Source organism: Megascapheus bottae, chromosome 13, assembly GCF_031878675.1.
Source record: "Megascapheus bottae isolate mThoBot1 chromosome 13, mThoBot2.hap1, whole genome shotgun sequence".
Lineage (NCBI taxonomy): Eukaryota > Metazoa > Chordata > Mammalia > Rodentia > Geomyidae > Megascapheus > Megascapheus bottae.
Window position 1 is genome coordinate 41,120,574 of NC_143521.1, and position 72,089 is coordinate 41,192,662.

Consider the following 72,089-nt stretch of genomic DNA (forward strand, 5'->3'; position numbering starts at 1 on the left):
TGAGCAATACAGTTAAAAAAATACTGAAAGTCAATGCTCTCAATAAAAGGTTACCAATGATTGGCAATCTTTCAGTGTTTTTGGATTTCTTCCCACAGAGGATAACATGAGCTACATGCTAATTCTCCTTGGCATCAACTTTAGGCTTTCTCTGTGGAAATACAGTCTAGTAGCATTAAGCTAAAATGTCACTTTCCTGTGTACTTATTCCTTCTTCAGTAGAAATTATTCCCAGTGATAATGTCAAAAATAATCTAAAGAACCAAATTTAATGAGAACTGTGACCAATACCATGGTTTTCATTTGGCAGCAATATCCAGAGCTTAAGCTGGTCAGAAGTATGGAAACAGTCAAATAGGGTAACACACATTTGGCAGACTTAATTTGCAGTGTGTTCGTGGGCAGGCTTCAAGGAATTACACATTACTATCACTGTTCCTTTGAGTCTAATCTCAAGCCAGGGCAAAAGAAAGGTTTATAAGCCTTACTCAAGGCCAAGTGAATGCAACTTTACTAGAATTCACATGCAAAAGAGAAATGAAAATACTTTCTTGAGACATGGAATTGATGAGTTATAGATAACTCTTAATTATGCTCAAGAGCATTATTGCATGTACATACATATTATCAATGCTGGATAAGGAATATGCATTGTTTTAGATATTCCTGTATTTGCAAAAACCAGTCAGCCTGCTTCTGGTCCATGCTGGTAGAATACCTATTATCCTTCAGTGAGATAAACAGGACAACTTATTAATCACTGCAATGACAGTAATCAGAGTATCTTAATTTCAGCAACGGCTCTCTGGCCCTTTCTAAATGGCCAAACAGAGTATGTTTTTTCTATTAGGGAGCAAATATTTCAAATTAATAGAAACATGTGTGTCTTTGAACCACAGCAAGACATTAACTCTGCACAAAGATTTTTGCTGTACAGTCTTACCTGAAAATCATCTGTAACAAAATTAAACTAGTATTTGTGGGTTCAGTGTTCACAACCATATGAAAATCACAGAGAGTTGCCTACATCAAAAGAGAAAGGAGAGCTGGGCATGGTGGCTCAGGAGGCTGAGATCCGAGAATTAAGGTTCCAAGCCAGCCTGGGCATAAAACCTGAGACTTTTTTTTTTTTTTTAGAACCTGAGACTCTTATCTCCAATTAACCTCTAGAAAACGGGAAGTGGGGCTTGTCTCAAGGGTAGGGAGGTACCCTTGAGATAAAGAGCTCAGGGTCAATGCCCAAGCCCAGGGGTACGTAGGGAAGCGGCCTTGAGCTGAAAAGCAAAAAAAAAAAAAAAAAAAAAAAAAAAGGGAAGAATGCAAAAGATACACATTTATAATCTACTTTATGTAGAACAGAGTATTTCCAATACAAGAGGAGTACCTTTTTTCCGCTTTTTTTATTGTGATTAAAAAAGGGTTACATTATATTCACTGAGGAATACCTTTTATATTAAATTAGTTTTCTTTAATTTCTCAGTAATTGAGTGATATCAAATAAGTTACTCAATTTTAAAATGAACAGACCAGCAATTGAAGATGTCCAATTCTGTCTCTCTCTCTCTCTCTCTCTTGAACACAGCCATATATACACATTCATGAAGACTAATAGTGTTGTTTAGTAATGTTGTAACAATTGTATTACCTTGTGGAAAAATGTTTTATGTCCTACAAATTCTCTAAAATTTAAATCACCTGGGGGTTTCATTATATCTATCTATCTATCTATCTATCTATCTATCTATCTACCTACCTATCTTTAAATTTAGTTTTAGTTTTAGTTTTTGTGGCTCCTGGGGCTTGAACTCAGGCTGGGCACTGTCTCTGAACTCTTCAGCTCAAGGCTACCTCTCTACCCTTGAGCCAAGCCCCACTTCCCGTTTTTCTAGAGATTAAATGGAGATGAGCCTCAGGTCCTTTTGTGCTGGCTGGCTTGGAACCTTGATCCTCAGATCTCAGCCTTCTGAATAGCTAGGATTACAGGCATAAGCCACCACACCAGGCCAATTATTTTAAGTTTTATATATTGTAATTGTAATTCACAGTCCTTGATTTTGCATTGTCAATAATTTTGGAAAACTTGATGCTAATGCTTGAGATTCTTCTTTATGAAAATGATCAAAAATACAGAAAAAATGTAAGAAGAAGAATACCCAGATGAGCAGCTTGCTTATACTAAACCAAGAATGTTGAATTTGTACGAAAATTCTTAGAATGAGTTTGGAATTTTTATTCTCTATTTGAAATACACAACTAGGTTTCATTTACTTGAATAAATGGAAGGATTTTTTAAAAACTATTCTGAAGGTAAATCAACAAAAAAAGGCCAGCTGTCAAATGACAAGAACCAAATTTAGCAAGGTAAGTGAAAATCAGAAGCTCTTAGAAATTTTGTTAAGGCAATACCGTGACCTTAAGCACACCATATGAAATTTAGGTATTCTTGGAATGCATTTTTATTAATAAAAGCTATCTTTCATGGGAAAGATAAAGTGAACAATAGTGCATTACTATCATTTCTCAATCATTAAAGGAGCTCACAAGTTTAAGACATTTGGAGTGAAAAAATGTTTTCATATATTTTTTCCTTTTTAAAAATATATTATTTGTGAAAACTATAACATGGGTCTCTTCCCTGGCAACCAGTAGTCTTTCAGAGGAGGCTAGAGTTAGGACCACCTCCCCAGCAGTCTCTGTCCTATCTAGCCTGACATTAAAGTCCAGTTATCACTCATTGATTCAAGACCTGAGAGAATTCTATGGTGGCTTTGCAAGTCTTTAGAGAGTCATTATGGCAAGTACCTCCCTTTCTTTAGTCTGGAGAAGAAAGCAATGGAGTGCTCATAGCCCAAGTTCTTCAGGGTGCTGGGTATCACGCATCAATATCACAGAAAGTTCTGCTGTGGAGGCCTGTTAGGGAGCAAAGCACTCAAGCCTTCACCTGGGCAGGTTGCACCACTTTCTTTAGGTTGCACATCTGCAAAATCTTTCTGCTCCCCTCTAACTTCAATATTCGAGGCACCTGGCAGGTGTGAAGTGTCCTCATCAACCGAGGTCTCGAGGTGTGCCTGCATCTTGTCCTGGCACTGTGTGCCTTCACCCACAATGAGCAACAGACATTCCTGCAACTCCTTCTTCTGCATCTTCTCCTGGGGACAGTTGGTTGACACACTTTTTCTCCTTAGGCAGCTCATCCAGGCCTTCCATCCGTTCCTGGTACAGCACTACGGAGTTGTGGATGGCGCAGATGTGTTTGGGCAGCTGGGCACATCAGTGGTGGAGGTCCTCCACTGGACTGTAGAAATCACCTTGTCAGGAAGGGCGTGGAGGAAGCAGGTTTTCATATTCTTCTTGGTACCTGCATGTCCTGCTTCCTGTCCCCAGATGCGCCATGGTTCCTGCGCCAGGTGCTCCAGCTTTGTCTGGCACTGGACTACCAGGTTGGCCAGGAACCTGTAGCAGGCCTGCTGCTCCTCCGGCTGCTGGCTGAGTTTTGCTTTCGTCAACTCAGCAACTGGTTGTGCTTTCAGGTAAAACTCCTTCATGGCTTGTGGGTGTTTTCATCTTCATTTCCCCTTCCTTTATCTTCTCTGGGGAAAGCCAGGAAGATCAGCTGGGCCTGCAGTTGCTCCTTCTCTTGTTTAGTTGTTTCTAGGCACTTGAGAGTGTCCTGGAACTATTGGGTCACTGTCAGGTCCTGTTCCTGCTTCAGCTGCTTCAGCAGCTGGGTGTGCCTCAGCAGGTGCTGCTGCAGCTCTTCCTTCTCTTGCAGTCAGCTGCTGAGTGGAGGCCATGTTCTCTTCACAGGTGGCTGGGCCAGCTCCTGCAGGTTCTGAACCTTCTCTATCCACGTGGACCTCTCCACTCTCAGGTCCTCCACAAACATATCTCTCTCTAACTTCAATGCAATCACCAGACTTTTCATATTCTCTACTTTTCAGCACTACCTGTTCCCCTAGTGCTTGTTGAAACTTTTGAATTCTCAGCTTCATGGTGGACTTGTGTCCAGAGCATGTCAAGCTTCCCCTGCAATGCTGCATTCAGCTCCTCCAGGTTGTCATAGCTTCTGCTCTTTTCTTGGAGCTGAAGCTTCACATCTTGCAGGTCTTGGATGAACAGTATGTTCTTCTGTTCAGCTCATTCTACATGGTGGTAAGTGCAGACAAGGCCATCTCTACATCTAAGTTGTGCTGCTGAGAAGTCTGCAGGCTGCTGGTCAGGTCTTTATGCTCTACTTGTCTTTCATTGGCTTCCTGCTCCATGGGGCCAGGGCAGATTGTAAATGGCCTTTTCCTGAAACTAACACCTGTACGTGTAGATACCTGTGGACTTCCAGTTCTGATTTCAGTGTTTCTTCTACTTGGCCCATCTTCTCATTTTCTTCCTGCTGTTGATCCTGCAGGTCTTTTTTTTTCCTTCAGTTGTTGGATCTCATTTAATTTGCTCTGGTCCAGGGCAAGCAGCAGGCCTTGGTAGCACTTCTCCAGATCCTAGGAGCTGTGACACTGTTGACCGTGACTGCTCTGACTGTGCCCGAAGACAGAGGAGGCTCCAGGTCAGCATGATCTTTGGCTGTACACTCAGTTGAATCACAGACGCCAGTGGTGTTGGTCTTGCTATAACCTCCGTTTTTAATTTTTTTCTTTATATTGAATTTTTCAGGTCCATCAGGGCAATTCTGCTGGTGTTCTTGCAGTAGTTTCATTTTTGGTCTTGTTTGTTCAGACATGCCATCTCTTGGACAGGAAAGATGGATGGGCCACATTCCCAGGCTCTTTGAAATCTCCTGTACTTTTCCAGTCACTAACAAATATGTGTATAAACTAGTTTATCACCCAAGTCACCTCTATTCTTTCGCTCACCACTCAGCCACTTTACCTTCATGAACCACTGGTAGGGGTATAAGTCAACAAAGGGAATACCAGTGTTGCTAGGCAGCATGGAATGTAGGCGTGTCCCCAAGTCTGGTATCCCATTGGTCAGCAAGAAACAGAAACTTATAGGGGATGTGGCCAGAATCTGGTGATCCAGGCAGAATGGGTGGAGTCATGATGACAGCTGCTCCTGAAGTCCCATATAACTCTGTCACTTGTGATTGGGGGCAAGAGTGGGACCTGCTTTAGCTGGACCTGTGCACAGTTTCTTTGTTACACACACACACACACACACACACACACACATATATATATGTATATATATATACATATATATATTTTTTATTTTATTTTTATTTTTGCATCCTGGAGCTTGAATTCAGAGCCTGCCCCTGGCCTTTCTCCAGTCTGGTGCTCTACCATTTGAGCCACAATACAACTTCCAGCTTTTTCTGTGTAAATGGTCCTGAGGAATCAAACCCAGGGCTTTGTGCATGTGAGGTAGATACATAACCCCTAGGCCACCCTGCTGGCCCCCCCAGATGCACAGTTTTATATGCATCCTTTCCGGCTTCCCTCACCCAACTGTGGCCTCCAAGTTCTCTAGTTTTCTTTTTTTTCTTTCTTTTTTTTTTAAAAATATTTTATTGTTGGGATGATTACAGTGGGGTTACAGTTATATTCATCAGATAGTAGGCACATTACTTCTTGAACATTGTTACCTCTTCCCATGTTTTCTCCCACTTTCCCCCTACCCCTTCCCACAGGTCTTGTTTACCCTTATCTTCCCCTTTTTAAATACACAAATAAACATAGGTGCGATATACCAGGTACCAAAGTAAGATACAGTTAACAGCATGAGATAAACCTTAAGGGGAAAAGAAAAAAAAATAAAGCTTTACATAGTACATTATGAACAACAATCACAAAGATAAACCTCTTGTTTCCATATCCTGGAATTCATTTCCCTTAGCCTTATCCTATATATCAAGGTAAGTGAAAATCAGAAGCTCTTAGAAATTTTGTTGAGGCAATTTTAGGAATTTAAACACATTATACAAAATTTAGATATTCTTGGAATGTGTTTTTATTAATAAAAGCTACCTTCCATGGAAGAGATAGTGAACAGCAGTAGTGCATAAATATCATTTCTTCAATCATGAAATGAGCTCACAAATGTAAGATATTTCTTGGAAATAAAAATGGAATCATATACATGAAACAAGTTCTGGTAATTCTGGGATGGAAAATCTTAGCGTTCAGCTTCACATATTTATATCCGTGAATTTTTCATAAAAGTCTCATTCATCTATTTTCATTGCTCAATTCATTCATATTATGGTGATTATAGGGATTTGCTCTTTACCTGGTGTTTAATCTCTGCCTCATATCAAAAATGAAATGTTAGACAAACAAAAACAGAGTAGAGCATCCCTTTTCTAAAATTTATGCTGTCACTGTAAGCTTTGTCTGTTCTCAAGAAGTTCATATGCTAATAATATATTCATGTTTCCATTATTTATTTATAGAGAAGGAAAGAGAATATACTTTGGCAGTACTAGGCTCATTACTGGAAAGAGCCAAATTGTTTTAATTGTGCTATTATTATTACATCCTTCTTTCACAAATAACTTTGCTAATATTTTGAGGTGGGGCTAAAAGGCAGAATTTTCAGTAAGGGGCATTAAATGAACCATTCTTACCAATGAATAGATTGGGAGGCCTCTTGGTACACAGTTGAGAATGACTAAATCTGGTTTTTAAAAAGAAAGCAAATTTTGCACAGATGCTCATAGCTGACTTCTTGGTTTCCAACTTATTAAGTGGTCTTTTTTTGCAGACCTACTGATAGTTATTCATGCAGATTTTCTATCAAGGGTGCTACATCGAGACTGCCTATTCTGAGTTAATGAGAAAAGTCCTAATTAAGCTAGCCATATGTTCAATTGCATTTATAAATGGAAAAATAGTCCTCTTTTTGGTGCTGCTGATACTACCACTGTTGTCATCTCCTGCTGCTTTGGGTGTCACTGAAGCTGTTCAGTTTCAACAGTCTCTTCTCTACTCCAGTACATTCATTTCAGGATGCACTTGGTTTCCTGAGAGATTCTTGGCACGCGCAGCCCAGTGCCTGCAATGCTTGCTTATGAAAATATCTTTCTGAAGATCTATGTCTGTATTGAATGCAACTATGTCTTCAATTTTGCCCTGGGGATATAGATCTAGCCATGCTGCCAAAACATATTCTTTCTTTTCAAGCATTTAATCTCTTCTGGAGCACATGGAGAGCCCAAGTTAGGATTGCCCTTGTTCCTTTTGTCATGCTTTTTAGGTGGTGGGTTTTTCTTTTTGTTGTTGGTGTTTGTTTTATGTTTTGGGGTTTTTGGCCTCTTCTTCTGAGCAGGTGCAAAACATTTGTTTCAACCTATTTCTAGGTTCAGGTAAATGAGCTGAGGGGAAAGCATTCCCTAACATCAAAAACATTCAGAAGGGGCTGGGAATTTGGCTAGTGGTAGAGTGCTTACCTAGCATTCATGAAGACCCGTGTTCGATTCCTCGGTACCACATACATAGCAAAAAGCCAGAAGTGGTGCTGTGGCTCAAGTGGTAGAGCCCTAGCCATGAGAAAATCCAGGGACAGTGCTCAGGCCCTGAGCTCAAATCCAGGACTGGCAAAAACAAACAAAAAAACAAAAACAAACAAAAAAATTCAGAAAAACATGCTTTACCTTTTGAACTACTTAAGTTTAAATATGATAAGAATCTACATTCTTGAGTACTGGAACAACATTTACTATTATAATAATATTCATTTGTTTATACATGGTTTATGAATAGATGTGTTTATTTAATACATAACTATATGTTATGTGAAAATGTATCCCAATATTTGGAGAAATGATACAGAGATAAATGTTTTAATATATATTACAAATTTATTAATATATTTTCTTTTAAGCATATATATTAAAAAGCCAACATAGATATATATGTATATATATATATGAAACATACATATATAATCATTCTTGGCTTAGCAATTTGTTCTGTGACACGATGCTAAGTGTTAACATAATTAAGTAATTCTATACTTTGACTCGCTTGAAAAAGTTAAGAAGGCTCCTAAAAACATAACATATGATAAATTCAGTCTTGATAATTATTGGTCAAATAAAATATTTAGAGATTTACTTTCGGCCAGGATTTGGACAAGTAACTTTTTATACATGTATTAAATTTTCCTGTGCTAAGGATCAAATCCAAGATTTGCGTGTAACAGGTACATACCATTTAGGCTTCTCAATTTGATTGATTCCACAAGGCATTAAAAACTTAAATGGCATAATTCAATGTCCTCCAGTAAGTAAGAAAAAAAACCTCTTATCCAGCCTTTCTCTGATTTGTTGTGATTCTTGGTCCTTATTAAGAAAGTTCAAACTGCGGAGCTTTTGTATGGCAAAGGACATAGCTAGTAAATTAATTAGGAAGCCTACAGAGTGGGAGAAGATCTTCACCAACCAAACAAGAGACAAAGGCCTCATATCTAAAATATATTAACAACTCAAAAAATTGAATCACTCCAAAACTAATCTCCAAAGTAACAACCATCCCATTAAAAAATGGACCAAAGACTTAAAGAGAGTCTTCTCTGAAGAAGAAACGAAAATGGCCTATAGACACATGAAGAAATGCTCAACATCTCCGGTCATAAAAGAAATGCAAATCAAAACAACTCTAAGATTCCACCTCACTCCAGTTAGAATGGCCAGGATCAGGAAAACGAATAATAACAGATGCTGGAGGGGATGTGGCCAGGAGGGATCACTACTACATTGTTGGTGGGAGTGCAAACTCATTCAACCACTATGGAAAGCAGTGTGGCAGTGCCTCAATAGGCTAAACATAGAACTCCCCTATGACCCAGCAATTCCACTACTTGGCATTTACCCAACCATCCAGAAACAAGGGCATACTAAATCCACTAGCACAACAATGTTCATTGCAGCACTATTCACCATAGCAAAGATATGGAACCAACCTAGATGTCCCTCAATTGATGAGTGGATCAACAAGTTGTGGTATTTGTACACAATGGAATTCTATGCTGCTGTCAGAAAGAATGACATCGCCTCATTTGTTAGGAAATGGAAAGACTTAGAAAAAATCTTATTAAGTGAAGTAAGCCAGACTCAAAGGAACTTAGGCTCAATGGTTTCCCTCATTTGTCATAATCAGTAGAAACCTTGGGCTCTACTAGCAGAGATCTGCAATAGAGCAAAATCTTGATACATAAAGCCATATAGTATGAAGCTAATTGAAAAGACCTCCAGGATATTGAAACAAAAGCCATATAACGAATGATTGTTGTCCTTAATGTACTATGTTGTCTCTCATCTCCTTTGCTGTCCCTTGGTTATCTCATATTGGTATAGTATCTCACTTTGTTATCTGATATATTGAATTTATTTGTATTTGGTTATTTGAAATTTGATAGGGAAGGGGGGAAAACCAAGACGGGTGGCGGTATGGGAGGGAGGGTAATGGGTACCAAGACATGTGAAAGGGTATCAATGTATGTGAATTAATGCACCTTCTATCTGGCAAATATCATGTAACCCTTTTACTAATTACAATAAAAAAATTATACCACCTTAAAAAAAAGAAAAAGAAAAAAACCTCAATTTCAGAAATATCTATTCTTAACTTTCTACTCTTGTCAAATACTTTACTACACACACAAACACACACACACAGACATACACACTAGTAATTTTTGTTGTTTTCTGGTAATACTAATTAGTTGGTTCATATTTTCTTACCCCCAGGAAATAATTCAATGAGTAAATCTTGTATTTTTTCTGGTATTGATTTTTGTTTTCTCTCTTTAGATTGCTAGACAATTTCAAATATCATTTCTTTGAAAGTTTGAATGACTGTGCTGTTCATTTCTAGATCTTACACACAAAATATTTTAAATGTGTAAGTGAAATTGAAAGTATCCAATAAGTTTTACTTACATACTGTTATTTACATAGAAGTTGAAATCCAGCCATATGTAATATTTTGAAAAGTTACATCGCAATTTTTATTTATTTATATGTTTGCTTTTTAGTGCTGGGAAAGAGCCGGGGCTGAACTTGCTAAGGATCATCATCAACTTTCTACAGCATCAGCACATGTTTTATTTCAACAGTGATGATAGCACTCACAATAAAGAAAAACATCTCTGCAAGAATGATTTTAACTGACTTGAAGAATAATAGGATTATTACATAGATAAATAAGAACGTTCTCATATAAATGATTAGAGAAAATGATAAAGTATTTATATATAAACATTATTTTATAGCAAACTAAAGATAGAAATACCTGAAATTTCACATAAATATTAGAATTTTATATAATTTTGACTCCTAAAAGAAATTTATGTGCAGTTCCTACATTTTAGTTTTAAGCTAACATAAGCTTTATATTTTTTCTTAGAAATTATGAAACTTTAAATTCCATGAATTTAGAAATATCCATTTTGATCTAGTAATGCCATACTCAGTTTGCAAAATAACCATAATTTTTATGGCCAATATATTGTCTAAATGTAATTACTCTGATTTTCCAAGGTGTGCAAAAAGTTTAACAAGTACAATCTAATCAAGTTTCAAAATGCTTAGTTAGAGCTGACCTTTAAACATGTATTCTAATCAATAATGAAATTTAAACTGCATTCGTAACAGTATTGTACGTGACATTATAGACTAATAAAGGAAAGTGCACTTGAACAAATAAACTTTCAGATACTGCAATATCTCTTTTAGTTTATTTTATTCATGAAGAAAAGAATATGAAATCTATATGTAAATGACACTTATATAAACTAGTGAATTTTTGTTGATCTCCAAAATTGAGTTTGACTTATCTTATATATACACACACACACACAAAGCACAGAATATTTTGCTTAGGTTTGATTGTTTAATTATGAATAATTTCCTTTTTTTTGCCAGTCCTAGGGCTTGAACTCAGGGCCAGAACACCGTCTTTAGACTTTCTCAAGGCTAAGACTGTACCACTTAAGCCATAGAGCCAGTTTTTTCGATGTGTGTGGTACCAAGGAATCTAAACCAGGTCTTCGTGCATGTTAGGCAAGCACTCTACCACTAGGCCACTAGGCCAAATTCCCAGCCCAATAATTTCCTTTTAATAAGTAAGAAATGAACTTTTCTTGAAAATGTTTCAAATTATTTTTTATCCATTGTATCTAAAGAAGTTTGTATTACTACCCCATATAAATAAATATCTCAAAACCCTGTGTTAACATGGCAGTAATAAACACTTAAATAAACAGATAACATCCTGCAAGTTATAAACATATGTTAAATCAACTACCAAATTAAATTATGGATTTGGCATACATATGTCCTGAACTTATCTTCTCAAATGTTCAATTTGAAAAGTATTTTGATTTTGAGGCAAGCTGTAAAGCATGATTTTTTTAAAAAAATTAAATTCCTAAGTCATACCACACATTTCTTTTCAGGCATTCACGGTTCACACTTGTAACCATCGATCAGGAGGCTTTCTCGTAAAATATAATGATAGTATGTCCAACATGGCAGCCATATCATGATATTTAAGAAAAATTTCCACTTTTTACAATAAGAATTATTGTTCTTAAATATTTTGGTGATATTTATTGTTCTGGTCAAGTGTTTAGCTTTTAACTGTTGGAAATGTTTTTTTTCACCAATGTTGGAAATAAGTTCACTGTATAACAATGAATTTGTCTCTGGTCATTTTTCTTATTTCATTTGTCTGTATTTTTGTTTGAATTCCAGAGCCACACAGATGAATCACTATATTTTCAAATCAGTTTTTCAATTTTACATAATGACAACAATGATAGGATATTGCAAAAACTTAAAAGCACAGCAAAAACTAAAGTGACAATATAGTGATAAAAGCCAATATTAGTAGGGCACCAGTGGCTGAAGCCTATAATACTAACTACTCATGAGCCTGAGATTTGAGAATCACAGTTGGAAGCCAGTCTGTGCAGGAAGGTCAGTGAGAATCTTCTCTCCAACTGAGCACAAAATGACCAGAAATGAAACTATGGCTCAAATAGCAGAGCATTAGTTTTAAGTATAATAAAATAACTCTGGGTGAAAAAGAAGTTGAGGGATAGAGTATAGGCCCAGAGTTCAAACTCCAGGACATAGGAAGAAAAGACTGCTTTGCAAAGCTCTTGCATAAATTATCTTACCTAACCTATCCTTAGCCACAAATAAATGAAGAATTAACTAAGCTCAAACCAAGGATAAGGAGGCTTATAATAAAATATTCAGATAAAATATATAAAATAGAGAACAGAGATAATATAGAAAAAATAAAAATGGTTAATTTTAAAGAGATAAATGTGATTGATCGATGATTAGCCTGACAAAGACAATGAGAAAAAACTAAAAGTGCCATAGGAAATTAAAACTACATGCCAATTACTCATTATTTTGTTTAAAGATTTTACGATGTTAGGAACAGTTTGAGTTTTTGGCTATCCAACGTTTGTTTTATTTTTGGAATCACAAAATATAGAAATTTATTATCTAAATCATTTTGTCTAAACTTAAATTATAACAGCAAAATGTAATTGTGAGGGAGAAACACAAACAGAAAGATCTGGTAAGCCAGTCTTCTTGTCCTACTTTCTGTTCCTTTAGAAACCATAATTTCCCAGAGCCAACTTCCATATTTCTGCAAAAGTCTGCATTATATATCTAGAATTTATTTTGGGAGTTAGCATTCATAAACAGATTTAGAAGGAAAACATGTATTGATACTATGTCCTACAAGCTGTTTCAGTATTTCATTCAGTCATATTTCTCTTCTAATTAATGTTACCTCTAGGTAATATTAGAGCAAAAATCACTTTTTAGCAACTTTATTTTGTTTACATGCTACTTGCAGATTTTACATTATTCTTATTTTGCATTTATTTTATGTTTTACAGAAATGAGCTGAAGTCTCTGACCATTTTAATATAATTTTTCTTTTGGGATAATTGAGTGCAAGTCACATACATTTTCTGGATATGTCCTGCCTATACAGCTGCCATTGACATTCTGCTCCAGAGCGACAGTCATTTTTCTTTATTTTTCTAAGCATTTGATGAACCTGCAAAGACATATGAGTTGATGAACAAGTTGATGAACATTATGGTTCTGCATCTGCTGTGACATATATACATGTATATATATATATATATAGCATTATAGTATTCAATCTAGTCTTACTGTACAACAGTTTCACTGTACCCTGTGCATTCTTGTGCACTCACTCCACTCCATTGCCCACTTCTAGTGTCTCTGGTACTTGACTTTTTATGATGTCATTGTGAGTCTTGGACAATATTTAACCATGGGGAATAAATCAAAAAACTTTGGGGGGAGAGTAGGGGAAGTGGAAAAGGCAATGAAAGTCAAAAGAAAAATTGCAAATAGCAAGACATATTTTTAAAAAAAAAGAACAGCAAAAACCAAAACCTTTTATTTTTATATTGTGGAGATAATTTTAATTGGCATCATTTTATATGATTTTAAAATTATAAGTAGCAAAACTTAAAGGAACCTGATTGAAACAAGAAAATTGAGGATTGGAATGTAGGTCTTCTGTCAGAAATTCTATTCACTCAGATTTTATTTCCTCCTACTATATACAATGCACTTTTTTCTTGGACAATCTTTAAAATTTCCATTAAAGGATTATATTAAACCCATGGACTACGTTTAAGTCCTATCCTGAAACGATGTTTTTGCCCTTTGGTCCTTATCGTTAGTCCCTGCCACTCAAAAAAATTACTATGAATTTAGTTCATTGGCAAATTGCATATTATTTACTTTCTCTATAAAATAATCTTGTCATTGCCTTTTTAAGACAGATAACCTATCATTACTGCACAGTGCCAACAATGATGTCAATAACCTTTGCTCTCTTTGACAACTATAATTTTGAGTCATGATGTTACACTCTATTGTTTAATTTAAGGCTTTCAATACCAGTAGACAACTGAGTTTCCACTTCAAACTATATGCTATCAACTGCTTGATCATTCCTGTCTTCAACCGGAAAGCCTCAGTGTGTGTGAATTAAATGCCAATGATATGTGAGCATTCCTAAACTCTGTAATGTTTGTGCTTATTAATAAGAAAAAGGCATAATGATTCCAAAAGTCAAGTATACCACAGCTAAATTGTAAATTGTATCTCCTTACAATATTTGTATGCATGTGATTTTGAAATATAATTTAAACCAGTAGATCAATTCACTGTAGAAAAAATCTTCCTGAAACCTATAAAATATGTAATATGTAAAATAGAATGTACCACATATCTATATATTCATTTTCTTGAATTATTCCAACTGTTTCGACATGCATAAACTGTTAAAATGATTCTTTTGGATATTTTCATGCTGTATCTTTAACACCATTGTATTTATACACTGTAGACTACTGTTGCATTTTGGATGGGCTCATTGATGACATATTTTGCTTACTAAAGGACATTTTTATCAGCCTATATTTTAGTACCCTTACATTATGTGTAATTAAGCATTTGAACCCCTTTTTATGAATTTACAGTGGCTGTATGAATTGAGAAATTAAAAAGTATGTTTGAATAATAAAATGGCCATCTAAGCAGATTTTCAAATCCCTTAACACAGACTATCTACATGTAAATATAATCATTCAACCATTACTTATATTATTTGATCATTATTGTCAATACTAATGCTTACAGGAGAGTAACCATTTCTCTTATTTATTTTCTCATGCCTTATTTCATAGGCAACTCTTGGTAGATATTAACATTTTGTGCTTCGACCTCTGTGACGCCTGGATCTTAGGATGTGTTCAGTACTGATTTAAACCTTTGAGTCTAAATTACTTTAAATGTGTAAATACATGATAAATGAAAATAGTTGCAGTACATACAGATTTTTATTGTATTTTATTGTTGGGATAATACATACAGGAGTTATAGTTACATTCTTCCGATAATGTATACATTACTTCTTGAACATTGATACCCCTTCTTGTGTTTTTGGCCACTTTCTCCTCCCCAACCCCTCCCAATCATCTTGTTTTCCTCCTTCCCTTTCCTATTTCAAGTAAACAAAATATGTATATATTGTACACCAAATAACAAAGTCAGATACAGTAACCACATGAAATTAACCATAGTATAAAAGGTTTTTATAATATGTTGTTCCATATTAGTTTCTCTATTGCTTTTAGTGCCTAGAATCTAGCCCTATCATGGTTGGAAGAAAGATGGTCAGTTTGCATTGTTAGAAATGTATATATTTCTCATTACTATTTTATAACTATTAGTAAGGATATTATAATTATGAGGCTTAATTTCCTATGAGATGAGAATGTGTGTCTGCATAGTTCATTCTTATGTTTTAGGGTATTTCATTAATTTATCACTTCAGTAAGCTGTTCTACCCTGTTTCTACTTCATTTTTTGATAACTATAAGCATTAATCAGATGATAGACTTGCCTTCCGTATTCTAGTATTATACAAACTAGTAATATCCATATGAGTCCTTGACCAGGCCCTACAACTTGGACAACTACTTCACAAAGATTTGTACATAGCCTAAGCCTTTCCATACTTATCCTTTAAGTGGAGGAAATAATCATTCCAAACTCATAATGCTATGGTAAACATTGAAAAGTTAGCGCTCCTTAAACAACTGGAAAAGAATGTATCCAATAAAATTAATTTGGGGTATACCTATTTAGTAAGTGTCACATTACCTTGAAGAATTGCTCCCTTTACAAATATGTAGCGTCCATTATAGCATCTATGTTTCTTGCATGTTTGTTTTGTACAACAAGGATTAAACTAATCATGCTTGTTTTCAGAAGATAGAGAACTTAGAACATAGGATATGGGATGTAGAACCAATAAGTAAATACTAAACTACATTGAGATTCTTCCCAATGACTAAAATAGGACAAACACATGAAACAATGTAACTTCATTGGAAGTCCCAATGGACTTGGAAGCCTGGTATAAGTGTCATCTTTCCTGTCCAATTTTCAGGCCCAGGTTCTCAGTTATGCAACATTCAACTGTTATCCTTAAATATAGAGAATCATCATGACACTTAGATATTCCTGAAAATGGTGAATAATTTAGAGCTTCAACTTAATTTTATTTTTAAATATTTTGATTATCTTCAAGTGATTGTACAAAAGAGGTGCCATTTAACAAAGTAGTTTCATGAATATAATGCTCTTGATCAGCATCATTCCCTTCAACAATCTTAACTCTCTTCCTCCCTTACTCCTCTTAATTATGCAATATATGCATTGAGCCTATTTTATTTTTAGATTTATTCAGTCAAAGATATGGAAATTTACATCATTTACATATATTTATGATAAAACTTAGATATTAACTTAACAGTATATGCAAAAATACATGTGTATGGGAAGACATAGAAAAATACATGTGTGTGGGAAGGCATCATGAAAAACTCATGTAATAAATATATGAATACATTCAAAATTCCTGAGATTATTAAACCACTGATTAAAACTTCATTGAAAATTTAGATTGTTTTATCTTATTTTATAAAGCAGAAATGGCAATGAGATTGTAATATATGATATTTTTGAATTTATGTGCAAAATTTATTAGAATTTTCAAATTATTTTCTATTTTTCTACTTTTTTATTTTAATGTATAGAGGGGTTACAGTTGTATTCACCAAATAGAAGGTGTATTACTTCTCACACATTAATATCCCTTCTTTTTGTCCCCTTTTCCCTCTCCAAATCTCTCCCCTTATTTTTCCCCTCCTATTTCAAATAAACAAGTAAACATCTGTATAATACACCAGGTAACAAAGTGTGATACTGTAACAATAAATTTTCAAATAGAAGACAAGCAAGGAAAAGAAATCTCAATATGTGCGTAGAGCTGAGCTGCAACCAAATTTCCTACCTTGCTAAATAATGATCTTATAAAGTAAAAAATGAAAGTGTAAATTTATGGAAATTTGTTTCTAAAAAAGCTATAAAATATTCTTACAAGAAATATATTTGTCTCTAATTATCAATGTAAAACAGTTACCTTTCTGTTTTGAATGTCTCATTAAAATAATTTCTAAGCATATTTATAAACTAATCTTACAGAACAACGGGTATTTTTCTTCAATTACCTGTTTTGTATTGATCTAAGGACATAAAATGATATAATTTTCCTTTCTTTTAACATTTTGAAACATTGAGTTAAATGCTTACTATTAATTGAACTTAGTAGCATTCACTTTTTGCCTTTTTTGTTGTTACTATTTTTTAATAAAATCAAACTTACATTGTGTTTTTATTCTATTATTAGCACTCATGTGTTTTATCTTAATGAGCGGCAATAATAACTTGACTTGTTAGCAAGTTAATTAAAATGTTCTTGGGTATAATTTTAGGAGACACTTGAGCATATTAATACATAGCAAGAAAGCTGATGCCTAAACACAGTATTCTTGGGTTAGAAGTGTGTGTGTATGTGTGTGTGTGTGTATGTGTGTGTGTGTGTGTGTGTGTGTGTGTGTGTAATACATTTTGCTAAGGGTAAATATACAGAACCCAAACATAAAGGTACACACATAAGTTTCATTATTTTTCATTATACAAATTTCATCATTTTTCTTAAAGTATTATTTATCAGTTAAATTTTAATCTGCTTTACATACTGGCTTATATGTAAGATTTCATTTAAAGTGGTCTATGACAAAGTAAACTAGAGATGTTTTTAAATTTTAGCCACACATTTTTATTTTCAACAAATTTTATGAAAAGCCAACTATGAGAAGCATATTTTTCTTTTCATAGTAGCCAATGTTGTTGTTTTGTTTAGAAGCTCTGTCTTATTTAGGTAACTATGAGGTTTCTTTTCTTATACTTCATTTTACATTTGTAGGGGGTAGATCTAAATCTGACTCAGTACTCAGAGATACATGATACGTAGAAAAGTGGCAAACAAAATACCTCTAGATTAGTCATTCAGTCCCAAACAAAATTACTGTTGGTGTTTCCTGATGAAATATATCTGGATGATAGCACAGAGGGTAGAATTCTATTTCGTACACAGTATTATGAGAAACAATTATCAAGCAAACAAATTAAAATGTTTATATAAGTATGAAACCAAAGCCACAATCTAGTCCTAGCCAGTTGAGACTTGGATTTTGAATAAGAATTGCAGAGAGTGTGGAGTTATGGTATATGGAGGAACCAAAGTTACGAAACAGCATAAGTTATCTGAGAAATGTTTAAAATGTGCAGTGAAATCTATGGAAAGATGCATTTGAACAGTGAGGCATGCATCTTGTATGTGTTGTGTAGAGGTCTGTGTGACTTTCTGCTTTAATGTTCATACAAATCTGCTAATGTAATTGGGTAACTTGGGATATTGGGGGCTATATAGTTTATATTTTCCAGCTTCCAATTTCCCTAGTGTGCGTCAGTCATCTAGGTGAGAGAAGACATTAGCTGCATTAATGATTGAATAAACATGCAGAGAAGTGGACATATTGGGGATACATTAAGGGATTAAAACCATCTTTTTTCACAAGTGCCATATAAAACATTGGGAAGTAAGAACCATCAAGAATTACTTAATTCCTACTGAAGGCAGCTGCAAGGAATTTGTCCACTTCAGTAAGAAACAGGACAGAAGACATGGTGAAGGAAAGGAAGATGATAAATCTGATTTTGTTCTTCATGTTAAATAAGAGATGCCTTAAGTCTTTCTGGAGAAATCTCCAGTACCTAAGATCAGTACTCTGAGGTGATAACTTATTGGTTCCTGCTCATTGTTTCCATGAACTATGATGTGAACCATTGTCTTCCTCAATTCTCAGAAGTCTAATATTAACAGAATCTGAACGTGAGAGAGATGGACACCTAAGTCAAAGTATAAGACAGCTGCCACTTTGATTTATTCTCAAAATAGCAAACTCCTGAGAAATTTGGGGCTTTAAAAATGGGTTAGTGATATTTATTTTTGGATCTTTACACATCATTCTATTTTTAAAAGTTAACAAGGAATTTGATTACAAAGCAACAGCGTCAAGTTCTGCCGTCTGTGATTCCAAGTGCAGGTGGCAGACCTCTCAAGGAAGGTTGCCTTCCCAAAACTGAACTTAACAATGCCAGAGTTTGAAAGGAGCTAGTGTCAAAACAGAGTTTCATCTGATCAGTCATACTTTTATGTAAATATTCTTTGCAACAAATGACTTCTTCCCTTAGTTTTCTTTATCTTGGATTTTGCAGAACAGTTTTCATACACCTTTAAAAGACCTTCATATGAGCAATACTGGAGAAATGTTTCCCCATCATGATTCTGTACCAGGTACTTTTTCTCTTCTAGGCATTCTTCCACTTATCCCGACCTGAGAGTCCATAAAGCCACAGAAGTTTTTTGCTCTGGTTCCCTTAACTGGGAAGCAAACCAATATGTGTTCAGTGTACCTGCTTCAGTGATAACTTTTCACAAATGCCTTCTCAAGGGGGTATACTGGTATGAAATTTGCTCACATTTCAGTTCTGTTTTTTAAAACGCTTAATCAACTCCTCAGATTATTGGCAATTCTTGATCTAGTTCAACTCGATTATTAACCAATAACTTATCAATACTTTTGTCTAAGATTATATGTTGCAATCACACTGCATATGAATTTCAATTAAATAATAATTGTAAATTGACTGTAGAGGCAGTAATGTAAAGAAACAGATGTACGAACAATCCAGATTGAATTTTGTAAACAAGTATTGTTTCTCAAGAAGAAGAAAGCTGCTTTCCCAGTCATGATACATCTTTCTTTGTCAATATGCTTGTTTCATATGTATATACATGGTGACACATTAAGGAAAAGTTCTTATACATTATTTTCTTGTAAAATTATCATCATATTAATTTTCTATGCAGTATTATGTTCATTTGTTCATTTTTGGGTGATGGAATAGTTAATCTATGATAATCTAAATTTTCATTTCCTTTTATATCTTTCTCTTCATTTTATGGCATTTGGCTTTTTCTTCCTAGCTTTTTGGGCAATCTAATTTCTTTGCTTTTCAGGATGTGTTCAATGATAATATACTGGGTTTCTCCTTTTCAGTATCATTTTTCTCTCATAGCTGTTATGACTGCAGTTTTCAATGATATTCTTCTCTTTGTGTTCTGTTTTGTATTTCCCCAAGGCAGTGAGTCATTCTGTAAGTGTTGTATAATTTGTTTCGTTTAGCAGAATTCTTGTCACACATGTACTGCGCGCATATTTAGTTTCTTTCAACTGTCCTTTCAAACGTTGCTATCGTCAGGTAATCATTTCCACCCTTTACAGTCTACTGCTCCTGCTTTATTCATGGCTATATTTCAACTACATAAAGGAGTATCTGATACAGAAATTAGGGTAGGGTTCTTCTCCTTCTTTCAGTTTTCCATGTAGTATTTTGGTGATGTCTGACAAAGTTACTGAGGGAGTTTCCAAAGGGAAGGATTAAGTAGACAGGGAAAGAGGCACCCATCTCTTCCGGATGATCCTAGGGTTGGAGATAAACTATGGGTTTAACACCCTGGCTCTTCTTCTCAAAGACACTGGACAATCAAAATAAGAGCGCTAATGAAAGCAAAACACTTCACAACTGTGCACAGGGGACAGGTGTGCCGCCCCGTGTGGAAAAGGGAATAGTGATCAAACCAAATGCCACAGTTCTTGCCTGAGATTTACCAAAAGGGCTGAAAAAATAGGGACTATTCCACAAGAATACATTTGGCTGCGGATTTCTGGGTTCCACTTGGCTTTCTCTTGTAGGGATAATCTGAGTGATCCCCTTGTTTCTCATCACCGGGGAAGCAAGTAGACCAGATTTTGTGTGGCAGATGGTAGCCTTCCCCGGGAGAATGTGGCTTGGGGACAGATGCCAAACAGCTAAGAGAGCTTTTTTTCATATTTCATATAAACTTTGTCTGGATCCCTATTTTTCTGCCCCGTGTTCTTTATTTACTGGAGAGAACTCAAGACACTTAGCATCCCTCTCTGCACAAAACCCTTTAGATATCTGCATCTGTGCCAGTGACTTTTCTGTTTGACTAAATTCATTATGTCAGCTTCTGATACCTACATTATTAAATCAAACTTGTCATAATCTTCATTTCTCCATTTACATTTATAATGTAAATAGTTATAAAACAAAAATTTAATTTAATATCCTATGAAATATGTTAGGTCAGCACTAACTAGGGGCAAAATTCTGATAAGACAATTGTCATTTGATAGACTTTATTCCTTTTCATTTGTGTTGCTACTCTAAAGGCAAAATTCAGGGCAGAGGGGAGGTAAGGGAAAAAGGGACCTAGTAAAAAAAAGAGGAAGGGTATGATAAAGCATAATACTATTCAGTGTATCTATGTGAAAATGAAGGGATAGGATTGATGGAGTTGCTGAATTGAAATACTTTTGTACAAATATTTAAAGACAATTTTAAAAACCCAAGAAAGGTAAAATAAAAAAGTAATAGAAAATTTCAGGGAAAAATAGTAAAAAGCATATGTTTATTTGAATGATATCAGATAGAATAAAATTTCCTCTTCAGTGTTGGTAAATTTAAAGATATGTGTGTATCATAAATATATTGTACGCATACATATATTATGAACAAAGGGATAGATAGCATATATCTACATCTATCAATCTTTTTATATTAAGTGTGTTCTATAATTTAGGTAAATAACTATACTTATACCTTCTTAGTGAAAAGATGTCTTTATTTATTTTAGATTGGTCTTGGGGTTTGAACTTAGGGCCTGGTGCAATTCCTGACCTCAAGGCTAGCATTCTACTACTTTGTGGCATACTTCTACTTATAGTTTTCTAATTTTAATTGGAGATAAACATCCTATAGATTTTCTTTTCTAGACTTTGAACTGTGAACCTCAGATCTCAAACTCCTGAGTAGGCAGGATTATAGGCATAAACTCCATTGTTTGGCTAAAAGATACCTTTACTTTTGTAAAATTTGTGATTATACTTGAAGAACACAGTTTCTTTTAATTGTGTTTCATTTGTAGAGAAGAAAGTTCAAGAAAGTATTATATTGCACACTTGTTCTGTGTCAACCCAGCCAGAGCTCAGTTTTCTCTGCTGTTTTTATCCATAGTTATTGGTAGGCATACAGATGTGACTTTATATGTTTACTAACCTTTACAATTGATAATGCTTCTGGGCGTGGTGGCTCACACCTGTATACTAGCTACTCAGGAGGCTGAGATCTGCGGATCAAGGTTCAAAGCTAGCCTGGGCATAAAAGGACCTGAGACTCTTATCTCCAATTAACCTCTAGACAACGGGAAATGGGGCTTGGCTCAAGGGTAGGGAGGTAGCCTTGAGCTGAAGAGCTCAGGGACAGCGTCCAGCTAAGTACAAGCCCCATGACCCACAAAACAAGCCAAACAAACCAAACCAAACCAAACCAAAACAAAAAAACAATTGATAATGCTTCCAAAAGTGAAATACAATGAGATCTCCAGGCAAAGATATACTATAAAGATGTGACAATTAAATTCTGTGAATATATGATTATTTTCAAATCCATCAATGAGATGAACTTCCTAGGACTCATATTGTAGTTGAGGGATGCAGATAACCATAAATAAACATAAAATCCATGAGCTTGGAAAATGTCAAGGTGTATTTTTGAAGTCCCGGGTCTGAAAGTTCATGTTTACGGGGATTTGATTATCAGAAGAGTGGTCACTGAATGATCTCAATGTACTCTCTTCTTTAATAAGCAAAATGACTTTGGTGAGGCTGGCAGGGGTCTCAGTGTCACATGTGGGGGACATACATACTACAACCTACATGGTTTATAGGAAACAATGAAAAAACATGGTGAAGCTCTCTCCTTTTCAAATCATAAGCCTCAACATGTCATGAATCTTTTAAAATGTCTTTTATTGTGCTATTCCCTTCGGCATGGCATACGTGTTAGGCGAGTGAAGATCCTCATGCCTGGATCCTAATTTGTGACTTTGTGTTGCTATTCTCCCTACTAGGGACAGAGAGTGACAGTAGTAGTTAATAGTGGCCAGCCAAAGAAATAGTATTGTGAGGTATCAGAAAGGAATTCCAGTTAAATAATGTGTGAGTACTATATTTATAGAACATATATTTGAAGATACATTTATTATTACCTGCAATACAGCAACTATAAAACGTTAAACTCTGTAATGTTTATTGACTTCCTGGATGAGGAGTTTTGAGAGTCTGCCCTACAAGTGTGTCATGAAGCCATCTTTGTTCCAGGGAGATTAAGTTTGCTGTAAAACACAGTACGTAGATGTACAGGAAAATAACCCACTTTTCAATTCAATTACTCCTAAAAATGAGCTGATATACTGGAAAATAGAAAAGTGAGATAGACAAACAGACAAAATAGTTAACTGAGAGAACATAGCAGGGTCTGGTGAAAGGAAATAAACAATAACCAAAAGAACTCAGACACAAATTAAATGTTTAGTCTGAATTTGGCTAACTGGTTCAATGTTATTATCAAAGGGGACCATGAAAGGTGTTAGCAGTTTGTATCTACCTTCTAAAAATGATTATAATACTGATAAAGAAGAATTTTTTCAAAAGAAAAAACTTATAACTAAGAAAGTTCCATTACATTCTTCATGTTTCTTAAAGATAAATGTATAGTGTTCTTGAAATGCTGCCAATTCTACATTAATTAATATAACCGAAACAAAAAAAGCAAAGCTAAGAAAGGATATATGTATGAGATTTATTATGGGTTCTGCTCATTGAATAAGTCAGCAGGAACTTTGCATGAAATGTAAACTCCTTTTTCTTTGCATCACAATGGAGAGAGAGAGAGAGAGAGAGAGGGAGGGAGGGGGGGAGGGAGAGAGAGAGAGAGAGAGAGAGAGAGAGAGAGAGAGAGAGAGAGAGAGAGAGAGAGAGAGAGAGAGAGAGAGAGAGAGAGAGAGGAAGCACCAAATGAGTGTCTTGGGTAGTATTATTTCCTCACATAATGTTTCCCTAAGAAGGAATTCCTAATGAAAAGTCTGGAGAGAGTGACACAAGTATAACTCAAAACTTCCAAGTCCCTTTTGAGAATAAGTCTCAGAAGCAGTTGCTTGCATTATCCTGTATTCTTTTTACTTTATTTTATTGGCAAGATGATATGCAGAGGAGATACAGATCCATAAGTCTCCTTAGTCATATGACATGTCCTCCTACTTACATGTGGCACATATGCAAGAAAGCTAGTTTCATTTACACACATCTTTTCGTAAGAAAGCAATGATCTTTATTCCATTTGTATAGCTTCTATAACTATCCCGCAACCGTTGTGATATTAGGCAAGGAAGAGGGATGCTACTGAGCAACAAGTTTGCTCAAGTTTCCTCACGTGCCTCCCCCTTTTCTCATTCATTATCTACCATGGAAGGTGCTTTTGTGGAAAGCCAGAGGCTTTCGTGGGTCCACAGGGGAACTCATGTGCCAATAAAGGTCCCTGGAGGTTCTTCTTCAATGAAGAAAATACACACTTAACCTAAGACTCAATTATCTTTTCATACCAAGCATTTGGTTCAGTTTTAAACACCTGTTGTATCCAGATCAATCATGGGTTTGAACCAAATCACATGCAGCAGAGAAAGGACTACAAGAAGAGAGAGAGAGAGAGAGAGAAAGAGAGAGAGAGAGAGAGGGGGGGAGGAGGGGGGGAGGGAGGGAGGGAGGGAGGGGGGGAGGGAGGGAGGGAGAGAGAGAGAAGAAGGAGGAGGAGGAGGAGGAGGAGGAGGAGGAGGAGGAAAGAAAGAAAAGAAAGAGAAAGAGAAAGGAAGGAAGGAAGGAAGGAAGGAAGGAAGGAAGGAAGGAAGGAAGGAAGGAAGGAAGGAAGGAAGGAAGGAAGCGCTAGGTCGGTGATGGCTTTCCACATCTTGTATAAATCAAACTTCTTTTCTGTTTCAAGTGTAGGGATTCAGTGTCGACCTGAAGATATCAGGATGTGTGTCCTCACAGTCACAGTGGTAGCATTGTTACCTTCAGACAGATGTATAACCTAGTTTGGGGAGTGTCAAAAGAAAATTCCTTAAGGATACTTTGTAAAGAAATCTGGGTTTCCTAGGAAGAAGACAGTGGTGAGGCAAGGCAAAACAAGAACAAGGAACAAAGGTCTACAACACCTGGATTCAGACAAACACAGAAAACATGACATGAGGTGAGGGGAGGTTTCAGGGCCATGAATTTGGGACTGGTTAATCATTTTGGAGATGACAGATATAGCTCCTGGTGAGAGCTGCAAATATGTCTTCACATCAGTCTTTATTTGGAAGGTAGGAAGGTTAATATATAAATCATTGTAAATACATTTTGAAGGACAGGTATAATTTCTAAAAGTACCAATGCCCTTTCCATCTGGGCTTTCAGTGTTCTATAATTTTAAATAAGCTTCTTTGTCTAGATTGATAGCATATCCTCATCTATAAAATGCTGATCTATGACAGACACTTCTAATCTTTAAATAATGAATGCTAGTGACCCATGAATCTAATTTCAAAGGTGTTATAGCATTGCAAGAGTAGAGTATTATGATCTAGCTTCAAATGTTCAATACTGTGATGCTTTTAAAATGTTCTTAGGAATTAGGTTGATTATGCATAAGCATTCACTCTGTGAGACCAAGAATTTAAATGATTTCTTGGATGGCTAACTCCAGTTTGAATTGTTTCAGAAAAGGACAGAAGAGAGTGGTGAAAAACATTTTAAATTTCCCAACCTTTATAGGCAGCTGTCATTGCTGTTTATATTCCTCAGATAAGAGAAAATAGATATTTCAAATACAATTTTGCTGTGTTACCATTCCAGGTTGATTTGGGATGTTTTTGGAGCCTTTCTAGCACACTAAGTATCTAGTAAAACTGAGCCTCAGTAGTTGTTACTTGTCACCTGCACATCCAATAAGAAAGGAGCTGCAGGGAAACAGTACTTCACCATGAAAATATTTGAAGTATGTTTTCCTTAGGGACACATATTTTACCAATTGGATGAGACAAAAAAGCCAGTTTCTGCTGTTTTATGTCCTTTCATATGTAATTTGTCTTGCCTTGTGATTATCTTTCAAATCAAAGCAGGTCTTTGATTGTATAGTTTGTTTTTATGAATGTATTGATAAATATGGAGCCCACACCAGTTGTTTTCTCATTATGCTGTACTTTATATGAGTGAAGGGAAAGTTTTACATTATGCTCTGCACTAAAGTGAATAATGATACAGCTTTTTGCATTAATACATAGTCTTAATTTCAGATTTCAGCATCAAAATACAAATACCCAATAGATACTTTCCTTGCACTGGTAACCTCTGCCCCTCATTATTTTCATACATCAATGCTCATGTTAATATATCAATGACAAGGGCTGAGAAATATTATTTGACACCTAACTTAACCAGGAAAATATCACTGGCATGTACCTGAATACATGGTATTATTTTCCAATGAGACATATTTGGCAACAAATCAAACTTGCCTGTCCTGATTGTCTTAATTGAATATTAATATGGATTCTAACTGGTAAACCCACATCCTCACGTAACTCTTCCATAGCTTGGTTTTCTAAGTCTTGTTCTAATGACTGTGATTCAATATACTACCTACAATTCCGCAGAGCAACAGGGATTAACTATCACTATCCACGAGATTATTATAACAAATATAGTCATCATCACTGATTCTCTGCCCATTCTAGATGCCTGTTAAGTTTAGCTTCAATTGCACTCAACTTCTTTCTCTAATCCCTCAGTGACTGAAGTTGAGTCAGAGTTTTCTCCTTATACTATTCTGTATGATGCCTCTGCCTTGGCAGTAGATACCCAGAAAAATGCTTTGGTGACAAAAGCTTTCAACTAGGATTCCTGCCTTACTCAAAGCACATAAAGAGAAGATCTTTTCAGTGTGGATGAGGGTGACTTCTCTTCCTGTGTCATTTCACTAGCCCTGTGAGAAGCTCTCTGTGAACATATTTGTTGTTCTGCAAATATTAACTTTAGACTCTTGCTAACTGGCTCTGCTTGGATTCTCCTAGTTCATAGAATTATGAACTCCTAGCTACATGACTTAGCTTTGTCAACGCTGAATCACCAATTTGTATTTCTACTAGATCAATTATTACTACTAGGTCAATTATTAATAGATCAATGTATTATATACTAGATGCAATTTAGAAAGTAGCACTTTGAATTCTTTTTCTGAATTTTTCTCATTCATACTATTTGGTTTACTAATAATGAACTGTCCTTTGATTTTCTATCACAGATCACTACATGATTTAATTTTTTTAGATATTTACTTTTTGGAGAGTTTGATAAATAATTTACGTGTCTGGTCATAATAAAATATCAAATACAGTGACAATAGGGGATAAACCAAAGTGAGGGAAATGCCAAAAAAAGGAAAGAACTCCACATCACGCATTAAAAATCAAAACAAATACACAAAAATGACAGCAAAAAAAGAAAAAAATCTCTTCATTTCCGTATCATGGAGTCCATTTTGATTAGCATCATTTCATAATGTCATATGTGCATAGATATTGAGCTGTTGTGATCCTCTTTTAGGACTATCGTATATAAATATTATCTTTTTCTTCTGTTAAAAATAGTCTGATCTTGCTGCTTAAAAGAACATTTTAATAGATGTTGTTACAGGAAAGCTCTTCCTTTCATTGACACCAGATGGCAGTATGGAACTTTTTCATTTCCTTAAGGGGACAAACTGAAAGAGACCAAATACAGTGAAAAGCTATTATTGAATAAATCATTTCCCCATTTCTGATTCTTACAGTCACTCATCCATCATTTTCATTTAATATATAGCATAGAAACATGTGAGTTCAACATGTTTACCATTTACATATGCCTTAAATATAATTAAATACATAAAAATATTTTCTTGAGAATCCTCCAAAGACTTGAATTTTTCTTACTGTCTGGGAAAGAACATATGACCATTCCTAATATGTAATCATGGACAATTCTCAAAACACAGTATCTTCACTAATAATTTCTCAACATGAATGTTTCTATTAACATGCTCACTGAGCTCCACTGGTCCTAATTTGGATCACTATTATTTTTCAGATTTTATTTGTATATACCCACTCCTAATTCCTTCATATCTACAAATAATAAGAACAACAACTTACTCACATGTATATTTTGAATATGGCCTGCTCTTTCTCTTACTGTATTATAATATTATATATTATCTCTATGTATAAATATTTATTTACATTTCTGCATAAAATATACATATGCTATGAATATACAGTACTTTGTTTACAGTTCTTTTTTTCATAAAATTTTTATTGTAATTAATAGAAGGTTACATTATATTCACCAGATAGAAGGTGCATTAATTCACATACATTGATACCCTTTCTCATGTCTTGGTCCCCATTTCTCCCCCCTACCCTCACCCCTCATCTTGTTTTTCCCCCTTCCCTATCCAATTTCAAATAACCAAATACAAATATATCCAATATATCACATAACAAAGTGAGATACTGTAGCAACATGAGATTACCAAGGGACAGCAAAAGAGATGAGAAATAACATAGTACATTAAGGACAACAATCAATCATTAAATGGCTTTTGTTTTTATATCCTAGAGGTCCTTTCATTTAGGGTCATACTATATGGCCTTATGTATCTAGGTTTTTCTCTATAGAAAATCTCTGCTAGGAGAGCCCAAGGTTTCTACTAATTATGACAAATGAGGGAAACCATTGAGCCTGTGTTTCTTTGAGTCTGGCTTACTTCACTTAAAATGTTTTTTTCCAAGTTTTTGCATTTCCTAACAAATGGGGAGATGTCATACTTTCTGTCAGCCGCATAGAATTGCATTGTGTACAAATACCATATCTTGTTGATCCACTCATCAACTGAGGGAACCTGGGTTGGTTCCATACCTTTGGTATGGTAAATAGTGCTGCAATGAACATTGTTGGGCTAGTGGATTTAGTAGGTCCTTGTTTCTGGACAATTGGGTAAATGCCTAGTAGTGCAATTGCTGGGTCATAGGGGAGCTCTATGTTTAGTTTTTTGAGGAACTGCCATACTGCTTTCCATAGTGGTTGAACGAGTTTGCACTCCCACCAACAGTGTAGTAGTGATCCCTCCTGGCCACATCCCCTCCAGCATCTGTTGTTACTCGTTTTCTTGATCCTGGCCATTCTAACTGGAGTGAGGTGGAATCTTAGAGTTGTTTTGATTTGCATTTCTTTGATGACCAGAGATGTTGAGCATTTCTTCATGTGTCTATAGGACATTTGTGTTTCTTCTTCAGAGAAGACTCTCTTTAAGTCTTTGGCCCATCTTTTAATGGGATGGTTGTTACTTTGGAGATTAGTTTTGGAGTGATTCAATTTTTTGAGCTGTTGATATATTTTAGATATTAGGCCTTTTTCCATTGTATGTTTAGTAAAGATCTTCTCCCATTCTGTAGGCTTCCTAATTAATTTTACTAGCTATGTCCTTTGCCATACAAAAGCTCTGCAGTTTAATGCAGTCCCACTTATTCAGCCTTTCTCTGATTTGTTGTGATAAATCCCTCCAATTGTTGGGACTTTATTTATGATGAAACACAATTCACATAGAAAGAGCAATTTTTTTTCTGATTCCCATTTTTAAAAATTTTATCAGAGTGATGTACAGAAGAGTTACAGTTGCTTTCATAAGCTAGTGAGTATATTACTTCTTGAATATTGTTACCCGTTCCTATGTTTTCTCCCACTTTCCCTTCTCCCACCATCTCCTGAGTTGTGAAGTTCATTTCCAACATATTGTCCTGTGAATATCGCTGTTTACACTCATTCACCCCTTGTCCATTGTCTCATCATCTTGTTGTTTCCCTTCACTTGCCTAAATCAAACAAACAAATACATGTATATACAATAGAGCAGGTAACAAAGTCAGATACAGTAGCAAAAGAGAATAAACCATAAGGGGGAAAAATAACTTCACATAGTACATTGAAAACAATGACCGCAAAGATAAACCTCTTGTTACTATGTCCTGAAATTTATTTCAAGCAAACCCAAAGAAGCATAGGTTTCACGGTTTCCTTCATTTGCAATAATTAGTATACATCTAGGATTTTCCTAACAGAGAAATGCAATAGCTCAATAGCTATGTGCATAAGACCATATAGGATGATATTAAGCAAAATGATTCCCAATCCCCTTTTTGTTGCCAGTCCTGGGCTTGAACTCAGGGCCTGAGGACTCTCCTTGGGTTTATCTCAAGGCAAGAGCTCTACCACTTGAGCCACAGCAACACTTCCAGCTTTTTCTATGTATGTGGTACCAAGGAATGGAACACCGGTCTTCCTGAATGTAGGTAAGCACTCTACAGATAGGCCAAACTCCTGGCCCCATGATTCTCATTTTTATATTACAGTTTCTCTTCAGTGAGTTTTTCTCTCAAAGTAAATGAATCTCAGCATTGTGGCACAAAAATCCATTTGGATTCCATCGGCATGTTTTTAAATATAAATATTTAATTTAAAATCTCAAGTCTATGTTAAAGCCCAATAATACACATTTTCCTTTTTGTAATTCACTTTAACAATTGTGTCTTATCAAAATTCTTTTCAATCCAAAGCTTCCAAATCAATACTTCTGAGACAGATTGTTACAAAGATTTGAATGTCTTCATTAATATCTTACATTCTGAGATTTTAATGTATAACTTCATTGTTAATACATAAACCATGGTAAACATATCTGTCTTCTCGAATGTTCACCATTTATGGGGTGAACATTTGAAAATTGTTTTGTAGCTTCCTAAAATAAAGTATGATACCTTCTTATTCATTGTATTTATCCTCTTGTACTGCAAGAACTTTTACCAAACAATAAACATTTTTCCATCTTTCTCTTCTACTGTCTCTGGCAACTACTTCTCCAAATATTTTTCTTACCATAGCTACTAAAAACACTTCCCCATGGTTCATATGCAAATAATGTGATGTATTGGCTCAAGAAATATAATACCTTTTTCCATGCATGGTGGCTCATATCTGTAATCCTAGCTATTCAGGAGACTGAGATCTGAGCATTGTGGTTCAACGCCAGCCTGGACACTAAATTCCTTGACACTCTGATCTCCATTAACCACTAGAAAGCAGGAAGTGGGGCTGTGGCTCTGGGGTAGGGTGGTAGCCTTGAGATGAAGAGCTCAGGGACAGCTCACAGGCCCAGAGTTCAACCCCATAATAGACAAAAAATTATATAATACCTTTCATTGAACTGTTGAAAGCAATTATTTAAATTTTCAGAATTTGCCTTGCCATTATCAAAGTGTATAAGTAATCACTAGCCACATAACTAAAATAAGTGAAATACATAACCATTCATGTCTGATAGAAAGAAAAAAAGCAACATATACATATGTGTAATTTTTATTTATGTGTACACACATCTGTTAACCATAGAGACATATGATAAAATGGTTTTCCTTCCATTTGGTATACTCTGAATAGGACTTTGTAATAGAAAAAATTTAGATGCAGAAGAAAGGAAGATATGTGCTTATGTGTACTCTTTGGAAGAATTGACTACAGATTCCATGAGAAATAAGTTAATGGACTGAAATTTATAGCTGTGTGTATAACTGTCAAATCTTTCTGTAAATTACCTTACTCTTCTGCTGGCTGGAATGCAAAAATCCAATAAACTGTTAATAAAAATGGAAAGGTCATATGTAAATATCAAAGATCTTGAAAATGAACCAGAAAAGATGATAGTTTGTAGGAAAATATCATTTTATATTCTGGTTCATTGTATTCTACATGTGAATTGGGTTCCAAAATGTGTTTCCAAGAAAAAAAATAATGGATAGGAAAGTTTCTATTAAAAAGAGATTAGTTTCCCATTTGAAAAGAGGAAGTGTGAGAACTAATTGGCTGTTGGTTTCTGCAACTTCAGAAGAATTGCAAACAATTAAACGCTTTGATATTTTTCTCTGATTAAGCAAAGTCTTAATAGAGCCTCATGGAATTATTCCAGAAGCACTGAGAGAGCACAATCTGTGTAGACTGTGTGCATGTGATAGAATGTTCATTGCCCAGGGCCTAGGAGGCTTGTGTTTTCTCTGCAGCTACACACCTCACAATTCAGCGTTCTCTGTTCTGTTCTCATCCTTCCTAAGAATTAAGGATAGAAAGAACTGGAGCAATAAAAACTACTCTTTTCTGCCCTATTCCATTTATCCAAAGACAGAACAATCCTTTTAAAACTGATTTGAAAGCTGAAGTCTCACAAAGGGAATGCATTTAAGCCTAGGGAGAAGCTGAGTTTGAACACAGGCAGCTTTTGATGAAGCCATGCATGGAGTCTCTTCATCTTCCAGGTCTGTATTTTAAGGGTTGTCCTAGTGCTTGAAAAGAATAGTTCACACAAGGGCAGAACATGGTTTGGTCCCCTGAATAGTCCTCAAAGGAAAGAGGACTTTCCTCCCCATGCTTCTTTTATTTTAACAGTGTCTAAACTCTGTTTAAACAGGATCAACAGAGGAGTGAAGTTTCATCAAGGATATGACATAGTAAATAGCATTAATAGCTGTTGGTGGGTTTCAGATGAGAGAAGGATTGATCTGTATGAATGGAACAGTTCCCGAGTTTTCCTTAAATGCTCTTAATTATTCATCCAAAGAGTGAATGGATGAAATAATCAAGGCTGATGTTTCATGTTTTCCTTAAATAATCGAAATGAATCACCAAAAGCAGTGAATGAATGGATGATTATATTTCACTGGAAACATATAGCAATGAGGATAAGATTTCAAAATAATTTTGTCATATTCATATTTGTTGTAAATAACTACATTTCTTTCATTCACTTAAAGCTGAGAAGCATACTTAAATAACATGAGGAGAAACCCAGAAAGGATCCATACGTATACACAAGTAGAATTTTGAATCTGTTGAAAAAATTCTTCCAGAATACATTATTTACTACACTTAAGTAACATTGGCTTAAGGTCAGATTTAAACGAAATGCTGTTTCAGTTTAAACCTTTCTGATTCCTTGTGATCACTTTTCAATTAGACAATGAAAAACAATTTAGTGGATACTTAGCTTAATTGGTTTGCTTTACATTTTGACCTCCAGGGCCCCACTTATGCATTCTATGCAATATGCTTATACAATTATCTACCTATTTAGAATGCTCATTTCCTAAGATTTGATGCAAAGCTGACTGGCTCAATCACTTTTACATATCCTTACCTCCTTTTATCCTTCAAGAGGGTAGGGCTTATGACATTGCTTCCAGATTCTTATATAAAGATAAAAATGAAACTTCGTGTTAATAAGAAAAATTCAGTTTGTGTCAGTAAATACAGTTTTAAACCCATTTATCTGCATTGTTAGAGTTGTATAAATCATAATACATTGCAAAAATATATAGAATAAGAAAGTTGTTCCAGGGTGCCTGTGGCTTATGCTTTTAATCATACCTTACAGGAGTCTGAGATCTGAGGATCAGGGGTCATTACCAGCTTGTGCAGGAAAATCTGTGAAACTTTTAAGTACAATTAGCCATCAGAAAAATGGAAGTAGCACTGTAGCTCAAAGTGATAGAGTGCTCACCTTAAGTACAAAATATCTTAGGGACAGCTCCCAGGCCTGAGTTCAAGTCCTATGACTGATCCAAAAAAAAAAAGTATTGATTAGATAATAAAATGCACTACTATAAGATTTCAACTTGGAAAATTTAATTGTGTTATACTCATATATAAGATTCTTACTGTTATCTGTCTACGTGTACAAATTTGATTGTTTAAAGTACATAGTTCCTTTAAAAATATAGTAAAAACTTTGATTACAGATTTCATACCATACAGGTATACAACTATATTTGTGATAACCTTAAAACATCAAAGCTGTTTGATTTGAATTTTGCTCTAAAAGCTTTGTATAAAAGCTTTTCTATCAGAAATAATGCAAATACAACCAGAATGACAGAAAATAATTTTCCAATGTATTTATATCAGAAGGGAACTTAAACTGGTGTGTTGACAGTTGTCATTTAATGGTATCATATGGTACTTTATGAAATTATATTATATTTTCCACTTCTTAGAGAATTGTTTCTAGTATCAAATATCCAAAGCATAATGTTGTCCTTGTAGGTATTACTTTAATTCAATATACTCCATACTTCCTTCTCCAAAAATATTTGGAAGCCCCATTTCTCAAGGGGTATCAATGTGTGTGAAGTAATGTACCCTCTATCTGGTGAATATAACTGTAACCCTTCTATTAATTACAACAAAAAATTTAAAAAAGAAAGAAAATGAGGGAAGAGGTGACTGTTAAAAAGAAATGTACCTGACTTATGTAACTGTACCCCTTCAGTACATTACCTTTAGAGTAGAAATAAATAAATACAATTGTTTAATTAGAAAAAATATTTGGAAGCATAATAGTCTAATTTGCTTTGGAAGAAAGGTATCATTTTGGTATTCAAATACTCTAATAGCTAAGTTATTTTTAGCTCTACCTGAAACCACTTATTTTATACTAGCCTGGTAGTCTTTATCTTCTATGATATCATCATAATAATCAGCAATTTGAGGAAATGTTCATACTTCGAGGCTAAAAATAAATTATTATTCTTAGATTTCTTTCCAATCCAAGTTAGTTAGTCTGAGTTATAATTCTGGTTTAAACTGTCTTATTTTAGCTTTTAGGTCACACGATGATAGAAAACTATTGTATATTATTCTGGAAGTTAGGTTCAGATTAAAGATGTTTATGCAATTTAAAGTTTAGTCGTGGGTAGGGAGTTTGGCCTAGTGGTTAAAGTGCTTGCCTAGCATACACAAAGACCCGGGTTCGATTCCTCGGCACCACATACATAGAAAAGAGCCAGAAGTGGTGCTGTGGCTCAAGTGGTAGAGCTCTAGCCTTGAGAAAGTCCAAGGACAGTGCTCAGGCCCTGAGCTCAAGCCCAGGACTGGCAAAAAAAAAAAAAAGTACGTTGTAAAGTTTAGTCGCTTATGATAGTAAAGAAAATAGAGGAGGGCAATAATAATTCAACCTTTCTTTCTGGAATTGTTTTATCATAGCCAAGAGTTATACTTTTTTTGTTGAAGTAGAATCACAAGAATCACAACACAAATAGAAGAAATGTGTTCTTTTTAAATTTGGATCACTTGCATTGTATACTTTAAAAACTGAGGGTGAGACAAAAATGAACTTCTTGATCTTTTTCTTAGCCTAAAATCTAGGAACAATGAGAAAAGACAAAACTGCTCAAACCACATACTGCACACTTTTGTCTGTGCTATGTCTGAAGTATATTTAGCAGCACTCTTGAGGCAGAACAATTGTTATAGTAAGACAAAGAGATGGAAAAGGGAAATGTAATCTGTCTTTATATTCTCTCCCTAGATATTCGAAGAATGCTTGGAAAATCTATACAAATCTTTCCTTGACACTCTAGAAGCAGAGTCACTTAATGCCAGAAATGATCTCAGTTTTGTATTTTAAATTTGTGATCTGTGGCCGCATAGCTAGATTGGCATGATGATGACAATAATACTAGTATTTTCTCCATTTTTCCATTCTGTCTTATCCTGACTACTGAAGGTTCAATGCCTAGTGATTTTCTATTTTTTTCCTCTTGACTCAGCTACAAATAAGTATTTGTAGACACAGAGCCCACAGATGAGATAGTATTAAAGTATCTCCCTTTCCTACTTATGGCGCAAGCTGGTGGACACTGGACCATTTTCTATAATTATTACATGCTTGGATCAGAGTTGTGGAATTGCAAATGAGGTATTCTCACTAGCTGACAGAAAATGAAGCAACCACTGTTTCTCTGTACAGTTTCAGTGAGAACTGCAACAGTATTTATCTAGAGTATTTATATAATTTCTTCAGGTCATTAAAAGTTGCCATGTAGTTACTTATAAATTAAACTGACAAATGTCTTTACATGTTATTCAGTTACAATTATGAATGTACAGTTGAACACATGAGGGTAAAAGAGTGTCCAACATGAGAATATTATTTAGAGTTGGCAGAGCAAGCAAGTCATTTACTTTTTTTCCCAATAATAAACAGATTTTAATAACTGCATATTTCCTTCATAGTTGGAAACATAGACATAGAACAAGAGCACCCTTCAGTCCTGCAGAGTATGTTAGCTGATTTTTTATTGTAAAACTGATAGTTGTCCTCCTTGTCTTTGTGGAAGATTCCACATTATTATAATTGCACTTATATTAATGTACTTTTAGTCCTAAATTATGTGCTTAATAGTCAAAGGAATAGAAAAGATGTTGTGTTTTAGGGTTATTCAAAGGTACAATACTAATTGGGAATTAATGTATGTTTAAAGATACATGCATAGATACATATGTATGTATACATCTCTCTTTGTATGTGTATACACATATATATGCCTATACAGACTTATAAAGAGCTTTTATTAAAAGAGATACTCTTACATTCTTATAAAGGCTGAAATGTTGCACCATTTGCTATTTTCAATGTGGACAATGAGAAAGCACAATGGTTTTGAATATTCAATTCCCAACTTGAAGTCCTGATTACCTAGGGAATCAATAGTGTATGTCCTAGTCCAAGTGCAAAGGCCTCAAAGGGTTGTGGCCTGGGATATATTTATGGAGGGAAATGGGTATTCCAGCTCAGGCAAACAAAATGCATTCTTCCGCTGTGAATGTAAGCTTGGCTACGCTAAGGGATATTCACATCACTAGCAAAACACTATTTTGGGATACCTTTGTGAATTTTTCCAGAAGGTATCTGCATGCTAGGTAGTAGAATGAGTGAAGATGATTATCTACATCAAGTTGAGTGGGCATCATACAATATACCAAGCAAGCTAAATAGAACTTGCACATATTAGAAACAACAGAAAGGTCAAATTCACCTTCTTTGCTGTTTGCAGTGGGTCACATCTTGTCCTTAGCCATCTGTCCTCTACAGATTTTACCATTACATTACACTGCAGACCAAAGATTGGAGAGTGCCCAGCTTATTCAGTTAGTTGGCTGAAATGTGGACCAGATGAGAGGCTGCGAGAATGAACTAGAAATGACATCTTCCTAACTTAACACACAAAGTGGGGTTCTATGGCCTACTGTTATTTAATGTTAATAAGTTTTTTCTCAATTTTACTCAGTACTTTCATCTTCAATTATTTGTAAAGGGGAGTTACAATTTAACCTGTTTATTTATGTACACTTGATCCTAAGTCACGTGTACCTATTCCATCATTCTTTCTCTCCCAATCGTCTTCCTCTATCAGTTATATCGTTTCCTGTTTGTGTTTTGTTTACATAAGTGCATTAAATATTATGCTTGAATAAATCCATCATTCCCTTTTCTATTGATCCATCAACCTATCCCACTGTTCCCTTCAAAATAGTTTTCAGCTCCCTGATGCTTAACTACTGGTTAATTGTTTAAAAGGTTCACAATGCTATATTTCATCTCTCCATATACTACACTTCAGTTACCTTGGAAATAATGTATGTATGCATATGTTTCTGCTTGTGTTTCCTAACAGATTGTATTTGGGGTCTAAATGGTACCTTATTTTTCTTGATAGCAGAATTCTGTTCCACCCTATCTCCCTCTCCTCCCCTCTCCTCTCCTCTCCTCTCCTCTCTTCTCTTATTTCCTACTCTCCTTTCTCCTCCTTCCACCCTCCCTCCCATGTCCTCTCTCTCTGAGATGTCTAAGAGGCTTCCATAGCTGGTTATTGTTAATAGTACAGCAATAATTACAGGTGTGCAATCACCATTCTGTTGCTTGTCTTGTACTCTATTTAATAAATGTTTCAGGAATGGCATTATAATTTTTTGTTTTCTTAAGGAATATCCATAATGATTTTCATAGTAGTTGCACTAATTTACCTTCCCATCAACAGTATATTAGGGTCCCTTTACTTCCTGCTTCCTCACCAATATCTGTTGCTTGTGTTTGTAATGTGGCCATTCAGAATGGATTGAGAAGAATTTCTCAAGGGTGTTTTGATTCACATTTCCGTTGGAGCCAGAGATGTTGATCATTTATTTACTTTGGCTATTTGCACTTCTCATTCAGAAAAGTTTCTATCATAGCCTTTGTCCATTTATTGACTGTTTTAATGAATCTTTGGGGGTTTAGATTTTTAAGCTTCTTGTATAATCTTGTTATTAGACCCTAGTCAGATGTAATGCTGGCAAAAATCTTCTCCCATTCTGTAGTCTTTTTTTGAGCTTAGTGTCAATATTGTTTGCTCTGCAGAAACTTTTCAGCTTAATTAATCCCATTTGTCAATTCTCTCTCCTATTTGCTGAGCTTCTACAATTCTGTTCAGAAAGTTCCTGCCTATGTCAATAAATTCCATTCTCTCACTATTCCTTCCAGTTGTAGTTATGATGTTTTCCCCCCACGCTTCAACTGTCCTGAAAGTATAAAATTTGCCATTACATTGAGAAATAAATTTATGAGGTAACCAATAGTATTTATTTACAGTTCTCTAATGAACTATTCTCGATGTCCAAAAGCTATAGAGAGAACCGTGATCACTAAACAGGAAATCCTAGATGATATAAGAAGGGTTGGATGATGAAAAGGTGCTCAGACAAAATGGTGGAATCAACCCAAAAATGTAAAATGCATTTACTATGTATGAGAGCAAAGTGAACAAAACAATCTGAATTGTCTGGCATGAACAGGCCTTAACCATGTAATCAGGAGGTCTATAGATGAGAAATGGAAAGGAACTCTATAAAATTTTCATTTGATATGCATAATAATTGTTCTAAATCAAATGGACACATATCTGAGTGAAATTATAAAACAGAGAATCAAGATCTACCAAAAATTTCTAAAGCTAATCCAATTGACAGACCCAGAATCACTAAGTAAAAGAGGAAAGCCAGGTCCCTTCCAGGAAGGTTCCTAATGTATTATGAAAATGTATGCACTATTTTTTCATATATTTTTATTGTAATTAATAGAAGGGTTACATTATATTCACCAGAAACAAGGTGCATTAAGTCACATACAATGATACCCTTTCTCATGTCTTGGTCCCCATTTCCCTCCTCCCCACCCCCTCATCTTCTTTTCCCTCTTCCCTATCCAATTTCAAATAACCAAATACAAATATTTCCAATATATCAGATAACAAAGTGAGATACTGTAACAGTATGAGATAACCAAGGGACAGCAAAAGAGACGAGAGATAACATAGTACATTAAGGACAACAATCACTCATTATATGGCTTTTGTTTCTGTATCCTAGAGGTCCTTTCATTCAAGGTCATACTATATGGCCTGATGTATCTAGGTTTTGCTCTATTGCAAATCTCTGCTATGAGAGCCCAAAGTGGGACTGCATTAAACTGCAGAGCTTTTGTATGGCAAAGGACATAGCTAGTAAACTAATTCGGAAGCCTACAGAATGGGAGAAGATCTTCACTAACCATACAATGGACAAAGGCCTCATATCTAAAATATATCAACAGCTCAAAAAATTGAATCACTCCAAACTAATCTCCAAAGTAACAACTATCCCATTAAAAGATGGGCCAAAGACTTAAAGAGAGTCTTCTCTGAAGAAGAAATAAAAATGGCCTATAGACACATGAAGAAATGCTCAACATCTCTGGTCATCAAAGAAATGCAAATCAAAACAACTCTAAGATTCCACCTCACTCCAGTTAGAGGCCAGGATCAAGAAAATGAGTAACAACAGATGCTGGAGGGGATGTGGCCAGGAGGGATCACTACTACACTGTTGGTGGGAGTGCAAACTCGCTCAACCACTATGAAAAGCAGTATTGCAGTTCCTCAAAAGACTAAACATAGAATTCCCCTATGACCCAGCAATTGTACTACTTGGCATTTACCCTATTGTCCAGAAACAAGGACCTACTAAATCCACTAGCCCAACAATGTTCATTGCAGCACTATTTACCATACCAAAGCTATGGAACCAACTTAGATGTCCCTCATTTGATGAGTGGATCAACAAGATGTGGTATTTGTACACAATGGAATTCTATGCTGCTATCAGAAAGAATGCCATCGCCCCATTTGTTAGGAAATGGAAACACTAAGAAAAAATCTTATTAAGTGAAGTAAGCCAGACTCAAAGCAACAGGCTGAATGGTTTCCCTACTTTCATAATCAGTAGAAACTTTTTTAAATATCACTGGGCTTGGACTCTGGGCTAGTGCTCTAACACACTGATTGACAGCACCACTTCTAGTTTTTCTGGTTAATTGGAAACAAGAGTCTCATGCATTTTTGTGACCGGGCTGGCTTTGAATCATGATCCTCAGGTCTAAGTCTTGAGTAGCTAGGATCATAAGCATATGCCACTGATGACTTGTTACTAATCTTTCTTTTACTTTTCCTAGAAAGGAAATATGTCCATATTCAAAGGCATTGTTCACTGGCCCAAAGGAAATAATCACATCTTTGAGGCCAGACTCTAAACTGGAACCAGACTCTAAACTAACATTGTTTCTTGTAGTCTCAAACTGTCACTGGTGCCCTGCAGCAGCCTGCACAGGACATGTTCTCGCTTGCATATGACTTACAGCCATACATGTCACACACAGTTACATGATGGTAATTCACATGTGACATATCAATTTCATGAATCCGAAGATTGAAAAAAAAGAATTGTCATCTAGTTAGCAGCTGGAAGAATACACATATTGTTTTCGTGATCTGCAGTTTGAGGTATATGATCACAAAAAAGACCAAGAATAAGGCATGATAACTGCTTCTATCTAAGATCATAATGAACCAAAGTAACACTCTATCAATTAAGGAATTACACTATGAAGATTTTAGAAGATGCAGTAGCAGTGATTTCACTGAATCAGTATTTATTTTTCTTCTTTAGGTTGTTGCAGACAACAGATGTGTAGAAGCAACATAAGCTATCATTGTTGAGAAAATAGCCTTTTCTCATGGTATTAAATATGTTGGTATTAATCATGTAAATGCCCTTTTTATTCATCCCTGTCCAGTAGAAAAAGCTGATTTTAGCTGAGGGAACCAGACATAAACCTTTAGTGTCCTATTATGGAGGTAACATTCACTTGTTAGACAGTAGACTTGGTTCAAAAGGAAACATGATTGCATTTTCTTCCAGTAAGTTATCACATGAATGTATTTTATGGTGATTGAAACTATTGAATGAAAAAATAGTAATGGCTATAAACAAATTAGAAAACATACTTTGTCAATGGTAGGAATAAAGTTAATTCAAACTCAGGAGCCTTGTACTTCATGGAAAATTCCAGAAGCCTGTTCAGGCATATGTTACAATACTCCTGAGCTGAGGCATAACTTGTTCCATCCATCTTTCTAAAAACCAAAAACATAATATTATATTGCATATGTATGCATTTTCTAGTTCAACTCCTAGTGTTTGCACTGTTATTTTCAAATTTACCTACTAATGCCACAATCTGAGCATTTTTGGTGGATTTTATTGCCTGTTTTCTTTATTGAACATAGGCAATATCTTATTAACTCTCTTATGCTTCACAGACTCCAAATATATACTATTTTGTATTAAAGAATAGAGACTAAAGTAAGTAATATTTACTTTTAGAAGAAAGTAAGGAAGCATATCTAGTCTTGTATCTGATTTGGGGTTGTTTTAGTGATTGAGATGTAGGAGAATAAATCTTTGTAAGAGCTGCTCCTAATCATTATTGTGTATTTGTGTAAATAATTTCATCAAGGAATTAAAAACTCAGGGAGAGGATCAAGATTTTTCTCTTCAAATAATATGTACTATGATCAGTATTTTAAAGGCTATATATTATTTATAAGCAAGTAGCCAGTCTTTCAAATTATATGACTTTACTTATATTATGTACAGTATGTGATTAAAACCCGAGAGACTTTCTCATTGCTTCCACTACACTTTGAATTGTATTTCATCTTATTTATTCACTTATTTAGCATGTACTAAGTATTCAATTTGGGGCTATTCCATTGTAATGTACTCATGAATGTATACAACATATTTCAATCATCTTTACCTTCTCTTACTCTTATTTTATCTTTGGTCTCCTTTATTTCTCTCTAGTAATTTCTAGGTGTGCATTGGCATTACCTTTTCAAAGGTGTACACACAATATTTTTATTACTTTCTCTTTTTCCTTTACCCACACCCCACTGATCCCACAAAAGTAGTCCCCCATTAATATTCCTGCCCATTCTTTCCATTTAGATTTACCTTGAGTATATAACATGTGCACTCATTGGAGGCAGAGTGTATAATATGAGTCATTTTTATCCATTTTCTCATACATTATGAATTATTTACAAATATTTTTTCATGAGTAATTGTGTAGCGATAGTAATACAACACTCAGTGTTAATTGATGCAACATTTTATTATTGCTGTAGAAAGCAATTTATTTTGAAGCTCATTTCTTTAGTTCAGATGCAGGCTATTGCATTTTCATGTGTAGAATACATCAGTGATAGAATATTAGCATTGTTATCCAATGGCTTTGTGCTTTATAGATTGGAAATAATCAGAAAAATGATTCTGATCCCAGACCCTCTGCATTAACTGTACATTCTCATTGGATATTTGGTGCAATTGATATTGTAAGATGTAAATATATGAATACCTATTCTTCAAAATCAATATCTTTTTCACAAGATTTTGCAAAACTCTGATTACTAAAACTAAGATTTTATTTTTTAAAAAGATGTGATTTCATATGGTTTATATGTGTATTTTCCTATGCTGAATCAGTTTATACTGCAGCTGGATCACTATAGTGAGAGCAGAATTTTAGAGAAGCTCAGGGTCCCTTAGCGGATACATCTATTCTAGGTTTCAGGTTACATAAAAAAACTAATAGACAACATACAGGGGACAAGTGGAAAAGTTGCACTACCAATGCAAGTTGAAAATAGGGCACATTATTTTTAGCTGTTTAAAACCAAATGTAGAATGCTTAAAGTCCAAGGAAGAATTCAGATTTTCTCACTGCCACCATTTTATTTGTTGTGTCTTGTTCACTCTGAATCTTTTTCTGGATAAGATTGATCTTCAGGATAAGCCCTTAATTTATACCAGACTTGTTGAAATAATTTGAGATAATATTAAGGCCATTAAACTATCTTTTTCCTTGTTCAATAAGTCTGAGTTCTTATTTATTGACAATTCAGCAGAAAGATTTTGAAATTGATGGTGACAGAAACTAAAAGAAAGAGTCTGTGACTTGTAAACAAATGATGTCTATCACATTACTGCATGCTCTAGGTCTTAGTTCTCATTTTGTAGTGATGTAATATCTTTAGTTTTGTCTCCTCTAAAGTATATTGTCTTGGACACATGACAATTTTGCCACAATATCTGTCTGTCTGTCTGTCAATCTATCTATGCCTATGGACTAAAAATGTAAATGGCTCACAAAAATTCACACTTTGAAACCATAATGTTGAAAGTGTTTGCATCATTGGTAAGCTACTAGCATGTCGTAATGGTGGAATATTCATGATAGGATTAAATAGTAGATTTAATGAATTGCAGAAACCTGGTTTGGAGAGTTGCACAAACAATTCACTAATGGGCTGATGTTAGGTTGAGAAAAAGTTACAGTAATACTTGTGTTTAGAAATCAAAATGTACAGTCACAGTGGAGTTCTCTGAGAGAGGTTTCTCAGATTTGGAAATTACGTTTTAGACAAATAAGCAATCTTTTCAGGCCCATGTTTAATAGGAGATGTCTGTCTTTCATCAGATATGATAGTGAGTAGTTTATGTGTGAATTTGTTACTTTATCAAAATATTGTTGGGGCCTGGATTTTAGCCAAGTGGTGTAGTACTTGCCTAGCATACAGGAAGACACTGGTTTGATTCCTTGGTACCACATACATAGAAAAAAGCCAGAAATGGTGCTGTGGCTCAAATGTTAGAGCTCTAGCCTTGAGAACGCCCGAGAGCCCAAGGAGTGTTGCCTAGTGATAAAGTGCTTGCCTAGCATGCAGGAAACCCTGGATTTGATTCCTTGGTAGCATATACACAGAAAAAAGTCGGAAGTGCAGCTGTGGTTCAAATGGTAGAGCACTAGCCTTGAGAATGACCTCAAGACAATGCCCAGGCCCTAAATTCAAGTCCCAAGATTGGCAAAAAAAAAAAAGCTTGAACGAGTTTTTCAGTAAAGACTCTCGACAAAGTAACAGAGAGAAGAAAAAAATAAAACCACTGTAAATTAGGAGATGCTCGATTTGGGGCCTGAAGTGTCCTCAGCCATTCTCAGTTATACCTTGGTGGTGGTATTTGGCACAATCAGGAAATGATCAGACCTACTTAGATGGTAGACCTAAGTAGAAATGTGTTAAGATTATTCAGGAGATATCATGATTGTGAAGACTGGAGCTCTCTTTTACCTTTTGAGTTCTCTCTTTGAGTTCCATCTGCCACAAAGTGAGCAGCCTTGTTTCACCAGAAGTTGCCTGACAAAATATGCTGCTTCACCTGAATCCCAAAATGAGGGAACAGTCCAGTGATTATGCACTAAAACCACTAAAATCAAGAGACAAAATCATGTCCTCCTTAGATTTGTGTAACTCCCACTATTTGTTACAGAAATGAACAGTGGTCTGGACCAGTGGCTCACTCCTGTAATCCTAGCTACTGAAGAGGCTGAGATCTGAGGATCGCTGAGGGACTCAAGTCCCCAAGACTCTTCCAATTAAGAACTAAAAACCTGAAGTGGTGCGGTGGCTTAAGAGGTAGGGTGGTAGCCTTCAGCTGAAGAGCTCAGGTCTAACACCCAAGCCCAGAGATAGGGCAGTAGACTTGAGCTGAAGATCAATGAGACAATGTCCAGGCCCAGAATTCAAATCCCCACGACCTACAGACAATAAATAAATAATTAAATAAATAAATAAAATGAACAGTTAGCACAGGAAATAAGCAAAGAAAGAGGAAAAAGATTGTCATTAGGATTGAAAAAAAATGAAGATTAAAAAAAGACCAATGAAAGACATGGCAATTTTCTAAAATATACCTGAGATATTAAAAACATGGAATATAATCACTAATTTTTATGCTTAGGCCACTAGAAATCAATGTAAGCTTTAAAACAAAGCTCAACCTAATTGTAGATATAATATTTGAATGAAAATTACTGATACTTGAGTAAAGAGACAATGAATTCAGAATTATGTTATATGTATATATGCATATGTGTATTAATTTTTTATATATATTTCTATTTATTCACATATGTGCTTAAATAATTTGATAGAAAAATTAATATATACTCATAACCAGATGTTGGTTAAGGTGTCCTATAAACATTTCTTCCCAGGTTTTCCTTGAACAATGATTCTTTCATTTTTCTCCTCCTACCAAGATTACAGATGTAAACTAAAAGTATCAGGCACAACTTTTAATTTTAAAGCCTCATTCCTACTTTAGCACTAAATAATGATAGTAGGAATAGTAATTAATTATATGGAAATAAAAGAGTAATTCAAATAAAATTCAAAGTATTTTGGGTAGAGTTAGCTTGTAGATATATATTACTATACCATATTTAATATTTTATAAAGTTTTCCATGAACTTATTCTGCCTTATTTTCACATTTTTTCTTCTAATTTGCATAGGCATGTCTCCTGTCTACTCATTATTCTGTACAGGTTCTATTTTATATATTATTGGATTGTGTTTGAGAGAGTAAAATATTAGGAAGTACATAAAAGATACTAGAAATGCATTGTATGAAGGGTAGTTCAGTTGATTTAAGCATGAGTGTCACTCAGTACTATACTACTGACATTTTCCTCTTACATTACTTAATATGCAATATGAAACATGATTGCTTTAAATCTATATCAACTTGGGTTTTCTCTACCTAGAATGTTCATTTGAGACAACTGCCTTATCAAGGACTTTTGTTTTCACCAGTACAAAGAATTCCCTTAGAGTTCTCATGTCTTCATGACTTCATTCCTTAAAAAAAAAAAAAAGAAGAAGAAGAAGAAGCAACAACTTATTTGCATGCATAGAATCTTAAAACCCTCTAGGAGTCTCAGTCAGAGGAAAATCAGTACAAAGAATTGGTTACATGGGTGACTGAAGACCAAAGGAATACAATGAATGAGAAAGTAAGGCAGAGATTAGAAACAGCAGGAATCACCTCCACTCCTAATACTGAAGGGACCCTTGAAAGGAGTGGTGGAATGAGAGGCCTGAAGCTGCTCTCTAGCAGACACCAAACCTCAGCAGGATCTGGGGCCACATAAGAAAGGGATATTTTGTAGGAGTGAAAGAGAAGAAACAGATAATAGCAAAACAGCAGAGAAATAATCTTACTACTTCCAAACACTCAATCACTAATCCTCCTGTCCCTCTTATTGTTTAGACAGCAAAGGAGCTAGAATAATATTTTACTAGATGGAACTAAATAAGACAGAGGTTGTTTAAGAACAATTAGATAAATTTTTCTTACATATTCTTAGTAGGTAATTGAAAATTCATATCTCAGATATGGCTTACTAAATAATACAAGATGTTCAAAATATGCAAACAGTTGCTGTTATAGTGGGACAGTTTAGTTGAAGCTTCCAAAGGAAATGGATAAATCACAAAGTAGTGCCCCTTACTCTCAAAAATGTGTATCAACTATTCAAAGAGTCCATGAGTAAGATTGTACTCATTATTTGCTTTATCAAGAAGCATAAGAAGAAAGACATCCATTCATCTTATCTAATTTAGAAATGTTTAACTAAGATGGCAGAACTCAGTGAGTTTTGAGAGCATAAAAAGAAATTGAGCAATATTAGCAGTGTCAGATCAGGGTTGTAAGCCATTTTTTAGCTAAAAAATTATCCATTTCCTTCTGCTACAGGAAAATGTTAGACAATTTAAGTAATAGCAATCAAAATTAATGAGTATGTTTTCATTAAATTCTAATGTGCTGAAAGTATTGTCATTCAAGTCATGTTTCCTATCCAAAAGGAAGACTTTATTTTTCATATACGATTCCTACCAATTTTCACATGTAATGGCACAGCATACGTCAAAATAACTCCAGCATATCTTATGTATAGTTTTCCTATTGCTAATTGAATTTGAGCCCCTTTTCCTTACATATGAAAATACATCTGTTCAAAAGCATAAGAGGTAAATGTCCATGGGATCCCAATTATTTCTTTCTGATCAATATTACTAATATTAGTGGATAATATCTTCTCTCAATCTAGCACAATCTTTTCTGTTTTGAACAATTAATAAATCAGGCTAGAAGAGGAAAATTGCAGAAATGATACAAACTACTAAATTTAAATACTCTAAAGCATCCATCACTTTCCAGTGAGAGGTAAACTTTGAGTTTTCAAGATAAAGTAAGAATAGACATGGAAGAATTAATCCACACAGTGAGTTTAAAAGGACTAAAAGTATTCTTTATGTAGAAACCCAGCTATACTCACCTCATATAAGTAAAAATTTAAATACCAGTAGGAATACAACAAAGTATGGAACAAGGATATTTATAAGGATATCTTAAGTTATGAAAGCACTTACATTTGGGTTTTTATTCTGAGTGACAAAATTTCATTAACTTTTAAAAGTGATGAAACATGATCCATAATAGCATATATAGAAACATCCATATACACGATATCTATACATGCGATCACATATATGTGATCATATATTATATGATCTTATATTTGATATAAATATAGCATATATGATCTTATCTATGATATTATATGTGTACACCATATGTTTTATGTGTTGCCGCTAGTCCTGTGTTTTGAATTCAGAGACTTGCCCTTGGTAAACTACTAAACCACATTTCCAGCACTGTTTTTCACTGGTTAGTTTGAGTCATATTCTTACATACCAGGACTGTGACTTCCTAATTGAAGTTTTTGATTGTTTTCTAGTGTGATAGGAACATATGGTAGTGATTGGCTTCCCCTCACTAAAACGGAATCTTGTAGAAGCTTTTTCTCCCAGGCTGACCAGGAATCACAGTCCTTCCAATCAGCCCATTGTGTGCCTTAGACACCCAGGTATGGTTCTTTCATGTCCAGCTGAGGATCAAAAAGGTGTCTCATGAGATTTCTGCCTGGACTGTCATCAGTCTCCTAATTTCATCTTCCCCAGAAGCAAAGATTGAGGCATGGACCTGCTTTGGTGTTATAAAAACATTGATAGGGATTTTACAATTAATACAAAGAAAAACATAACTCAAATACTGCTCTAGTTCTCCTCAGAACTAAGATCAACAAGGAACTCTTTACAAGTCAGGGGGATCATAAATAATTGAAATGCATTAAAATTCACAAAGAGAAAATTGAAATAGCCTGGTTGGATAGGACATTTACATTACAAAGAAGGGTTAAATATGACTCATTGTTTTCTGATTGTATAAGATATAGTTGGCTTAATTTGTACCACATTGTACTCAGTAACCATAATAGCAGTTTGTAAGATACATACTTTGAGAATAACACAATAATTTGCAGAATTGTAAATGTAGAAATAATCTTTAATGTCATGTAATTCAATATTGCTAATGAAATTATGAATTTTACACGTTACAAGATCATGGCATCCAGAGTTTCTATCATCAGTCTAAATGTTGCTCTGAAAGCATTCTTTAAGATGTAATCAAAATGTACTGATTCAAATCTTAGTCTGCTGTGATCTGCTTTCATCAAGGCAGAATACTAGCTGTGATGTAATCCTTCTTTATTCACAGCTGCACTTTCTATGGTTCCACTTAGTTGTGCTTAACCACAGTCTTAACAATCTTAAGTAAACATTTCAAAAATAAATAATTCATGTTTGAAATATAGTGCCCTCCTGTGTACTATGATGAAATCTGCTAGCATCCTTGTTTGTCCTACTCCGGGTGTAAATCTCCACTTTTCCTCTTGCTACCACTTTGCCAGCTTTTGTATGAAATGGACTGTCATTGCATCACAGCACTTGTGTCCACTAACTCCTCAGTACATTCTACCCTTATGTCACAAGGCCTACTTCAGTGTTCTCACTCTATGCATTGTATTCCTTCACAGAATCACACAAAGAGCTAAGCATAGCATAATGAGCTAGTATAGGAGAAAAGGACTGTATTTATAAATGTTTACAAGTGCATTATTAATTTTTTGTATTTTATTATTGGTTCTGTAGCTATTTTTTTACTGTGATCAACTTACCATCAAATTTTATTACAGGTATGTTTAGAAAAATATGTACATTATGTACATTTTCAGACCTTCAAATGTGTCTCCACCAGGAAAAAAGAGACAATTCTTGATGTCAGACTTAAAAGACAGTGATTTCCAGAAATTCAATCACTCCAATGAAGGATTGGATGTATACTCAAGCTCGCAGTGTTTAGAATCAAGATTGGGATAGTCTTACCTAAATTTCCAACATGCAATTCTACAAGTGCAAGAAACAGTGCCTTGAAACAGACTCTCTGGCTTCAATATTCCTCTAACTCATCCATTTCTCTTCAGAACCCCAACTAACACATCAAACAATGTGAAGATATTGGTTACAACATACCTTTTGAAAGCCTGGATATATCAATATTTCTTTGAGAGACATTTTACTTTATCAGAAATATGTATTTTTTTCCTTTGGGGGGAGAGTTCTGCTGTCTGGTCTATTGTTTATTTTTTTGATTTATTAATTGAAAAAAGAATTGGTAATTCTATTTTTTAAAACTCTGTTCACTAAATGCCTGCACATGGTAAAAGTCAAAGTCTAGTCACTGTGTGCACATTGTTCACTATGTAAAATAAGAAAATATACAGCTGCCCAAGCACAATATACACTGAGGAGATATGTGAGTATATATATGTATCAGTGTATATATGCATGCATATATAATATTGTCAGATGTCCATTATCTCCTTTATATTGCTAGATATTTTTGAGCATTTATATTAAAAATCATAAAATTGCTAGATACTTTAGTAGTATTTGCACATAGAAATTTCATCCTACAGGCTATGTAAGAATTTTAATTACCCTTTCTGCAATTAAACATCAGGTCTATTACAAACATCAGGTTTGTTTGCCAAAAATTTAATCTTTCCTTTCATTATAAGTTTCTGAATGTTAACGTAAAAAACTTGCAGAAACAGAAAGTTTGAATTTTGGGATATTTTCATTTACTTAAGTATACTTCAATGATAATGATTTTCATCATAATCATGGAGCTTCTTTCAGGTACCCTGAAGTTGTTCCTTGGATGCCACAACATCTAAGATGAACTCAGTGAGCTAATTAAGACCTTACTAAGACCTACTTGTTCTAGATATGCTGAGAATTTTTCGCTCTGAAGGCTAGCGTCCTCTTCTAGGAGTCTGTGAGGCAAGGAAAAATATTCATCTTTGTATGCATCAGACATATAGGTTAACATGAGATAGCCCTGTGCCTTTGGTTCTTACCACTCCTTTGGCTCAACCACTATTGCAAAGGACCTGTGGAAAAGTGGCTTGTTATTACATGGTGCTTTTTCTTCCTTTATTACCATATTGCCAAATCCATAATGCACATTTAGAAAATCTCAATAATCTTTCAGCTAAAATAGAGATTTATAATATAAAGAAAAAGAAAGAAGACTTTATGTGGGTGAGATGTAGGTGGAATTTGTTCCCAGTCACATGATCCTTGATGTCTACTTTCACTCTTTTCCTAGTATAGATACTATTGGCAATCATGACATAATCATTCTTGCTTGATTCCTCAATAGAAATTCCAACATTATCTATTGTTTTTTCCTAATTATATGTTCCTAGTTTGTTTGCTGGAAACAGTTACTTTGAACTGAGTTATTTGAAGCTGAACATTAGTTTAAGTAAAGGATCATGTTAAAAATAAGATAAAGATGTACATGTATTTCATGGAAGCTCAAGTGCTGATTTAAATAAAGTTGAAAATATTGTAGACTAATTTAGTTTCAACCTTCAAAAGTGTTCTACAGAGACTTAGCACATTGTAAAGATTTTGCAGTCTTGAACTAGCACTATTTTAGGGACAATTTAACATTAAGCTTAAAGATGCTTTAAATAGAAGTAACATGCATATTGAATTTAATGACTATACAACTTCAATCACCAATACCCATTCAAATAAATTCCAAACTGGAAACTAAAAAGGAGAGTTAAATCTAAAAGAGAACATTAAAACAGAGAACATTAAAACCAGATAAAACTTAGAAAAAGCTTTTATTTCAGATATTGTTGCACTGGTTTGGTTGAGGAAATTTCAGTATTACTGTGTCAGAAGGAATTTAGCATTAATGCTGCAAACATTTTGTATGAAAATATGAATTTAACTAAATGAGTCGTCTGGGACACACCTGTGCATCTTCTTACTATAAAGAATCCTGACAATCTCTTCCAGGCACTGGTACTAGAATAGGTCCATTATGAAAAGTCTTGGGAAGCATGAAAACATTATTTCCTCACTCTGAAAGTAATATTTCCCATTCATCTTTGGAAAGATATTAAAGTAAATTCATAGAATGACTTAGAAATAGGTATGTGTGACAGAAATTCATTCTTATTAGTAACAATTCTTGAGCACTTATGGTTAACTTCAGAAGGTCTTCTATTACAATTCATACCTAATCACATTGTGTTTCTGCTTTTAATATGAGATATAGAATAGATACTGTCAACATTCACTGCTTAAATTTTTCTTTCTTTTTTAATACTTGTATTCTATCGTCAGGTGGTAGTGAGTACATTACATCGCGAGCACTGATCCCCCTTCCCATGTTTTTCTCCTACTCTCCCTCCCCCATCTACTCTCAATCATCTTGTTTTTCCCCTTCCCTTCCCTATTTAAAACACATAACCGTATGTACAATATACCATGTATCAATGTCAGATACAGTAACAAGATATAAGCCATAAGGAGGAAAAAAGAGAGAGAAAAGAAATAACTTCACATACATAAGAACAACAATCACAAAGATGAACCTCTTATTTTTTTAAACAATGGAACTATTTATTTGAGACACTTAATTACCAAAAATCATCTTAGTGAAAAAGCATGCAAGGTCATATGTGATTATGGAACTTTTCTTTGTTCCATTGTTTTTTCTCTCTCACTCTAATACTTTTCCTTTCTGATTCCCTCCATTTCTCCCTTCCTTCCTTCTACTCTTTCTTCTTTCTTCTTCCTTCTTCTTATTCCCTCCCTCCCACCTTTTATCTCTTCCTTCCTTCTTTCCTTCCTTCCTTCCTTCCTTCCTTCCTTCCTTCCTTCCTTCCTTCCTTCCTTCCTCCCTTCCTTCGTTCTTTCCTCTCTTCCTTCTTTCTTTCCTCCCTCCTTCTTTCTTTTGTTGAAATCATGCCTCTTTTTGTCTTCATTATCCTCTTTTCCTCCTCTGTCCCTCTGTCTCTCTGATTTTGTCTCTCTGTTTCTGTCTCTGTCTCTCTTCTACATATTTTCTTTAATTTTAACTATTAGGAAATTACTTCCATTCACATGCCAGAATTAGATTTTTTTCAGATAAATTTTTTTTTTCAGCTACTAAGAATACAAAACAAAATTTCAATAAAATACAATAAAATAAAATTACAATCTTTATAAAGTTACATCCATCTCGTTGTTTGAACTTATTATAAACTTGGAATGATTTGGTTATTGTATTTTTTGGTCTATATTTTCAAGAAGATAGAGTTTTGTTTTGCTTTTTATTTGGACAGTATATTTTGCATGCAGTTTTTGTCCCAACTAAATGCAGCTACTTGCCCTTGCTTTGGTCTGAATAGGATATTGTATCCCTACAACACTTGTGAACATCAGAATTCTTCATTTCCTCTGGAAAGTTCTGAATTAATATTAATAATATAATACATTTCCTCTCTTGTATATTGAGAGAAGGTAATGAAAAGTACACAAAACCCATTTAAAAATTTACAAAGAAAACATTTCTCAGATTCAAACTCCTGCATATTTATATTCTGCAATTTGTGTAAATGAATTCTCTCAATATGTGATACCTCATAACCCAGATTCATATGTTGATTTGGATTTTGACTTATAATGTCTTGGGTTTTATTGGCTGTGAGGAGAAAATAATTTGAGTTATTAAAGATATTCATTTTTGTTTTTGCTAATAATCATATTAACACAATGATCTGTATTATAGTTATGGGCTATTATTTTATTTATCTATCTATCTATCTATTTATTTATTTATTTATTTTGGCCAGTCCTGGGCTTGAGCTCAGGGCCTGAGCACTGTCCTTGGACTTTCTCAAGGCTAGGGCTCTACCACTTGAGCCTCAGCACCACTTCTGGCTTTTTTGTATGTATGTGGTACCGAGGAATCGAACCCGGGTCTTCATGCATGCTAGGCAAGCACTTTAACCACTAGGCCAAACTCCCGGCCCCTGGGCTATTATTTTAAGAAATCAAACAATTTGATGGTTTCCCTTTTGTGCTAAATCCTTAGAAAATACTTTATAAAGTGAGATTAAAAAGGTCAAAAAGTTCAAAAAATGTTCATGTTATATCTTTAACAATTTTTCTTCTTGCCATCAGAAAGAATGACGACTTGGCAAAAATCATATTAAGTGAAGTAAGCCAGTCTCAAAGGAACATATAGGCTCCATGGTTTCCCTCATTTGTAATAATTAATATACATTTAGGTTTCTCCTAGAAGAGGATCACAATAGATCAAAAGCTGTGTACATAAGGTCATACAGGATGAGTCTAAACAAAATGAATTCTAGGTTAATGAAACAAGAGGTTTATCTTTGTGATTGCTATTCTTAATGTACTATGTGAAGTTTTTCTTTTCTTTTCTCTGCTTTTTCCACTTATGGTTAATCTCATGAGGTTATTGTATCTGAATTAGTATACTGGTATACTGCATATACACTTATTTACTTATTTGAAATAGGGAAGAGAAGGGGGGAAACGATGAATGGGAGTGGAAGAGGGGAGGAAAAAGGGGAGGATAAGAACACGAGAAGCTGTATCAATTTTGAGAAGTAATGTACACCCTACCTGATAAATAGAGCTGTACCCCTCCACACATTATCCCGACAATAAAATACAGTATATTTGTTTCTTGTAAAAGTTGGGCATGGGGACTCACGCCTGTAATTTTAGCCTGAGAATCACGGTTCATAGCAAGACTGGGCTCTAAAATCCATGAGCCTCTTATCTTCAATTAACTAATAGAAAATCAGAAGTGGTGCTGTGGCTCAAGGGTTGGGGCGGTAGCCTTGAGCTGAAGAGCTCATGGACAGTACCCAGGCCCAGAGTTTAAGTCCTATGACTGACCAAAAGAACTCTATACTTTATACGTATTGATCACAGTTGTAAATTCAGAAATAAGGTTAGATATGCTGTTAATCAAATTTGAATGTTATTGCTTTAATAATCAACAGAACAATACAAAATGTGAGAACCTCATTAGCACTTGTGAAGACTACATTTACATTTTTTCTAGATCCCAGGGTTTATGTTCATTTTAGATTTTTAAAAAATCATTCAATATGTATCTAGTTGGACTTTCAGAGTACAATTCCTCAAGAAGGTAATAAGTTGATTTTTAAATTGCTTATATGAGCTGATCTGTGCAGCAAATTGAATGCTGAAGGTACTAGAGGTAATTTATTTCTGATTATGTATTACAGAAACATGATGACAAATAGCTTGGAACCTATTCAGATGACTTTAGTATGTGCTCCATATTACAAATGAATATACTTGTCTTCAAGTTGCTACCTTATGTTCAAGCCTAATGTTATGAGTTGTGGTACAATAAAGAGAACAAAAAAGAAAGGGCATTAGCCTTCTTTTACAGTTATTTAAACATATTAATTGCAATTACAGTGAATATGAAAAATTAGAAGTGGATGGAACAAGTCGACAATGAAAGATCTAATAGCTAGAGCCAAAAAGTCAAAGTAGTTTAGAATGAAATTGAGAATAAAACTTACTGGAGCATATAATCCACAAAGGAACTTGCTGTGATACTTTTATGTTTCTGGAGTCTTGGAATTAATTCTGTGTCAGGAATGTATAAAAGTGGACACTAAAATATTGAAATGCTGTTATCTTTAGGCCTTTAGCCTTGAAGGTAAATAAGTTCAAATAGATATCAGCAGTGTTGAGACAAACACTTCTTCAATGATAAACAGGTCTTGGTGAAAAGATGAGAAAAAGTCTGACCTAAAGAAAAAGAGACTAATGAAACATCAAGGCAGAGATGCCAGGATTTTATCCTGTTTCTAATTACCTTGTGGGTCCATGTGACGAGCTAGTGGTTCTTAGCAAAAGCAATTTCTGAGTTCTTCTTAAAGAATTAGGTACATTCCCATAAATACAGATCATTCTTCCATCTTTTTTATAGATTGTTTCTTCTTTAACTTTATTTTACTAGTAAATTCAACTTATCTTTAAAATTTATTAGAATGAATCTCAACGAATCATCTTTTGCTGGTATCCATGCAATAAAATTACATCAATATATACAGAGCTTTATGCAGCCACACACATGCAAGTTTAATATGGCATTTATTTGTTTTATTTTGCAGAAAACATAATTCTATTATAGCAAGTCCATTATATCTTTACTCAAAAATATTTTCAGATTCTTGGTCCTTATTAAGAAAAACACCTGCAAGTCATTTTCATATCTTGCCAGATGCAGTGGAAGGTTTTACTTTTGCTGATGTTGTTTTAATCTTCCTATTATTTCTTTTTTCTTTTTAAAAATACTGCAAAGGTGATATGCAGAGGGGTTACAGTTACATAAGTCAGGTAATCAGTACATTTTCCTTTGACAGTATCACTAACTCCCTCTCTCAGTTACTCTGCTCTTGATGTCTCCTCCACCTCACAAGTTGTATAGTTCATTTCTGGTGGGTTTCACTGTTAACTGCTTCACCCTTTGTGTGAGTGTTTCTTTGCTTCCCCTTTGCCTCCCAAAGCAGATACCTATGAAACAAAGGGCACAGAAATCCCAAAGAAAAATAGAATTAAGAAAAGAAAACAATGTCCAGTCAAGATGGCTCACGCCTGTCATCCTAGCTACGCTCAGGAGATTGAGATCTGAGGTTCAAGGTTCAAAGCCAGTCCATGCACTAAACATTGTGAAACTCTTATTTCTATTAATCCTTGGAAAATGGGAAGTGGGGCTGCTGATCAGGGGTAGGGCAGTAGCTCTTCAGCTCAAGGACAGTGCCCAGGCCCAGAGTTCAAGCTCCATGACCCAAAGAAAGAGAGAGAGAGAGAGAGAGAGAGAGAGAGAGAGAGAGAGAGAGAGAGAGAGAGAGAGAGAGAGAGAGAGAGAGGAGGGAGGGAGGGAGGGAGGGAGGGAGGGAGGGAGGGAGGGAGGGAGGGAGGGAGGGAGGGAGGGAGGGAGGGAGGGAGGGAAGGAGAACAAAAAGAAAAAAATGAAAACGGTACAATTAAAAGCCTCTTGCTTCCATTTCTTGGGGGTCATTTGGATTAGCATCATTGTATATGCTCATATGCATACAGCTTTTTAGCCCTTAAGATTCTCTTCTAAAAATACCCTCCTTTGTTCTCACTGTGTGAATGTTCTGTTATTTAATTATTTCCAGGTGTAATCATTTGTCTTTTGGTATCCATTTGGTTTACTTGGCCACATACCAGGCTACACTGTATAAAGTCACTGACATGACAGTGTTCACTGCAGTATTGTTTACAATGGCTACAATAAGGGATCAGTCCAGATGGCCTTCAGTAGATGAACGGATCAAGAAAATGTGGCATAAATACACAATGGAATTCTTAGCTTCCATTATGAAGAATGACATTGGCTCATTCATAAAGAAATGGAAAACATGGAGTCAGCCTTTAAATAGAAATAAAAGATGTTTATATATATTCTTTTAAGCTAAACATAAAATATTTCTATCTAAAGTTTAATGTTTATATATCTTTTTTAATACAGCAATATCATTGTACAGTTTTAGTATAAATCCCCATCCTAAACAATAGTATGGATTTTATTTATTTTTATCCAACTGAAAGAATAAAATAATAATAATATAAGAAAGTCCTATGAACTTCCTTTCACGGTCAACTTAATTAATGTCTCCTGTTGAAAAATGCAGTCAGTTAAAAATAGAGGTCATAGAATGCACAGTAGTTTATCTTCTTCCCAACAGATCTGTGAAAAATGACACTGTAACCAGAGTTATTTCTGTAATGACCTATAACAAAACAAAGCAATAAAAAGTACCCTATTATTACAAATGAAGTCTATCAAGTGTTATATGGTAGATATCAAACACTTATTAAAGTATAGAATTTAATTTAGTTATGCATTCAAAGAGCTAATGTCACTAACAGTAGATTATATATTTAAAACAGACATGAATGAATAAAATGGAGAAGTAACAATTATCCATTTGTACATAACTGTAAACTTTGATCTAGCTATTTCATTTATAAGGTTTCTTCCCATGGGCCAGGAGTATGGCCTAGCGGTACAGTGTTTACCTAACACGCATGAAGCCCTAGGTTCATTTCCTTGATACCATATATACAGAAAAAGTTGATAATGATTCTATGGCTCAAATGTCAGAGCTCTAGCCTTGAGAAAGCGCAAAACAGTGTCCAGGCCCTGAGTCCAAGTCCTAGGACTGCCAAAAAACAAAACAAAACAAAAAAACATTTTGTCTTACAATTCTTGAAGCTGAATTGTTTAAAACCATGGTGTTATTCAATATTCTCACAATAATAATAATATTTGTCCCACATGTTAGACAGGCTTCATGTATAAGAGCAAGGTCCTGAGGAAATAGTTATTGATATATAAATGAATTAGTTTTGAAATGTGGAGAAACAGAGTACCTAGAATTGGTGGCATCTTGCCTTACAAAGGAGAGGGGAATTTTAGAAAGACCCTTTACACCATTCTATCCTTCTAACAGCATTGGAATCTAGGAAAATTTAACTACTTTTTCATGGGCTTTTGTTTCAACTTGTAAGACTGACTCTCTTTATACTTATAAAACAGACTGTAATTTCTCTGCCTTCCTACCTATTTATCCTGTCTAGGTCTGATTTAGATCTTTATAATCTTTAAATGATTGTAAATGCTCTCATACTGCATTTGAAAATGCATCCACATAAAGTTAATACTCTTTCATTAACAAGTTACTCAGCTTTAATGCCCAGGCCTATGATCCATAAAATTAATAGGTACATTATCCAGCCTTTATGTTTTGTTATAACAATAAAATACTATTTCTCTTCACCTTTGTTGCCTTTTGGTTAAGCTCATCTTTTTTACTGTATCTGACTTTGTTACCGACTATATTATTTATATATGTATTTGTTTATTTGAAATAGGAAAGGGAAGGGGGGAAACAAGATGATTGGGAGGGGATGGGGAGAAAATGTGGACAAAAACATAAGAAGTGGTATCAGTGTGTGAGAAGTAATGCACCTATTATCTTGTGAATCTAATTGTAGCCCCTCTATACATTACCACAATAATAATAAAATGAAAACAGAAAAAAATAAAATACTAAGGCAAACAACAAATGACAGTGTTTTCAAATTTTACTTTATTATGTAAATACACTGACAATGCATAACTATGTGAAACGCAGAATTTTTAGTGGACTATGTGTAGTGAGAGTTCCTTGGAATATTTGGATATCTGTACTTCAGCTCATCTCACATGAGAAGGACTAGATTAGAATTCTCAAATGTTTTATGATTACCATTACAAGCCAAAAAAATACAATTCCTTCTTAGCTTGTACTGCACATTCCAATTGATTACAGCCACATTACAACAAAGAAGTAAAAGAACATACCAAACGACACCAGAAAAAGATAATCACTTTCAACTTGATTATATGCTTGTTAAGTCAATTATCCCAGTTTCCCATTAGTTTGCTATTCATGTGGTTTCAACTGCATTATGAGTTGTATCATCACCATTTCTTTTGTCACATGATATTCACTTAACATTAGGACTCAGGAGCTTGAAAACTTTCTCAACTAGCTTGTTTCCAGCTAATACTTTACTCCTTGAAGCATCCCTCCAGTTGTAGCTTTTGCTAATTAATTGATGATGGAATCTCATCACCCCATCCAGATCACTTGATACTGTGATATTTTCAAGTACCTATAATTATGAATGTGAGCCATCAGCACTAGGCTAAAGTATTCTCAGAGTTAACAGAAATTTTTATTTCCCTGGAGAAAGATTCTTTTGCATTTTTTATACAACAATACATACATTCAACATGAGGCAAGTTGTTCCTAAAACTGTTCTAGAAATAGATTTTGTATTTTCCTATATTATAGAAGAAACATCAGAGAAATCATTGTTTGTGGTCTACTTTATCCTAGAGAATCAGGTAAATTTACAATGCAAATGTAATATTTGGTTGTGTTGATTTTGGTCCAATGCATAATATATAAGACAAAATGTCAATATTACTGAAGAACTTTTTTGAACACCTTTGGCTAATAATACATAATTACAAAAATTTTGTATGTATTTTATTTGGCCATATGTGGGTTCAAGTGGTTTGAAGGAACTCCTACAAAATGTCAGCATAGTCTCAGATTTAGAGCTCTTGAAAAAACTTATATTTGATTCAAGAGTTGAAATTTTTTGTCTCTTATGGAACTTTGATCTATGCCATGCACTTCTTCCAAACTCGAATGACTATGATCAGAACCATTATCAGGCCACAGAAATTAAGAAAGTATCAGACGCACCCTCTATTTGTGACAAAAAGCATCAGAATGATGATCTCAGATGCTTTTTCCAATGAACTTTCCTCCCTCAACTGCTTTAGTGATACCCTCAGGTTTGCAAGGCAGATTGCATCAGCAGTACGGTGGAGAGTTCAATGGATGAATCATCAATCTGCTGGAAATGTATCTTAATACAACTCAAGTGTCATGCACTAGACTGACCCTGGTTTGCATCTTCAGTACAAAAAAACAGAATGAAATAACAACAGCAGCAACAAGAAGAAGTAAAATTGAGTGACTGCTTTGATAGATGACAAAGATGCCCTTACAATTTATTCAGTACATATTATTTTTATTCACACTATATTTACCACTCTTCTTCACTTTCATTATTGGTGCTGTTCTGTTTTCCTCTACTACCCATACGTCTGCAGAATGAAAAACTGAAAGCAAAATATCTAGTCAGCCTTTGTTTGTAGCTCCGTGAATGTGCTTCCCCAGTTTTCTCCTAATAAACAAGGACTCATATTATGCTTCCATGTTATTTTCTCCATGGGGTTTCCAAGCTTGTGTGGATACTGTGATTCCTGGAGAATTATAATTAAGCCTTAAGATAGAAAAAATGCACCTAAAATTATATTGAAATTTACTCTTTAGTGATAAGCCTGTATTTTGTGTCAATATTTTGTTGGTTAACTGACCAAAGGAAAAAGTACCAGCTCTCTTGAGAAGAATTCACATTAGCTACACATTAGGGGATAAAATAGAAGTTCGTCTTTTCTTTTATTATTCCTGTATAATACACAGTCTCCTGATACCTTGTAAAATACAAAGGTCCATATGCTAGGAAGAAAAAAAAAAGCTAATTCAGAAATACTTAACGCTCCATATGGTAAAGCCAAGTGTAATTGATTTTCATCATTTCAAACCCTCTATCCAGTATTACTATATAAGAAATTGAAAATGCCCTTCTCACTACAACAATAACAAGGACATTTTAATTAAAAATTTAAAAACACCAGCGACTTCAATATATTCGTTGTGGGCATTTCAGTTTTTAATGGGACTTCCCTATTATGTGCATAATTACAAAGGGAGAGGATGTCCACCAAAGGAACATGAAAAACCTCTCTCCTCTTCATGATATTTTCATTTTAGGATTTTTACTCTCTCTGAACTTGAACTCTTCTTTAAGTTCAAAAACTCAATATTTCTCTCTCCAAATTCTTTCCTTAAAATTTGAAGAGTTCTATCCTCCACTTAGTACATAAGGAAGCCCCAAGCAATAGTCGCTGCTTAGTGTCATGTAAACACTAAAGAGACACTTTATATTAGACTACAGCCATTATTTGTCATATAGACATAAAAAGTTCAGTGAGGAATATAATTTAATCACGTGGTAATTGGCTGTCAATATTTACTTAAACAGGAAAGAGTGAACAAAATCACTGGACATGGGTTGGGAGGGAAAAACTAGGAAGGCAGGATATTATCCAAAAAGAAATACACTTTTTATCTGACTTACATAACTGTAATTATTTAACTGTACATGGAACCCGTGTAACTGTTCATCACCTTTAGAATAATAGTGATTTTTGAAAGAACGCAAGTAATAAAGTTAATTTCTGAATTTTTACAAAACTATGTAAATTCCTCAGGAATCTTTCCATTGCAAACTACATTCATCATTTTGCAGTACTTTCAGCCGGTGAATATTGATGGATTTCCATAATTATCTGGCAAAGGTACATCCTATTAATACTTAAGATTAAATCCATCTCCATTTTTCTTTTTTTGATTCTTCTTTAAGATCTGAACTTTATATTTCTCTCTCTGAATTTATTCTTTCATGAGAAGTTGAAGAATTCTATCTCTATGTAATAATCAAATAATCTCTCATTTCCAAATAATGTATGTTTCTCCAAACACAATCCACTTCTCCACTAATAATTAAAATGATCACTAATGCTAATAAAGAAAGCAGATAAAGATCATGGGAGTACAAGAAGCTATGTAGTAATGTATTGCCCTCAAAATGAGAGAAGTATGATAATGAACTTGGGCCATTATCTGCGATCTATGGGGAAGCGGTGTTAGCAAACCTTGAAGTCCTTGTCTATGAGCGAATCACTGAGTAATACTCTCTCATCAGAGCATCTTGATCACTATATACTAATAAATATAGTACAACAAAACTTAGTGACTGGATTTCAGATAAATGAAAGTTATAGCAACATGTAGCAATTACAATGAACTTCATGTAGCAGAAAAATATTGACCAGTATGTAAATCAAAGTATATCTTTGTGTAGAAGAGTATTTTTGAGCTAGTTTGATATATGAACTTTTTATGTCATTTAAGCTGAATAGATATATTCTGAGGTAGAGCAGGCTTTGGAAAGATCTGAAGATGCTAAGTCATGGTAGGTGTATATTCTTTGTCTTTAAACCACTTTCAATACTTGTGGTGACTCTCGCCACTCCTCTTTAACATAGTATTAGAATCCCTAGCCAGAGCAATAAGGCAAGAAGCAAGCATAAAGGGGATCCAAATAGGGAAAGAGGAAGTGAAACTATCCCTCTTTGCAGATGACATGATTCTATATTTCAAGATCCCTGTAGACTGCACTCCCAAGCTGTTCGAGCTGATTCAAAACTTTGACAAGGTTGCATTGTATAAAATTAACCCTAACGATTAACTGTCTTCTTATATTCGAACAATGGGAGGAATGAGGCAACAATGAGGAAAGCAACTCCATTTGCAATAGCCTCAAAGAAAATAAAGTACCTAGGTATTAATTTAACTAAGAATGTAAAGGAACTTTTTGATGAAAAATTTGAAATCCTGAAAAAGGAAATTAAACCAAAACTGAGGAAATGGAAAAACCTCCCATGCTCCTGGATTGGAAGAATTAACGTCATGAAAATGACAATTTTATCAAGGGCTATCTACAAATTCAATGCAATACCCACCAATACCCCAATGTCATTATTTAAAGAAACAGAAGAGGCAATCCAAAATTTCATAAGGAATAATAAAAGACCCCATGTAGCAAAAACACTTCTTAGCAGAAAGAACAGTGCAGGAGGAATCTCAATAGAAAAGTTTAGACTCTATTACAAAGCTATAGAGACCAAAACATCTTGGTACTGGCACAAGAACAGGCCTGAAGACCAATGGAATTTAACTGAGGATCCAGATATTAAATCACAGACCTAGGGCCACCTAATCTTTGATAAGGGAGCCAAAAAAAATAGACTGGAAGAAAGACAGCCTCTTTAACAAGTGGTGGTGGCAGAACTGGCTTAGCACCTGCAGAAAACTAAACTTGGATCTTTCTTTGTCACCCTGCACCACAATTAACTCCAAATGGATCAAAGACCTCGAGGTAAAATCAGAAACACTGAAAACATTAAAAGGAATAGGAGATACACTAGGTATCCTTGGCATAGGTTGAAACTTTCTTAATAAGGACCCAGAAACACAAGTCAGAGAAAGTCTGGATAAGTGCTACTGCATTAAACTGCAGACCTTCTGTATGGCAAAGGACATAGCTATAAATTAACTAGAAAGCCTACAGAGTGGGAGAAGATCTTAACCAACCATACAATGGACAAATGCCTCATATCTAAAATATACCAACAGCTCAAAAAATTGAATCACTCCAAAACTAATCTCCAAAGAAACAATCATTCCATTAAAAGATGGGCCAAAGAATTAAAGAGTGTCTTCTCTGAAGAAGAAATAAGAATGGTCTATAGGCACATGAAGAAATGCTCAACATCTCTGGTCATAAAAGAAATGCAAATCAAAACAACTCTAAGATTCCACCTCATTCCAGTTAGAATGGCCATGATCAAGAAATGTAATAACAACAGAGGCTGGTGGGGATGTGGCCAGGAGGGATCACTATTACACTGTTGGTGGGAGTGCATACAGGTTCAACCATTATGGAAAGCAGTATGGCAGTTCCTCAAAAGACTAAACATAGAGCTCCCCTATGACCCAGCAATTCCACTACTTGGCATTTACCCACTCATCCAGAGACAAGGATATACTAAATCCACTAGGACAATGATGTTTTTGCAGCACTATTTACCATAGCAAAGATATGGAACCAACCCAGATGACCCTCAGTTGATGAGTGGATCAACAAGATATGGTATTTACATACAGTGGAATTTTATGCTGCTGTCAGAAAAAATGACATTGCCCCATTTGTAAGGAAATGGAAAGACTTAGAAAAAAATCGTATTTATGAAGTAAGCCAGAATCAAAGGAACATAGGTTCAATGGTTTCCCTCATTTGTCATAATCAGTAGAAACCTTGGGCTCTCCTAGCAGAGATTTACAATAGTGCAAAATCTAGATACATAAGGCCATATAGGATGAGGCTAAATGAAAGGACCTTCAGCATATAGAAATAAAAGCCATATGAGTGATTGTTATCCTTAATATACTATGTTATCTCTCATCTCTTTTGCTTTCCCTTCATTATCTCATAATGTTATAGTATTTTACCTTGTTATCTGATTTATTGTATATAAGCTTATTTGGTTATTTGAAATAGGATAGAGAAGGAGGGAAAACAGGATGAGGGGCAGGGGTGGGGGGAGGGAAATGGGAACCAAGACATGAGAAAGGGTATCAATGTTTGTGAAATAATATACCTTCTATTAGTGAATATAATGTAACCTTTCTATTAATTACAATAAAAAATACCCAGAAAAGAGTTGTGTTGAATTATTTTTAAGATTTTTATTGTGGCTTTGATATACAGAGGGTTTACAATTACATGAATTAGATGATGAGCAATGAGTGCAATTCTTTTTGAATTCTCCTCTTTTGTCTCTCCCTCCCAAACTTTTACTCCCATCCCCTTCCACAGGATACTATCTAGTGTCCCTGCTGCACTTGTTTGTGCATGTCCCACCTTTTATATACCCTCCTAAATACAAACAACCAAGACAACATAAAAGAAAACAAAAAGCAACAATGGCAACACAAGCATTTTATTTTTTTCTTTACTTGGAGTTCATTTCATAGATTATTATTATATCAATATCAATATATACGATCATCTGTACATAGATGGCCTTTGTTCATCACTGCTGTATATATCCAGTTTGGGATTGTTTGTTAATGACGAGGGTCCTATCAAGTTATGGTGTCCCAGTGTGTGTGTGTATAGATCTTCAAAGGAGCCCTCACTGCCATGTTCATCAAACAAAATATAAAGGGAAGGATGACTATGAACCCATTCTATGAAGTCAGCATCACACTCATCCCCAAACCACACAGGGGCTCATCAAAGAAAGAGACCATCTCTTTGATAGACATTGATGCAAAACTCCTCAAAAATATTCTGGCCCACCAAATTCTACAATGCAATGGTGATACTTACAAGACTCTGTGTTGGAAATCAATGTTAGAGCTTTGAGAGGAGGGAATATGAAGAAGAAAAGGGGGAGATATAAGTGGGTTTGTAACAATGTTGAAGAAGAAATACATTCATTACCTCATGCATGTAACTGTAACCTCTCTGTCCATTACCTTTACAATAAAATTAAATTTAAAAATCACTTTTATGCACAGAAAAAGCAATTTTTAAAGGAATCACCTGTCAATAGATGACAAAAAAACATGTAACAAGATTTAACACCCCCTTCTGGTAAAAGCTCTGGAGAAGCTTAGAATCCATGGAATGTTCCTCAATATAGTAAGGGCTGTATACGACAAAACTGCAGCAGCATTCGACCTAACAGGGAAATGTTCAAATTATTCCCTTTAAAATCAGGAAGAACATGAGATAAACCATAAGGGGGAAAAGAGAAAAGAAATAACTTCACATAGTACACTAAGAACAACAATCGCAAAGACAAACCTCTTGTTTCCTACAATGGAGTTCATTTCACTTACTCTTGTATTATCTTATTTTGTTATGTATCTGGCTTTGGTACCTGGTAAGTTGTATATATGTTTATTTGAAATAGGAAAGGGAAGGGGTAAACCAAGATGATTGGGAGGAGGAGAGGTAATGGAAAGTGAGAGTAAAACAAGGGAAGGGGTATTGATGTTCAAGAAGTCATGTACCCACTAACTGATGAATGTAACTGTAACCCCTCTATACATTACCCAGAGAATAAAATACAATTAAAAAAAGAAAACCAGGAACATGGAAATCTTAGCAAGAGCAATAAGGCAAGAGCAATCCATAAAACTGATCCAAATAGGGAAAGAAGATGACATGATCCTGTATTGAAAGCACCTTAGCTATATGAGTTGACTTTTGACTCAAAATGTTGGCAAAGTAATGGAGCATATAATCAACCAACAAAAATCAGTGGCCTTCCCTTTTGCCAACAAATGAGAAGAGGGATTCTGAAATTAGGAAAGCAACTGCATTTGTAATAGCCTTAAAATCATACTTAGGAATTAACTACTGATGTAAAATCTCTATTGTGAAAACTGAAACTCTGAAAAAAAGAAATTGAAGAAATTGAAACAATCCCATACTTCTGATACATTTTATTTTTTTATGAGATTGTATGGAACAATGAGCCTCAGTGATACATAATGTGGGATAATGTTTCTGGTATATTATTGCTAAGTTTTGGATTTTGTGATTATATTTTAAAAGAAAAAGCGAAGTTAATTATAAGGCATCAAAGCTACCTTGCTTGACAGTGAAAAATATAGCTTAAACTATAGACCTTTGAGACTAAACATAGTAGGAAAACTTAAAATGTTGTGTACAGTTTGTATGGAAGTATGAGTTCAACTTAGAAAATATATTTTTTAATCCTGGCAAGTAGAAGCAAGAAAATGGCCTCCCTTAGCAAATAAAAGCTAAAATGAGTGATATTCTCAGAGGTAATATCTACGGAATCTTTACTAATTCAGTAATTAGTAGTATTGAAAATTCTCAAATTCATTACAAACCTGATAATATTGTTTATTCTGTCATTACCTTTTCTTCAAACATCCTAACTTGTTATTTTCAACTTTTCTAAAAACATCTTATACTATGCAAATAATAAAAAGTAAACATTATTTTTGCTATGCAGTGTATTTTATTATTCCATATGAATTTTTGGATTGCTTGTTTTATTTCATTAAAGTATGACATTGTACACAGACTTTACCAGTATTGTCATTTTCACTATGTTAATTCTTATGATCCAGGAGCATCAGAAGTTATTCCACTTTTTTAGATGTTTTAATTTCTTTTTTCAGGTTTATTAAAGTTTTCATCATAGAGGTCCTTTATCTTCTTGGTTAAGTTAATTCCTAAGTATTTTATTTTCTTTGAGGCTAGGCAAAAGGAGTTGCTTTCCTGATTTCAGCCTTGCTTTTTTTCTTATTGACATAAAAGAAAGATTATTTCTTTTTTCGGTTGTGGGGCTTGAACCCTACAATTTTATTTCATTTTTCAATAGTGTTTATTCCTTGCATGACTGCATGTGTGAAATCTTCATATTAGCATTGAATGACAGACAAAAGAAGAAGAAAGCTAGGAACAGTGGCTCACTCCTATAATCCTAGATACTTAGAAGGCTGAGATCTGAGGATCACAGTTCATTACCAGCCCGGGCACTAAAGTCTGTGAAACTCTTTATTTCCAATTAACCACTAGATATCTGAAAGTGGTGCTGTGGCTCAAGGGATTGGGCAGTACCCTTGAGTTGAAGAGCTCAGAGACAGCAGAAGCCAGGCCCAGAGTCCAAGCCCCACGACCAACAAACATATATATATGAAAGAAGATATTACTCCATGGCTAGAATGCTTATGTTCTTCTTTCAGATTCTGGAAACATCAATGGCCATCAGGCTTAATGAAGACATTGTATAAGAGGTGTGTGTGAAACTTCATCCAGTCATGAACATTCACAGACAGAGCAAACCCTGTTAGATAAAAGTGGAAGTAAGAATTATCATGATTGTTGTCCTTAATGTACTATGTTATTTCTCATCTCTTTTGCTGTCCCTTGGTTATCTCATATTGTTACAGTATCTCACTTTGTTATCTGATGTATCGGTTATATTTGTATTTGGTTATCTGAAATTGGATAGGGAAGGGGGGAAAACAAGATGAGGGGTGGGGATGGGAGGGGAGGGAAATGGGGACCAAGACATTTGAATGGGTATCAATGTATGTGAATTAATGCACCTTCTATCTGGCAAATATCATGTAACCTTTCTATTAATTACAATAAAAATATATGAAAAAATAAGATAATTAGAAAAATATTATCATTGTGTTCTAATAGTTTAATTAGTAGAGGCTATTGAGAAGACTTAGAAATATTGATTGAATTGGTTAATTTCTGAAATAAGTTTTCCAGAATCAGTCAGAATTGTCCATCTCATCATTCTCGATTTAAATATTTGATTCCTAGACTCCAGTTTAAGAAGCTTCCAGTTAATGATTGACTTAAGCTATGTAATCAGACTATATATTTTGATTCCACCTTTCTTTGAAGCTCCACCAGCAAGACAAGAGTGATTTCTCCATGCAATGTGCAAATTTGTGCATGGGGAATCTTTAAAAAGTTCCACATTTTAGCTGGGCATGGTGATTAACGCCTGTAATCTTAGCAACTCTGGAGGCTGAGATTTGAGGATTGTGGTTCAAAGACAGCCAGGGCACTACAAAGCTCCTGAGAAACTTATCTCCAATTATTCACTACAAAAAAAAGTACAACCCCCCCCCCCAAACAATGGTAGGGTGGTAACCCTGAGCTGAGAAGCTCACAGCACCCAGGCCTAGAATTTAAGCCCCACCACCGACAAATAAAAACAAACAAACAAACAAACAAATAAATAAGGAAATTCTACATTTCCATTTAATGTGGAGAACATTGTTTTCATGACCTATGGGTCTTCAAAGCAAAGGATTTCACAGAAAGGTCTGTAAGTACACAGCCGGTTCATTCTTTATAAAAATAAGCAACTGAGTTGATACACAATGTACTCTAATAGTAAATGATACTAAGATAATAAAATAATATTGTTCTGAATGTCAATGTTTTTCTTTTAATTCAGCTTTTGGAACACTTACAAACATATGATAGACTGCTTTTTAGAGATACAGCACCTGTCTAAACAAAAAAACCCACTGTTTCACATAAATGTCATTTATAACGAATATAAAATAATGTTGTTCCCTTACTGTTGATGAGTATCTATCACATGAGATTACGTGTAGAATGTTCCACTTGTATCACATTCTCTCTCCAGAACTTTCAGCTTGGAGGACACTTCAGATTTTGGGTTTTCAGATCACAAATGACCAAGCAGTATTACATATTTGTGGAAGGTAATCACCTGGTGCTTGTTTCCCCACAACACTGCCGAAGAGCAGGCTTCTCTATTACTCACCATGTGTCCTCACCAGGGAATACCTTCCAGTGATCTAGACTTAAGTATACCCTTTGTTTTGCCTAGAATCCTTTATTATAAACTTTTACGGATTCCCTAGACTTTCTGAATTTCAAATGCCAAAGGAAAGAGCTGTTTCTACTGAAGCAGCAAGCAAGGAGTCTATCTTAAGTGTCCATAAACTATCCATTTGGAGAGTCAAGGCATTGTCATGGAGCTGTATTTCATGTCTACTCACTTATCCTGCAATAGAAGTTATGTTGGCTCACTGTGGCTCACTGGTGTTCAAGCTAACCCTCAGTAATCTGTAATGATGGAGCCACTGCTTCCTTTGTGGAACTTCTTGGCTTTATAGTGCAACAACTCATCTACCAGTGAAACTATTTGTAATGTTCTGTTTAAAAGAGCTAGTACGATATTGAGACTGATGGAATAGAAGGCAAGGGATTTTATTTGATGTTTCTATGGATGTTAAATTGTGAGCTTTTAAAAATTTGTTTTAAGACAAAAGAAGTATATTAGTGTATTCATGTTCAGACACTCCAAAATGAAAAGATCAATTTTGATAATGATATATTGGCTATCTTTGTAATGTGTATGAATCTAAGTCATTTAATGTGTAAATAAAGAATAAAATCACCCAATGTTTTGATTGAGTTGTTGTGTTTTTGAGGGTTTATATTTGGAATGTTTGATTTTTTTGAGTTTTAAGTATATATTAAATATGAGGCCTTTGTCTAATGCATAGCTAGGAAAGATCAAGTTTCCCTTATTTGTGTTAACTGGAACATGCCCATTAAAGTACAAATAAATAGACTGAATGATTAATGCATAAGGTCATGATAGAAGTTATAGTGCTAAAATTAATATTATCACTGCTAATATTTCTAAGGTTGTCTTGTCTGAGGAAAAAATCCAGCAAGGGTTTTCATGTTTATAGAATTGTAGTCACTTTAAATCTGGTATAGTAAGCATAATAAATAATTTATAGCTCATCATCTCTCTCTTACCTAATAAATTAAATGTAAACTATATATATTCTACCTATATACATACCATTTTATGATTTTATTTGAAAACTCTAAAAATAGATTAGTTATAGTTATATAAGTCAGGCCAAAAGTGTATATCTTTTTTCACAACGTTACCATTTCCTCCATTGTCTCCCATATTTTCCCTTGCATCCGCCAACACAAGTTGTATACATCACTTTCAATACAGTGTATAGTTCCATTGTTGTATTTGGTTACCCACGATCTTTCCATTTTCATGTCCCCCCTTATACTACCAAAGACAAATACACAATACTATATTATGCACACATAAAAATAAACTACATAATTAACTATATAGACTCACTGATTCAGTTGTGCCTAAGTGGAACAAATATGTATTATACTTATAGCTTTTACTATAGGAGTTTAGTCTTCTCCAAGAACCTGTTACATGTTCGTTTATGCATGTGTACCCTCCCACAAACAAACTTCCCTAACTATCATGACCACATGTTTCTAAATAAGGGCAAATGTTCCTTGACACAAGATTTGCTCCTATTTTTAACTTGTTTTACTTATTAAACCAGCAGAAATGAAATGATTATTAAAACTATGAAATAGTTATTTAGCTTATCAGTGCTGGTATGAAAAATAATTCTTAATGTCTCCAGAGTATTCATTATATTTATGCATTATAGATAAAATGAAGTAAAAGTAGAGCTTTGTTCAACAGGAATGCTTTGGATGGCTTAGGAAAGAACAGCTGTGAGTGCCTCGGAACAGATGGGTGCTCATGTCTCTACCAGTTAAAAAGTGCCCAGAGGTGTGAGTTGAATGATTTTATTATATTAGCTCTTAACTCCCACTTCACAGAACAGAGACTGCCATTGTGATCTCTGTAGGTCTACTTTATCACATCTTACTTGAATAAACCATAGTTCTCTTGTAATAGAGGCAAAAGATTTATTGCAGCAATTTCCTCACGTAAAATTATTGATATATGTCTTCGTTTAGAAGTTGACTTCGAATCTTGTTTGTATTTACTTAGCCTTTAAAAAAAAGAATTTCATCATTTTATTATTGGATCCTCCCTTTTCCAGCAATTTTTCTATATTTGAAATTTTAAAAAGTTGAAAGCAAAATAGTTATCAATTATGGTATTTTTCATAATTCATGGATCCTGTTTGTATTGGTCACATCCACAAGCACTCATGCATATATAGATATTCCAATCTATCTACTAATCCAATATTTAAATAATGGATTTTCTCATCAGAATCTTTTTTATTTTATGGATCAGGGGGCTTGAACTCTGAGCTTTGGTACTGTCCCTGAGCTCTTGAGCTCAGGGCTACGTCCCTACTTCTGGACCTGGGATTTGTCCCTGAGCTCTTCAGCTGAAGGTTAATGTTCAACCCCAGAGCCACAGCCCTACTTCCCATTTTCTAGAGATTAATTGGAGATAAGAGTCTCAGTTCTTTAGTGTCCAGGCTGGCTTTGAACTGTGATCCTCAGATCTCAGGTTCCTGAGTAGCTAGGTTTAAAGGCATTAGCCACTGTGCCCTAATCATAATCTTTGAAAGCATATCAAAGACATAGAGATATTGCAATTCTATTTACTTTGTTAACAGTGAAAATATTTTATTTATAAAGTAGATATTTTTGTCAGATACAGCTTTAGCATTCAGGGACTAGAATAGTGAGGTATGTGAACAATGTATTGTTGAATTATAATAGTAGACAGAATAATATATTTCTGAATTAAAGAAATAGCATAGGAAATCCAAAAGCCTCTACAATTTAATAAAAGTGAGAATAAATATGATGAGTCACAATGAAGGCTGTACTAAGAAGAAAGATTAGAGTCATGAACATGTACGTAAGAATCAGAAACAGAAAATAATAATAATATAAAAACAACAGAAAACAAAACCACAGGAATCTCTAATAGCCTAACTATGAAACTCATG